The sequence below is a fragment of the Ricinus communis genome, chromosome 3, assembly GCF_019578655.1.
Source record: "Ricinus communis isolate WT05 ecotype wild-type chromosome 3, ASM1957865v1, whole genome shotgun sequence".
In the NCBI taxonomy this organism is placed as follows: domain Eukaryota; kingdom Viridiplantae; phylum Streptophyta; class Magnoliopsida; order Malpighiales; family Euphorbiaceae; genus Ricinus; species Ricinus communis.
In genome coordinates, this window is record NC_063258.1 from 26,527,587 (window position 1) to 26,596,626 (window position 69,040).

General features: G+C 33.7%; 6 protein-coding genes across 6 annotated transcripts; 2 read left to right on the top strand and 4 right to left on the bottom strand.

Moving 5' to 3' along the window:
* Nucleotides 1–349: 349 nt before the first annotated feature.
* LOC8276221 (26S proteasome regulatory subunit 8 homolog A) lies at nucleotides 350–4,435 on the bottom strand. The gene is made up of 9 exons (XM_015725493.3): nucleotides 4,020–4,435; nucleotides 3,572–3,669; nucleotides 2,653–2,877; nucleotides 2,485–2,547; nucleotides 2,213–2,376; nucleotides 1,635–1,791; nucleotides 1,443–1,541; nucleotides 1,229–1,339; nucleotides 350–799 (listed from the first exon to the last, which is right to left on the bottom strand). Exons 1-9 carry the CDS (start codon nucleotides 4,219–4,221, stop codon nucleotides 659–661), a joined length of 1,260 nt encoding a protein of 419 aa, XP_015580979.3. The 5' UTR covers nucleotides 4,222–4,435; the 3' UTR covers nucleotides 350–658.
* A 1,694-nt stretch (nucleotides 4,436–6,129) lies between these two features.
* On the top strand, nucleotides 6,130–11,046 carry LOC8276220 (serine-threonine kinase receptor-associated protein). The gene is made up of 7 exons (XM_002529322.4): nucleotides 6,130–6,663; nucleotides 6,901–7,036; nucleotides 8,101–8,182; nucleotides 8,737–8,912; nucleotides 9,808–9,945; nucleotides 10,025–10,164; nucleotides 10,460–11,046. Exons 1-7 carry the CDS (start codon nucleotides 6,546–6,548, stop codon nucleotides 10,720–10,722), a joined length of 1,053 nt encoding a protein of 350 aa, XP_002529368.1. The 5' UTR covers nucleotides 6,130–6,545; the 3' UTR covers nucleotides 10,723–11,046.
* An 829-nt stretch (nucleotides 11,047–11,875) lies between these two features.
* On the top strand, nucleotides 11,876–13,620 carry LOC8276219 (probable histone H2A variant 3). Its single transcript, XM_002529321.4, has 2 exons — nucleotides 11,876–12,135; nucleotides 13,036–13,620. Exons 1-2 carry the CDS (start codon nucleotides 12,028–12,030, stop codon nucleotides 13,330–13,332), a joined length of 405 nt encoding a protein of 134 aa, XP_002529367.1. The 5' UTR covers nucleotides 11,876–12,027; the 3' UTR covers nucleotides 13,333–13,620.
* An 867-nt stretch (nucleotides 13,621–14,487) lies between these two features.
* On the bottom strand, nucleotides 14,488–17,548 carry LOC8276218 (3-ketoacyl-CoA synthase 11). The gene is made up of 2 exons (XM_015725496.3): nucleotides 17,050–17,548; nucleotides 14,488–16,383 (listed from the first exon to the last, which is right to left on the bottom strand). The coding sequence occupies exon 2, from the start codon at nucleotides 16,374–16,376 to the stop codon at nucleotides 14,841–14,843; it is 1,536 nt and encodes a 511-aa protein (XP_015580982.2). The 5' UTR covers nucleotides 16,377–16,383; nucleotides 17,050–17,548; the 3' UTR covers nucleotides 14,488–14,840.
* A 4,669-nt stretch (nucleotides 17,549–22,217) lies between these two features.
* Nucleotides 22,218–27,771, bottom strand: LOC8276216. The gene is made up of 8 exons (XM_002529318.4): nucleotides 27,041–27,771; nucleotides 26,149–26,286; nucleotides 25,990–26,058; nucleotides 25,836–25,907; nucleotides 24,706–24,788; nucleotides 24,501–24,632; nucleotides 23,127–23,340; nucleotides 22,218–22,507 (listed from the first exon to the last, which is right to left on the bottom strand). Exons 1-8 carry the CDS (start codon nucleotides 27,431–27,433, stop codon nucleotides 22,463–22,465), a joined length of 1,146 nt encoding a protein of 381 aa, XP_002529364.2. The 5' UTR covers nucleotides 27,434–27,771; the 3' UTR covers nucleotides 22,218–22,462.
* A 10,589-nt stretch (nucleotides 27,772–38,360) lies between these two features.
* On the bottom strand, nucleotides 38,361–42,417 carry LOC8276212 (pentatricopeptide repeat-containing protein At1g31430). Its single transcript, XM_002529314.4, has 2 exons — nucleotides 39,151–42,417; nucleotides 38,361–38,969 (listed from the first exon to the last, which is right to left on the bottom strand). Exon 1 carries the CDS (start codon nucleotides 42,030–42,032, stop codon nucleotides 39,981–39,983), a length of 2,052 nt encoding a protein of 683 aa, XP_002529360.1. The 5' UTR covers nucleotides 42,033–42,417; the 3' UTR covers nucleotides 38,361–38,969; nucleotides 39,151–39,980.
* Nucleotides 42,418–69,040: the final 26,623 nt, after the last annotated feature.

Consider the following 69,040-nt stretch of genomic DNA (forward strand, 5'->3'; position numbering starts at 1 on the left):
TATTTTTTTGAATAAAATAAATTATTTAATGATTTCAACTAAATACAATATTACTATGTTGAATTGAAATCTACAAAATTTATAGTATTCATTTATAAATTAGTTATAGCTAAACTAATTTCTAATAGAATAGATAAAATTTTAAAATAAATTTCATATTTATTAATATACTATAAAATTAAAATATATTTTTATTTATTTTCTTTTTTATGTCTATTTTCAAATGAATGAATGATAAGTTTCAATAACTCCAATTTTACATTTTTTAACAAGATCATATGCGAGTTAATAAAATAGTTAAAAGAAGTGAGACCCCAAACAACAAATCAAATTAAGGGAAACATGCGAATCAAATCAAGAAAAGTAATACTTGAAATTATAAAGAGGATCCATGGTTACAAAGACAATCAACAGGTCAAGAACAATGATAAACAACTGTCTTAGAAAGTGCCCCTCGACAAGGATCAACCATGCATTTAGTAAGCTCCCTTGACCTCACCCCTGTGAATAAAAAGCACATGCCTGATGGCAACTAGGTCCCATGCAGGAAACACCAGTCCTGCAAATATTCAACATTGCGAGCTGGCCAATATCTGATTCTTTTTCTTCATTTTTGCACTGGTTTAGGAAATACAACATAAAATGCATAATGTAAAATCTATTTCCAAAGTTTCCTCAGTGACATGTTCTTCTCTGTCTCCTTCTTCATGACCTTCGCTACAGCCATCTCAAAATCTTCCTGTGTTACATGGACCCTCCTCTCCCTTAGAGCAAACATTCCTGCCTCTGTGCACACAGCCTGTAAAGTAAAATAAGATATATAATATTAAATCATTTTTAAGCTAGAACCCCTTAAGAGATGATACAGATGCCTTATGCAAGATGGATAACTCCAGATTATATTTTATGTTCTCCTTTTCTATCCTATTTATGCTCTTTCAAGTTTCAAGGTGTTTTGCATCTTCTGTCCTGTTTCATTTCATCGTGCTCAAAACCCTGGCTTAGAGTTGTGCTGTTAAGCAACGGCCAATAACATGGACCAACTCAATAAATATGAAGTTAGGGCTTAGATTAATTGCGCGAATAAGATGCAAAATTATATACATGAGGATGTCTACAAAGCATAGACCAATGGTTTGAGTTCATGCATCATTTTAATGGAAATTGCTTGCCAAAGGTTGATAGACCAGAGGATGTAAAAGATCTCATTGATATAGGGAGAAAATACCTTGAGCTCTGCTCCAGATGCACCATTCATTTTCTCTGCAATCTTTTTCAAATCAATCCCACGCATCAAATTCATTCTTCTCGAATGGATTTTCAAGATATCTAGACGGGACTGCATATTTCATTACTCAGCATGTTACTCTCTCTTTGAGCCAATTAGAGAGAAAAAAAAAAAAAGAGGAACAAAATATAGAACCACTGATAATGGAGCATACATCTTCATTAGGATTCGGAAATTCTATTTTCCTGTCAATTCGTCCAGGCCTAAGGAGAGCTTGATCCAGAATGTCGATCCTATTCGTTGCCATCAAGACCTATTCAAAAGCATATGCCATAGTGAAAAATAAGCAGCACGAAAAACTACATAGAAACTAATGCACTACTCCATTCTGGTGCTCTGACAGTACCTTGATCTTGTTTGATGCTTCAAATCCATCCAGCTGATTAAGAAGCTCAAGCATAGTCCGCTGCACCTCACTGTCACCATTTCCACTCCCAGATTCCATTCTAGCAGATCCAATACTATCAATTTCATCCATGAAAATGATAGATGGAGCATGCTCCCTGTGGTAAACCAAAAAGCAAGAAACAGCTGCACATATAAGTATATAAGCAAGCAGACAATATACTAATTTCAGATTCAGCTACAGCCATGATAGAACAACAGGAAAGGTTTAGTTTACTAATCACTAGTTTATAACAACTCAAACAAAGATGTGTATGATGGGTACTCCCTTTCATGTTATATATCATGTTGTCATGGTAGTTGGACAATGTTATAAAGTATTCGTCTTGTAAAATAGCCTATCAGTTTCGTTTTCTTAATTTAGTTTTCAATATATTATGTAAAATGCACTGCTTATAATATCAATGCAAATAATATGCCAAAATTGGCAGCATATAATATTTAACCAAAGGAAATATGAAAATGTCAATTCAATTATATGCTGCTAGAAGCAAAAGAGAGAGAACTGGGGGAACAAACCTTGCCATGACAAAGAGCTCTCTGACCATTCTCGAGCCTTCACCAATGTATTTCTGAACTAATTCAGAGCCAGAAACCCTAATGAAAGTACAGTCAGTATGATGAGCTACTGCCCTAGCCAACAGTGTTTTTCCTGTGCCAGGAGGCCCATATAGAAGAACACCCTATCATGAGAGAGTACATGTTAGAATGACAGTTTTAGAATCTAAAGCAAATAATGTCCAGAAAAATGATTAATTAACAAATCCATCGACTTATTAGCATTTCATTACCTTTGGTTGTGCAATTCCAAGACTTTCAAACAATTCAGGATGCTTGATAGGAAGCTCGATGACCTGAAAAGATTAATATCACATAATCAGTGAAGCCAATCGACAACCTAGCCACAAATCCATAAAGTAATAATCAATTAAGTCAGAAGAACAGATGAATTGACAAACCTCCTTTATCTCCTTAATTTGCTGGTCAAGACCACCAATCATGTCATATGTAGAGTCTGGAACCTTTTCCACTTTCATAAGGTTGACCAACGGATCAACTTTGCTCGGCAAGACCAAGTGAAGAACATAGCTGTCGTTACGGAGGGCAACCCTGGTTGATGGTGTGATCTTAGTGATATCAATATTTTTATCAATATCAACAACATATTTCCCTTCCGGGTGAACCTGGAAAAACAGTGGAGTAAACGCTTCTTAGTTTTTCAACTTAAGGTTACACAAGCTGCAGTAAACAGGCTTCTTAAGTGATGTCCTACGAGTCTGAAACCGTTGGTGAAATATGGATCTCTGCTACATAGTTATGTTAAATACTTGTATTTGTATAATACCATCACTAAGTTGACCTCCTAAACAAACAGTTTTACAGCACAACACAAAAAGAAGTTGATGATTAACAAGGATTTCCAGAAAAAATTGCAAGTTTAAACAATTCTATCCATGTAAAATTTCCTCTTATCAAGATGCAAAACTATAATTTTTCTACAGCATGCATATGATATTAATACTACATGGAAAACCAACTAACAATTCCTAATGGCATGTTAATCATACACCCAAAGTATTATTATCTATTTATCAGGTATATGCTTTCACACTTGCATAGTTCCAACTATCTATCTTTCAAACATAGCAACTTCCAACAATAGAAATCCAAGTTATGCATTAAAGCAGAATGGGCAGAAAACAGATCACGAGCATACAGGAGACCAGTAATAATACAAAATAACTAAAACTTTCAAATCTTCATACACATGATGCCTTCAAACAAAATAGCATTCAGCATATGATCCCAATGTACATTAGTGTAGAAGTGGGAGGGGTTATATGTGCGGGTGTGGGGTGGAGCGGGAGACCTGAATACCTTAACAAGCACTTTATTTTTCCCCATTACTTTGACAACTTCACCAACATAAGACCCAGGTTCCTGAAGCAGCTGTAGTTCTTCTCTTAGCATCCTCACTGCCCATATCAAACGTTTAACAATGTCATTTACCAATTATAACCATTTCAACATATCTTTTAACTAAAAAGCTAGGGCTACTCATTAAAGTATTTGAAATTAAAATTCAGGGTCAATTGTTAAGTAACAGCGCTAAATTTCTAGATCCAATAGCATTAAAAGAGTCCACCTTTCCTAGATATGTAATTCCATATAAATTGTTACTTAAATAATTACAAAGCAATTAACGAAAGCGAAACACCAAACCCTAGCTTACTATTGATTAAATAAAAATAGGAAAAAACCCAAATTCCCCATTCGAACATAAAACCCTAACGATAGAAAAAGAATGGAACTTGAAAATAAATACCTCTAGAATTAAGCTCATTGCGCTGAGCTTCAAGTCGATTAAGGTTATGGGTCTTTTGTCGGACCTGAAGCTGATGCTCATGAATATGTTGGAGATAATATTGTCTGAGTCCCTCTCCTTGTTTAACAGCAGGCTTAGCGGAACACGTCTCGTCGGCGATCATTGACTCCGGGTGTTTCCTTTCGATACCAACTGTCGCCATTATTGCACCAGAAGAAGAGATTTTGATGAAAAAAGGGGTTTCTTTGAGAACAAGTCTGATTCAGATACGAGGTCTTGATTTTTCGGTTCCACTGTTTCCTTTTTGTTGTTTGTTAGTAAGTGTTAAGGTTTGGACCGAATTGTATGGCTTGCCTTATTTATAAGCTTTGCTTATGGGCTTGCCTATGGCGGTTCTGCAAGTGTAATGTAATGGTGTTGGGCCTTCTGGGTCATAAACCTGCAAGAACAAGGATTTACTGTGCATGTTGTTTCCTTATATATATTTCATTAGATTAAAGTTTGTAGATGTAATTTTATCTATTTTCTTTTTTAAAAAGAAAAGCATTGATACAATTGAATACCTATTAATTCGATGGTTGAAATTCTATTTTGTATTTCTAAGTGTTAATGGTTGAAATCTACCAATTTTTTTCCTCTTTACTAACAATTATTTTTCTTTTAAATCTGGAAAATAAATAAATTAAAAGATCTTAAATTTAAGTAAGAAATAAATTCTTACGTACGTTACACTTTCCAATGATATTTAAAGAGTTAACATTTAAATAGCTTCACCTAAAACCTAGCCATTTTTGCACTTTTTATAGTCAGTAGTTTTCTTTTTCTAATTTGATATGGCTATTAGCTTCCAAAGTAATATTAATTCCATGCATGACAACAAAGAGGCGAAAATAAGGAAATACATTTTAAATAAAATGGAGATAAGTTAAAATTAAAAAAACGAAAATATTTTATCATATTGTATTCGATTGCATAAAATTAATCACTAAAAGAAGGGAAGGAATTAATTAATTTTAACTTTTCTATTACAATAGACAAAAAAAAAATTAACTAAATTTTAATTTTTTTTATGAATTAAAACTTATAAATATTAATTTTTTTTCTCTTCTAACAAATATTATTAACCAAACACAATATATATATATATATATATTAATTTCTGAAATTTAAATTTTTTTTGATACGTGTGTTTAATTTTTGATATTTATACCATTTATATAAAATTCAAGTTTATATGTAATTTTATACTATTTTCTATTAATTTATTGATTAATAAGTTACATTCCAAATTATACACTCACTTTAATTATAAAATATAGCATATTAATTATATTTTAATATTATAATAACTAATAATTTAGTCTTTTAATTAGATAATAATTTTAATTCTAAAAGAAAATCTTAAATTATATTTTTAATATTTGTATAATAATAAATTAATTTTTTAATTATATAATAAATATTAATCCTAAAATAACAGTATCAATTATAGTATTAAGTTATATAATACTAAAATCAATTAATAAATAATTTTAAAATAATTTTTTATTATTATATTAATAAAATCTTAAAATTTTAAAAAATAAAAAATGACATGTAAAAATAGTTAGTTTGCTATTATTTTTAAAATATTTTAAATTAATATTAAATTTTATTTTGTTATTAAATTATATATATCAACTTAATTTTATAATCAAAATAATAATAACGATCATATAATACATATATAAACGACTAGTTAAAACTAAGTTTTTTTATCTATTATTCTTTTTAGATGATCCTGTATTCATATATAAAGGAAGTAATACAAGTTAAACTCTCCTCACTTCTAATGTTTTACTTATAGAAATTCCTTTTAAAAAAATAAAAAAAGGAATTATTAGATTTCTAAATTTTAGCAATATGATAAAACAAAATAAATTTGTTATAATCTTATAACAAAGCCAAGAATCCTAATAATTTATGAGTGATTAAAAGAAATTAGATAAAGAAAACTCACAAATTTTCTTGGATGTTGGGCTTTTCCAATTCCTAAAGTAGTAAGTTAGTAACCAAAATCCACAACTAAACCCAAAAGTCACCTCTACGCTCTATAAAATGGTGAGATCCATTAGCCAAGCTCTTCTTGCGCCTAGCCCCTGTTTCTTCACAGCTCTGTGTGTGCACTAACCAAATTTCTTCCTTCCTTTCTTCTTCTTCTTCTACTTTTAATTTTTCTTTTTTGCATTTTATCAGAGCTAGGGTTAGGAGGTGTGGATTCAAAAGCTAGCTTTCTTTCTTTATTTTAGTCCATTTTAAGTTTCAAGAATCAGCTTTTCCCACCTGTCTCAGATACCGCCACAACATTTCTTTTTAATCTAATTTAATTTCTCTGTATAAACACACACACACATACACACACCTCTTTATTGTTTTTTGCATTCCCTTAGCAGATCATCAAATTTGTTTTTCAATATATAGCAAAGACACTTCAGGTTATTGCAGCTTTCCCTGATAATTTTTAGAAATTGGAAAAGAAAAGAAGTGATGGATAAGAAAAGGGTAGCAGTCCCACTTGTTTGCCATGGTCATTCTCGCCCTGTTGTAGATCTTTTTTACAGCCCTGTCACTCCTGATGGCTTCTTTCTCATCAGTGCTAGCAAGGGTATGTGTTTACTTTAAATCTGTGGTTTTAGGATTAATTATGTTTCCCGATTTATGCTTGGCCATTTACTTTGAATTTATTTATTTATCAACCATGAATTAGTAATCATGAGATTTCTATATCAACAGGGATTGTTTTCATGGTCAGATTATGATCGATAAATTGTATTTACTGATTTCTTGAATAGTAAGTTTGTTGAATTTGGAATCTTGTTTCTTTTTACTGTTGTGGGTTTAGATTCTAGTCCCATGCTTAGAAATGGAGAAACTGGTGATTGGATTGGAACATTTGAAGGACATAAAGGTGCAGTGTGGAGTTGCTGTTTGGATACTAATGCTTTACGCGCCGCATCTGGTTCTGCTGACTTTACCGCGTATGTTTTTGTTCCTTTTTTCTTGCTTCGAAATGTTAATTTTTTTAATTTACACATTTTTGTGCCTGTTGTCTTCTTATCTATCTGTTTATGAGGCAATGTTGTGTGAACATGTTATGATGATATGAATGTCTATGAAAATTTAAATGGGCTTGTGCTATTGTGTGTTTATGAAAGTATTTAGATATTCTTAATTATTTCTCAAAATGCTTTTGAATATTCATTCTCTGAGGTTTGCGCCATAATCTGGCAAAGCTGATCTTGTATTTGATTTTCTTTTCAAATGTCATAACCACCTGTTTAATTTTTGTTGAATTATGGTTGATGATTTGTATAAGAATTCATGTCTTCACCATGTTGAAGATCAAAGTTACAACCTGCAAATATGTATGCCTTTGCATGTATGAGTTTGAAAAGTCTGCATCTGATGTTGAGTTCAAGTCTACCCATTGTCAAACTTTTACGCTTTTACACTACCTCATTATAGAGTCAAAATTGCGGAATGAAAATACTGAAATTTGTATATGATTATCTGTTCTGTTAAAATGAATAATAAAAGAAAGGAACATGTTTGTTGTTATTATTTCTTACATTACTGGAATGCCTGTTTACATTCACCGACGCACATTTACTTGTTAAAATGCATATCATTGGTAACTGTGCTTCATTTTGTTAGCTAATTTATACTTATTTCTATCTGGTCTTGCAGAAGACATCATTTGAATCATTCTTCAGTTATTAGAGGCTAAGCATGTTAGAATATTGTTGCTTACTGACTTGCATGACGTTCAGGAGGGTTTCAAGATGTTAAGAAAATGACTCTGTGTATATAAAAATATATAGATGATTCTCCTTGCTGTCTCTATTTGATACTGTAGCTTGAAATAGAAGATGAATTTTTTGTCATGTAATGCTATCACTATCTTTTCTGAAAAAACATGTATAGCTTCTTAGAGGTTGATTTAGTTTTAGTATTGTATTCATCTTTTGCATTCTTGTGATCATTATTATTGTGAAGGAGATAAATAATCAGAATTTAACATCTAAAATTGCATTGCTTGCAGGAAAGTGTGGGATGCATTAACAGGGGATGTATTGCACTCATTTGAACATAAGCACATTGTTAGAGCTTCTGCATTTTCAGAGGTAAAGTTGGTATTTGATACACATTTTCCAGTTTTCAGTTGGCAAAGATGGGCCTGTTTCAGTATCACTAGGCATAGTTGTTACATGCTTAAGGACATGAGCACATATATATGTTCAATAAAGTCAATGACGTTGATCTAGTGTATAATTTTTTGTCATTGTCTTGTCATCTATTTGAGGCTGCTTTTAATTTATTTTTGGTGCAATGAGGTTGCAATTGACCAAGGTAATAAAAATTTGGTTCAAGTATTTTCTGACAGTTATATTTTCTTTTTCCTGAATTTTGCTGTTGTCCATAATTTCTGAGGCTGTGGGTTGGAGAGTGAAATATGGTAGTATAGTTAATGTTTACCTCAGATAAAGATATGAACATAACTGTGATAAATGGTATGGCATGACCATCGTTTGCTTAAGCATTTGTTGGCCTCTATACATGTTATATTTTGTATTAATAATGAAAACCTTGTGGAATCATACCCTGGGAAAATTTGTGAGTGAGCTGTACTTCATTATATCTTTCAATCTCACTCGTTCAGTTTCCAATTATGCCTCAGGATACTCACCTTCTACTCACTGGGGGAATAGAGAAAGTCCTTCGCATCTTTGATTTGAATCGACCAGATGCACCTCCTAGAGAAGTTGATAAGTCTCCTGGTTCGGTCAGAACTGTTGCATGGCTTCACAGTGATCAGACTATACTAAGTTCTTGTACTGATATGGGGGGCGTGAGGTTAGCTTCTCCCATTAGTCATTTTTTGAAAACTTGCTAAGCTACTATTCGCATGTATGTGTGCAAGGTATGGATAAACTGCTGTTTCTTGAGGTCAAGGGCTGTCCTCTAAGGACTGGCTAACTATAAGGTCTTTTGCCATTAGAGATGTTTGATTATTTTCTTTGCTCAAATATGACTAAGGTGACATTTGCTAAAACTGAAAACTAAGTGTTGAAAGCTTAAATACCAAATTTTAAATGCTGAATATAATAAACACTGAGATTTTAAGTGCTGAATCTAATCAATCTCTTTGACAACTAAACTACTAAAATTCATTAAAAAATTTTATTGGATGTATGTAATATTATAAAATTAATTTTTAAGATTTAGCCATCAAATATATTTGAAACTATATTTAAAAAGAATTTAATTTAATGAAAATACATTCTTTCATAAATATATAAAAATAAAAGCATAAAATTTAATAATAATTTAAGGATATAAAGTAAAATAAATAATTTTGTTTTGTTAGTGATAATTAAAGATATATTTAGGATATAAAAATCTACAAAAAACATATTAAGAAACCAACAATTTAGCATTTTGAGTTAACTATTTTGACTTACCATTACCATTTTAGGTGTTTTTAGCTTAATTGAAACTTTTAAGTTGAGTCTATATTATGTTTTCGAACTATTTTGAAGTAATAAGTACTGAGAATTTGAAGTTTAATGATAAGTCGGGTTATTAGACGCCTTCTAAATACAAGCGTTTTTCATACAAGCCTATATTCTTTAGTACCTGATTTTTATGGAATCAATCATTTTTCTTTATATAAAAATTTAGTTCAAGGACTGTCTTGGGGATTAATGAGTTTTTCTAATATTTCTTGACTTCACTGTTGACCATGTAGACTATGGGATGTTAGAAGCGGCAAGATAGTGCAAACCCTTGAAACCAAATCATCTGTGACCAGTGCTGAAGTGAGTCAAGATGGTCGATATATAACAACTTGTGATGGTTCTACCGTGAAATTTTGGGATGCAAACCAGTAAGTTTGAGGCTAGCTTGGTCCTTTCTCCTGCAAAGAGTTTTATGAATTTATTAATATATTGGCCTCATTTTTCCAGCTTTGGGTTAGTGAAGAGCTATGACATGCCTTGCACAGTAGAATCAGCTTCATTGGAACCCAAATATGGGAATAAGTTCATTGCTGGAGGGGAAGATATGTGGATTCATGTATTTGATTTCCATACTGGTGATGAGATAGGTACATCCTCCAGATTAAGTCAATGAAAAAAAAACAAATCAATATAATATTCTTCAAACTTATTTTGTGAATCATTTGGCTATAGGCAGAGGTATTGCAATAAGTCATTAATCTCACCGTCTGAATTTTAGGAGCTATTTTACTTTTAAGTTTCCTTGTATATTTTAGATAAACATTGGTTTCTTCCTATATATCAGATGAACATTCAATGTGGTTCTGAAAATGCTTTATAGTTTTCTTATTTTGGTTTCAAATAGTTTAAATGGTGAGTTGAGTTTCTTAACTGTGGTTACAGCATGCAACAAGGGTCACCATGGTCCTGTACACTGCGTGCGCTTCTCACCAGGAGGAGAATCATATGCCTCAGGATCAGAAGATGGAACCATCAGGATATGGCAGACAGGTCCGTTGATTCAAGATGACACTGAAGGGCTTGCAGCAAATGGATCAGTTGGAAAGGTGAAGGTGACAGCAGAGGAAGTTACGCATAAGATTGAGGGTTTCCACATTGCGGACGGTGGGAAGGCCAAAGACAAGGAAGAAGCGGCAAAGGAATGATGTGGCAAAAAACTGTCCACTCTGACTTTTTGTTGGAGTTATGGAATGAGGTTGAGGTGTAGGGTTGGCCTCGCCATATAGGAGTTTCAGACCAAGTGATTTTTGTAAAAGCTCTAGCTAGTGACGCATTAGATAGATAGGGTGGAGTATATGTTATGCATTTCTACTTATCTACGTGTTGTTGACGGTGAAAATATTTTGTATACATGCCCCGAGTCTCTATTTTGATTATCATCAGTAAGTTATGAAAAACTAGCCCTGAAACGGTTCTTGACAGATGTAGAGATGCTTCCATAATCAAACAATGGCTTCAACTTTGACTTTCGAGTGGACTGCATAATTCTGTTTTCCTGCTGCTTCTTTTTTTATCAATTACATCTTATTTCTCGCAGGGGAAGGAAGGATGCTTGGAATTGGAAAACACTGAAATTCTTGTGTGTATATCGTATATTGGAAGCACTTAATTTAGAGTCTTAAGCTATACTCGTTCAAAGATGCAAGGAACTGGAAGTTGTGCAACACATGGTAGAGCTTTTGTTTGGATGGCTGCCTCAAAAGCAAGACAAGAACTTGCAAAAGCCAATGTTATCTCGGATTTTTATGGCTACTAGTACGACTAAGTTCCTTTAGGTTTACCTTAAATTAATATTTACTTTGGTCCCTCGTGTTCTAAAATTAACTTTTTAGTCTGTAGTTTGTTGATGTCCAAGTGCTTTAGTTATTGCTAAGAAAAATTTGTAAAATTTTGATTATGCTAATTAACTTTCTGCGCCATTTAAATTTGATTATTTCTAATTCATGAAGAATTAAAATTAAATGTAGTTTAATTTCTGACTTTATTAAGAATTAAAGGTATTAATTCTTGAAACAGTAAAGACTGAATTCCATTTTTATGGGGGTGTTTTAGTAATTATCAAACAAATTCATCAAGTGTGGATCCAAATAGAGTAAATTTGTGTTTTGGTTGGTAATCTGAAATAAAAAGAAGTAGAGGGTTCAATGCAAATAAAATAAATAAATAACTAATATCTAGAGCCTGGTGGAGAAGTCAAAGTGAAGTGAAGATATCCTAATCTAATCTACTAGTGAAAAGAAAGGGGTGTTTTAGTAAAAGCAAAAAAAAAGTGTTTTTTTTTTTTTTTTTTTAAAGAAGTAGGCTTGTGTTTTTGGTTCTGAAAATTATGGTTACTGCTCCCGTCTATCAAAAGAGCGCAGGGTGTGTTCTTCGCCTCTCAGACTGAGGCCGTTTGGTCTTTGTAAAATCTGTTTCTCTTGTTTTGTTTGTTATTCGGGCGGGAAAAGAAAATGTCAGGAAAAGGAGCAAAGGGATTGATAACAGGGAAGACATCAGCTGCTAACAAAGACAAGGATAAGAAAAAACCTATCTCTCGTTCTTCTCGCGCTGGCCTTCAGGTCTTCCTCTCTCTCTCTCTCTAGATCTTTCTTTTTCTCCCTCTTTTTGTCTGTTTGTTTGTTAAAGAATTTAGGGTTTTATTAAGTTCTCAAATTGTTGGGGAGGGTTTCTTTAGAGTTTATAGTTTATGCCTTGTATGTTTATTTAGTATTTATAGTTTATGCTTTCTGACAAAAAAAAATTTCTGAATGTATAAATCTGAGTCACTTTCTTTCCATTGCTTGAATGAGAAAATCGTATGGAATTGGATGCTTTCTTTCTTTAATTTGCTAATATCAACTGAATATATGAGTAATCTAAGCACTTCTTAAAGTTTCATAATTATACATTAATTGACTGCTGTTCAATCGTTACTAGAGTACCAGAGTTGTCTCCACCTGTGAGGTCTCAAGTTCAATCAGTCGGAGCCAATTAATCAAAAAGAATTTTCATAATCTTAGTAGTGCTTTTTATCCTTCTAGTACGCCTTTCACCTAAGCTTCTGCTTTAGAGATTCAGTGCCATGAATATTCTATGTTGTATAAATTTATCCATTCCTTCAAGAATCCGGGCCTTTCTAATCCACCTAAATTTGTAAATTGTTGAAAAAAAGACCGGGAACTTGTAACTTAATTGGCTGAGTGGTGAATAACCAAACAAATAGAGCTGGAAATTCACCTCCGTTTGACCAGTTTCTGGTTTGCTTCTTTATTTAAATCCAATGGGTGATGCTTCCATGTTTGACTGGGCCTGAGACGCTCACTTCTGTAATTTAAATTCTTTTCTCTTCTCTGTTTTTGCTTGATGGTTATTTTTGTTTTTTGTTTATCGTTTTTCCAAGATTCTGATTATCATCTATAATGGGTCTTGCATTTATTTCCTTGAATTGTGAATTTACTATACTTTGGCGGAACTTGCAGTTTCCGGTAGGTCGTATACATCGCTTGCTGAAGTCGAGGACAACAGCTCATGGCAGAGTAGGAGCAACAGCTGCTGTCTATTCTGCTGCTATTTTGGAGTATTTGACTGCAGAAGTGTTGGAGTTGGCTGGAAATGCCAGCAAGGATCTCAAGGTCAAACGTATCACTCCTAGGCATTTGCAACTTGCAATTCGTGGTGATGAAGAACTCGATACTCTGATCAAAGGTACCATTGCTGGTGGTGGAGTCATCCCTCACATCCACAAGTCGCTTATTAACAAATCATCCAAAGAATAGCTTTGCCATATGGGTTTTGTCTCTGTGCATCTGCCAAGTGGAAAAATTCCTTCCTTGCTGATGTGATTCTGCGCTCAGTGACCATGCTTCTGTTCAAGACTTCTGTGAGATTAGGGACCTGAATTTGTGTTAAATTGTTAGCTTAATACCTCTTTTTTCTTTTTTGTCAGTTCAGTTGGCAAGACTTGTTGTGTTTCTGATATGCTGTGGAGATGTGGATAATGACATTGTTTAACAATTCTAATCTTTGCTCAAAATTTATGGTAGTAGTATTGACCATTTGCATTACATTGGGAATATATCAAATCTCAAATTGAGTGGGCATCTTTGTATACTTAGCTGCATAAATTGTTGGTTGCTGCGCGTAAGCGATTCAATGTAACAGTTGACATTGGTATGTTACAATTTCATTGTTGGCTGCTGTGTACTTTTTTTGACCCCTTCAATTACCGGATTTGTGCTATAGTTTTAGTTTTTCCTGGAATAACATAGCATGATTAGGTTTCCTCTTGAGGTTCAGGCACAGTAAACCACTTGAAGGGTGCATCTCGTAATGCCCTGCAGGCCATATGCATGTTTGTTGTACCCTTGCATCCACACAGGACTCTAAAATTTCTTGAAGTAGGATAGGAGATAATATTATTAGCTTTCAGCATTCTTCCATAGTAGAGAAATTATTTTAAGTATAATTAATCCTTTATGCACCATAGAGACGTGCAAAAATGGGTTCTACTTGTTTCCACAGACTGTTCACCGAATAATTTGTCCATAGTAAGGTCGTTGCCATCAAGATTCAATGTTCCAATTTGCCTGCTTACGATTTTAACTCCAAAATATATGATCAATATCCACAAGCTACGGTATCAAAATTGATATTTGACTTTTATAGCAGCCAAAAAAATCGGATCCCAGAAACATATGTTGGTTATCTTCTTGGAATCTTATAACGTGAAGGAAGAGCAAATACAGCTCATATTGGACCATGAAAAACAAAGATGCGAAAGAGTTTTGACTTAGCTCAGTCGAAATTGCCTGAAGTCTATCTCTCTTCGTAGTCTCGGCGGCAGAGCCGAGGATTAATGAGAAATGTACACCGTCGTAGAAGTATTATTATTATAATTGTTTGTGGAATCATTAGATAAGAGCTAGATAGAATTACTGAATTTCCTGATACTGATCTTAAATCAGCTTTCTCACAATGAATCTTTTACTTCTCCCTGCATTCTGGTGTTACACATATATCAGCACCCGCCTCCAGGTACTGAAATTGTTATGCATACAATGTGACTCGGTGAAAGAAAAACAGAAGCCATTCAAGTAGCAATTTGTGATGCTATCACTGAAAGCAGAAATGAAATGCCAATATCATATCAGATACAAATTCCAACTCCAGTCCTCTAAATAATCTGATCCTAATTCTAAAATAATTAAAAAAATTGCCTGTGCGATACATCAATCAATTCACACGTCCTCAAGAATCTCAACGCCATAACTAATAATGTTTGGGCCTAGATTGCTGAAACTTTAGGAACATCAACTGGGAACTGGTGGATCTCATCCATCCATGGGTTCTTTTCCTTTGCAGGGTTTACGGTCCTTAAGGCCTTCCATACTGCACTGTTACACTTAAACCCTGAACCAAACGCTATTTGCCATGTTCTATCTCCCTTCTTCATCCTGCCTTTGGCTTCTGAATAAGCCAATTCATACCAAAGGGAACTGCTTGAGGTATTGCCAAACCGGTAAAGTGTCATCCTTGATGGCTCCATGTGCCATTCAGACAGCTGCAAGTTCTTCTCCAATTCATCCAAAACAGCTCTTCCTCCAGCATGGATGCAGAAATGCTCAAAAGCCAGTTTGAAATCAGGGATGTAAGGCTTGATCTTCATCTTGAAAAGTTTCTTTCCAACCAATGTAGCAAAGAATAGCAGCTGTTCGGACATGGGCAGAACAAGAGGACCCAAAGTAGTGATGTTAGTTTTCAAAGCATCACCTGCAACTGCCATGAGATCCTTTGACAAAGTAACACCGACTTTCCCATTGGAGTCCTCTTCTTGGGTAACACAAGTAAAGCACTTATCATCCGCTCCCTTGTGAGTGCGTACAGTATGTACTAATTGGTACTTTGACTTTCTTCTGTCAGACCGTTTGTTTGAAAGCAGTATTGCAGCTCCTCCCATTCTAAACAAACAGTTTGAAACAAGCTTTGATCGATCATTTCCAAAGTACCAGTTCAATGTGATGTTCTCCATGCTGATGACCAAAGCATAGGAGTTTGGATGGACCTGAAGAAGATCCTTAGCAAGAGCTATTGAAATCAGGCCAGCACTGCAACCCATGCCACCCAGATTGAAGCTAACTATATTCCCTCGAAGCTTATAATGATTAATTACCATGGCAGAAAGAGATGGAGTAGGGTTGAACAAGCTACAATTCACAATCAAGATTCCAATATCTTTAGGCTTAATTGAGGTCTTAGCCAAAAGCTCATCAACGCAACCAAACATGACAGTCTCAGCTTCTTTTCGAGCCTCTTGCATTGATGGGTTAGGAGGAATATTGAGGACAGCCTCAGGAAGGTAAGTTAAATCCCCAAGGCCAGATCTCTCAAGAATCCTCTGCTGAAAGTTGAGGTTCTCCTCAGTAAATGTTCCAGTCATCCGAGACTGATCCATGAATATCCTTTTTGTGCATTTACGAGATTCTTCAGGCTTGTAGCAAGCAAAATTGACAAGGTACACAGGGCGAGGACGAGTCATAAAATAGAGTGTGAATAAGAAAACAAGGAGTGTTGAACAGACAATCACCGATATGAGGTTGAATTGTAGATGTTCCCAAAGGGTGTAAAGATCTTGCATTGAAAATGTTGAAAGCTGAGCTGCAATTACAACTACAAGAGGAGACAGGAAGAGGTACATTGCATGAGTGATTAGGTAATGATACCCAAGCTTCACATACTTTAGCTTCACTGATTTTTTGAAATCAGGAAGGTTTCGTGACGATGACTGTGGGATCAAGGGTGTTGTTGGCTTTGGCTCTGCCATCTCTCCTCTGTGAAAGGTTCACTTAATTTGATCAGAATTGAGAGTATATTTGGGAGAACAGTCAAATTCAATAACATTAACAATGAAAAGTAAAAGAAAAAAGCACAAGACTTTATAAAGATCTTACCATTTGCTGTAGTGAAAAACTGAAATTCAATTCCTAATGACTTTTTATAGGAAGAAAAGCCTAAAAGCCCTATATTTTTTCTACCTTTTAACAGAGAAATCAAAATTAAGAGTCCGGAAAAAATGGGTTATCCCTATCCCTAATCTAACAATGTAGAGTTCCGTGAGCAACGAAACTATGTAAGAATCGAAACCGAACTCGTGAAAGTATCAAAAAAGATATAATTGCATTTACATATATAAGACTCCGTTTAAACTACTGTAACGATTGCCCTTTTCATATCCAATATTTTATCCTTTATGACAGATGTAAATAGCTAAGCTAAAAGTCCCAGATCAGAATTTCGCGTAAAGATCAAAACTTTTATGCATTTAGAGAGACCATAGTAGCAGAAAAAGAAAATTACAAATCATACCCAGATCACCGTTACCATTCAGTTAAACCAGATTGAAAGAAGAAATAGATAACAAACTCATAAAATTGAGAAAAAAAAAAACAAATAAAATGCATTACTAAACATATCCGGAACAGAAAAGAAAAACAAACCTGAATGGCAAATCCCCAGAAGAATCGCTTTAATCTCAAAGAAGAAGCCAAGAAGAGAGAGAGAGAGAGAGAGAGAGAGAGAGAGAGAGAGAGAGAAACGAGATGCAATGATATGTAGAAATGGGGAATAATAGTGTTCTACACTATATTTAAACTTGAAAATTCTGTGCGGTCTAGTATTAGATTAAGAAAAAGAAATATAAATCAAATTAAAAAGCAAAGAGAGAGAAGTGCGTGAAGAGAAATTGGGAATTTACATAATATATATATAGAGAGAGAGAGAGAGGGAGGGAGCATAGATGTGAAAATAATAGTGGACTGGGGAGAAGAAGCCAGCTAGGAAGGAAGGTTAGGTGGCCAATTGGACGCGTTTTTGTTTTGATGTTTCAAAATGTAGAGAGTGGCACAGGGAGAGAGATAGAGGCGGCCCCAACCCTTTCTCCGCCAACTGAGTTTGAAATGTTTTCAAGTCGTCGACCCTTTTTTTTCTAGATGATGACTTTCCTTTTCCTCCTTCCATGGAAATGGGCTGCCAATTGCCATAAATATAAGGTCATTTTCTTTATCAACAAAACAAGTTGACATATCTTATATCACATACACATATTTTTTCTTAAACATAGATAAAACTTATTTACAAACATATTACTAATTTCTTGGCTTAGATATTAGAGGAATGATCTAAATCTAGGTTCATAAATACAATTTCAAAACTTGATTCCAATAATAACTTTTATTATTTATAATTTTAATTATGTTATTTTACTTGCAACATGTATAAATTATAATAATAATAATTATTATAATATACAAATATTTGATAAATAATAATATTAACCATTAATTAATTAGATTAATCATTAATTAATTCTATTAGAATTATAAAAATATTAAATTAAATTGATTATTAAGATTAGATCAATTACTTACTAATTTTAAAAGTAATTTAGCTTAGATATATATATAGATAGGTAGAATGTGCATAAATTGACTTGCTTATAGTCTGAACCAAAAAAGGAATCCTAAAATCAATTATTATTTGTATTTGTATTCTTTATTTTTATTTTTATTGGCCAGTTAGGAAATATTAATATCCAATATTCATATTATTTCATTGTAAAACTAAAGATATTAACAAGAAAAATAACCTTTTATCGATATGGTCCAAACTTTGGTGATAAAAACTATAATAGCAGCGAGGAAAGCTATCATATTTTCTTAGATTTTCCACAAATTATTTCTTTTAAGTTATATATAGTTTGTTTGTTCAGAAAGAAAGTATATTGTTTAGTCAATTTAAATTACCTCATGACATCAGAAACTAATAGATATCATAATATTTACGTTACAATTAACAAAATAATTACAAAAAAGGAACACATAAATCACGTGTGAAAGCCCCCCTTTTTTTTCTTTTGGATAACAGCAAACCAATTCTATTTTGGTCAGGAGAAGAAGGAAGGGCTCAGGAAACGTGAGTGAATACCCTTATTATTGCATTGGAACAAACAAATGTTATTCAAATTTAATTGGACCAGTGATTCTTAAACAGCAACAATATATTTTTGCACTTATAGTTATAAATAATGTGAGCTTCTCTCCATGTGGGTCCGGGGCCGTTCGTGAGTTAGGATGAATTGGGTGAGCCGAAGGTTTATTTTCGTATCCAACCGGTTTGTGAAATCTCTGAGTTGGAATTAATTTACACTCAGACAAATTTTGATTAGTCGGTTTCCTTAAATATATTTGTTTATTGATCGGATTCTCAATCAAAGTGTTGAATTGATGGTCACAATCTATCTTATTTGTAAATTTCATCTTTTATTTTAAATTAAATAGTTAAAATTTTATTTTTATTTTTTACAAATGTATTATTATGTCTTAAATAATAAATTTCAATTATAAATTCAATAATTAGTAGTATTTAAACGTAATCTATCATATTATTGATATTAACAATAACATAAATAGATCTTAATTCGTTAAACTCTCAATAAAAATCAAAATTAAAATAAAAGAGAATAATTAAAAGGAATTTTTGTGAGTGGCTCACATTTATTTTAATATTAACTAATATGTTACTTCTTGTTAAATAATAAGTCTAATATTAAAAAATAACATGTTAATTAATAAGTTGCCTTTTCAATTAAATAATAATTTTAAATTTTTTAAAATGACAATTATATTTTATTATTAATTTATGTAAACATAAATAATATATTAATTATGATTCATTGAATTATTTATTATATAAATTTAATTTAATATTATTTAAATTTTTATATGAATATTATATTTAAAATAATTGCAATAGTAGTAAAATACACTGATACATTAACAGTTTAAATAATTTAGTAAATTAATCATAAAAATTTTATTTATATACTAATGATTTAAAATAAAAAAATTGAAAGGAACAATGCAAGAGTAACATATTAAAAATCAATTAATTGCTAAGTGAAACTTTTTTTAAAAAATAACGAACTTAATAAAAAAAAAGTAAAAATGAAACAAAATAATCTAAATAAAAATAAATAAGTTGATTATAGATAAAGTATTTAGGTTTTGTGAGGACCGTCTAAATTTGTGAACAAAGAAATTAAAACATGCTTGTAAAGTATTTGATTAAAATTCATAAAATTTATTTAGATTTTATATGCTTTAAATATAATAAAAATTAATTTAATATTCTATATATTAAAATTTTATAAAATTATTTATAGCTAAATCAAATTTCAACAAAATAGATAAAATTTTCGGATAGATTTTCCATTATTAAATCAGTATATTACATAACATTAAAATATTTTTTTAATTTTATTATTTTAATTTTATTTATTTAAAATTAAAAATAAATCTAAAGCGCAGTTTTTTTTTTCCCTTTTAATAAACTCGAGCCTATATACACAAAATTCATAAAATTATAATTTAATAAATTTTCGGTTTATTCGGTTTCATAGAATCAGATTCAGCGGCTAACAACCCTAACGTGGGGTATGCGACCCTTCTTTCAATATTTATATTCTGAACTTTTAGACATAGACAAAGGGCATATACCTTTAACTTTAAGGGTAGACATTTCCTTATCCACTTCACAATTGACAGCTCACTTTACATTTCCTGCTCTTTAAAACTTATTATTATAATTAGCTGTGATGAACTTCCACAAATCTCACCTAATTTACAATTTTAGACTTTTAATATATAATTATATACCAATTTTGCTTTGATGAATTTCCCAATTTGTGAAATCATATAAACAAATTTTGAGGCTGATTAATTAATGTGAAAAATTTATGGAATATTATAATTATTAATCTCCAAAGGAAAAATATGAATGTTATAATAATAATAATTAAATGAATCTTTTTTTCCAACTCAGTTGTATGTGTTGGTCACATGGACACAAAGGCATGTCACATGCGTGGTTTTGAAGACTGATTTTTCAGTATTCACGTGCTTGAGATTCTTGTCCTTTTCTTTTCTCCAGTTCCTTTATATAATTGAATATGTTCGTAGTTCTATCCATGTCATTGATTGAACCTTCTTTTCTGTAACAAGAAAGAGATTTCATTAATCCTCCGAATAAGTAGTCCACAAAGATTTCTACCCAAGAGATACGCAAACTACTATCAAAAGATTGAGCCCAGAAGAAATTAAATGTTTCCTAATTTCATTTAGTTAATAGTTATTATTACAACAATTTGGTTTACAAATAATCCACTGACTTACTTTTCTGTATCAGCCCAGCTGAATGCGGCAGCAGTTGACCCCTGTAATAAATTCAGAAGATAATAGAAGGGTATGTCCAGTGAACACAGAAATAATAAATACTGAAGGGACCATCGATTAAAACCTTGCACTAAAAGCAGATTTAAAAATTCATCTAACAATTCTGCCAATCCTGGAAAGAACCCATGAAAGAAGTTTGAACTGAGCAAGTCAATCAGTCTCCTATCAAACCAACATTAGGGAAGCTTCGGAATATCATATTCATATCTTAGTTACGTATTTCAGTGTCTTTCACTTTTAGAAAACTTTATAGCAAATGATGATCAAATTGTATAATATTATTAAAATATTTTAATATAACACACAATTATTATTATTTTTTAGACTGTAACATTAACATTTATTAATGTTATAGTGCAATTTAATTATTATTTACTAAAAATTATATTTACATAATATTAAAATGATAAAAGATAAACTATTGATTCTAAAATAAAAATATATTAAATTAAGTAATAATTTATAAGATTATTTTATTTTATTTTTTAAGTGTGCTGTAAATTGAAAAGGCTCATTCATTAGCTGCCTTTGCGTGTTGTAAGCCAAGTATACGACACAAATAAATCACTGCTCTGTTGAAAAAGCCATTTCCATTCATTCATTTTGACATTCTTGTGCCCTGATTACAAACGGCGATGGAGCATGGGTTATGACATTCTATAAATGATTGGACCTAAGTAGGGCGGATGAGGGGAGGAACAGGAACTTCTGTTTCTTTTATATAATCTACATCAATATTAAAAAAATTATATTGTTATTTATATATTTTAATAATATATTAATATTTATATATTTCTATTGATTTAAAAATAATAAAATTAATTACTCAGCAATAATAAAATATATATGTGATGTAAAATTATAATAAAAATAACTATATATTAATTTTATAGGAATTGAGATAGACATCGGAGCTGGAAGACTTAATTTCATTCTCTAACGACTATCTTTTCGACTGTCAACACCATGATTTAAAATACTTATCTGTGTTTGAACATGTGTTGATATAATGTTGTTTAAATATGACGCATTTGCCTGTAAGGTTATGGCCAAAGAAGTGAAAACTACACATCTTTAACTGTCCTATACAACCTTTTTAAGCAACCAATATAAAAGTCAGTTTTTCAAAATTGTCCATGATTGAAGGGAAAACCGAATATCTGTGTCACATTCATCCAATTTGGTTTATTTCTTAGAACTTATGTCTTACACGCAATGAATTAAAGCACTATTCATCTTTATAACGCTACAACTACCCCTTTCCCTCTATTCCCATTAGAATAATCAAAAGAGTACCCATCAAAAAATCCAATTTAAATTGCATTTCAAAAGAATGTTCTTCTAGTATCTATATCCTCATACAGTTCAGGCTTTGATTTGATAGTTGCAAAATCAGAATTTACTACAATAGTGGAACCAGTACAGCAGCAACGTTTATACAGATTCTGAACGAGTCTATATCTTTTCAACTTTCTATGTAAAGGGCACCTACGTATTTGAATTTTCGCGTTACATGTACCTGATATGCTGTTTGTTTACAATTTGTCAAAATACATTGTTACAGTAACGTATTGGAAGGGGGGGGATAATGAACGGAAAATGCCAGTCAAAGGATGTTAACTTATTCCAGTGAGAATTCTTCAAGCCAAATCAGCACCTCGTTCCTCTTCAATCCAAACAACCATAAATCAGTAATGAGAATTGTCTGTCAATGGTTATGATGACAATATTCAAAAACTAATCAATGAATTCACCAAAAACTAATATCCAATCCACCAAATGTATGACGGTGAACAAAAAAAGGCTGCTACATTGCAGTGCTCATAAGAAGACAGGAGAGTAAATAAAATGGATGAGAAAATAAAAAAATAATCAAGCTTATTCAAGTGAGAATAATGCAACACAGAACCTTAGCAGGGGGTAGCATTTATAGGATAAAAATTCTAACCATGATACTTAGCCTTGACCTGACATTCAAGTTGATTTATATGAATCCTCTTTGTTTTCATGTCTTCATAGCATGCTATATGGGACAGAAGCATGACTCAGATTTTGGATTCCATGTACCAATTCATAGCCATTCATTTCAGCTGTGAAGGAGGAAATAGAGTTTCCACCTCCTTCAAGTACAGAAGCGAGCGACAGAGACTATTTAGGAGTAGATATGGACTTACAGCTAATTAATATTTAGGGGTAGTGACCACATTTCAGTGAAAAGAGTAGAACTAAGCTCAGCAGCAGAAACAATGGAAATAAACTTGAAGACAGATAGAACTATATCTTACCATCGTGAAGCTCCATGTTCGGCCTGGATCATTGTAGCGAGCAAGCAAACAACCTGCTTTTGGTCTAAGACCATCTTGAATAAGACTTGCACGCAGTGCTTTCTCTTTTTGACGAACAATATCCTCAGTTGGTTTTCCACTGAACTTCAGTACTGCAGCAGCGCCTCCTTCCACCTTCCTCAGGCTAATTTTCTCTTGATTAGGATCTGGTAGACTGGTCAAAGATACATAATTTGTTTCTTAGCCATGGCCGCGGCTCAAGGGTACCAAAATTTTATGTATATGTGAAAATTTATGCTCTTCTTTCTTATGATTTTCTTTTTGGAATCTAAGCTTAATTTAATGTTTAGAGCCCTCAATTTTTATTTCAATGTAAAAATAAAAAGGAACAAAGCTCTGTTGAGTTGAATTTTTGGACTTTTAAGATTAATTAATATTTAGGGGCCTAAGAGCATAATTTCTATAATAAATAGCATCTTAAGGAATATTCAAATATAAAGAGTAAAATATTTTATTTAAGTCCAATAGACTCTTTATATTTTATTTTTTACTTTACTTTTATTTCCATAATTATTAATAATTTTAATTTCTTTTTCCTTTTAACTTTTACCAATAGAAAAATAAGAATTACAAATATCAACTAAATTAATTGGATAAAAACTTGTAATGCATTTATTAAATATAAAGTAGAAAGTGAAATTTAACTCTCCATATATAGAGAGACAAATTGACTATCTACTTTATATTTAAAGAAAAAAGAATGCATTGAAATGTTATTTTATGATATGACTCTTTAAAAATAAAGAGTTTGACATATATAAAAAGTGTATTAAAATACGCCAAGAATTTTTAAATTTTTTGTTTGGATTTGATCTACATATCTGATTTGTATCTATAATTTACATGGTTGATTTGAAATTTCAGTAATATTTTTTATTTTTATTATGTGTCTGAAGAAAAAAATGCAATCATAAGAACAAAAATCAAGTGCTATAGTTTCTTGTATTTTCTATAATTATTTTTATTTAATAAAATGATTTTGAAGATTTCAAGAAATATCGATTAAAAATTTACTTTCTAGATGTGAATAGAATAGATTAATTATAAAGATTTGATAGTTTGAAAGGCAAAAATAGTAACTTTTTAAGTAATTATTTATATTAATAGAGGACCATCAGAAGGAGCCAATCTAGAGCTAGATGTTGCCTTGAGGCAGCCTACTTAGCCACTCGCATTACGGCATGAAATTATTGAACTTTGTTCTCAAAAATTTCTTTCAACCTATAAAGTACTAATGAGATGAATCCATTTCCAGTAATTATAGTTTTGGACTTTTGGAGCCAAAGAAAGAAAAGAAAAGTGGATGAGTTTCACCTGCTCAAGTCTTTATCCAATGGAAGAACTATCTGAATGGACACTTTAGATGCTTCAGGATCATTTGCCTCAGTGAAGACAGGTGTAGTCATTGGTATTTTTTCCATTGTCGAATTCTTTCCGAAGATATACCTGCAAAGACAGCATCAATTATCTGAATGAAGGAGAGACAAAATTGTAAAATTTGATCTCAGCAGATTCTCACCCAGCAACATCATTGAATCCAGTTGACCCCGACAATCTATCTCCACTTGTTTCTACAACAATAAATGGGGTATATTTTCTTACCTGTAAAAACATTGTGATATATATATAAGAGTTATGGCATAATTGGAACCACACACAATATATGTAACTCAAAAAGGATAAGCTCCTGGAACCATTACTAATAATTACAAGCAAAATGAAACTAAGTGCAACCAAATTTCTCAATGGAAAAATAGACACAACTCAGCAGCAGCAGAGTTGCCATATACGCATTCTGCTGGTCAATTGGTTTTGTTTGCTAGTGTAATTGCTCCCCACAGGCCAAGCAGCTTTGCAGCACATTCTGCTGCAGCATGAATTTCAATCTATGGAGAAACTCCACCTCTTGGAGGATGCACCGGGCCATCCTCTTGAGTATTATTCTTATTATTATCAATTCTTGGTACACAACCAAAAGATTGATTCTTTCAGAAATACTGAATACAAAGAATAAGCTAGAAAAACCAGCACAAAACAAAGAAAAACACTTAATGGTTCTTATTAATTATGTATAATTCAATTACTAAACATAGCATATGTTTGGTTGAAATCCATAAAGGAATTCATTTTATTTAAGAAAAATAGATGAGAGAGAAACTAAAATGGAAATGATAAAGTCGAAGGAGATATTTTGGTGTTATGAAATACATTTACAAACTAATATGTAATTTATTTGCAAATTCTATCACTTTGTTCCTCTTCATCCAAAACACAATTAATACACAGCAGCTATCAAAGCATCCTCTAGTTGATAAATTTTTGTCTTGATTGCAACCAAATATGAATGATCTTCACACATGTTTTGCTTTGGCTATGTCAAAGAAAGCAAAAGGTAATAAAAGGACTAATAGATCATATTCATATTCATTTTGTACTCTGATCTGCATATTCTTGCTACAAACTGATGTTCTGGAACCTAGCTCAATTTCCCAGAAAAGATTAAGCAAACTAAGGAGAAAGATTTTTCTTTCCTGCCACACCCATAATTCCCACCCAAGAACTGAAAATAATTGTTTGCATTGATATGCAACTATCATAATAATAAAAGCATAATTATATAAAACAGGTCATATTTCAAAGCAGACAAACCTCATAACTTGCAGTTCTTTTCAGTATCTGATATCTGGGGGTTTCCAAGTCAGGAGTCTTGTAAATCCTCAACTGCATAAATATAACCTCCAAAATATAATTAACACTAAATTTCATCAGTTATATCATTGCCATGAATCTAAATGTTATGTACCTGCTTAAATACATCCCGTAACCCTTCAAGTGAGAAGTACTCATTGTTCTTTATAGAATCCCAATAGTCCTACAGATTCAACACGAATAAATCATTTATAATTTATTTCCAAATCATAATTCTGTACTTCTTTCAAATGGTGAGAGGGGAATACATTACCAAATGGCTGGAAAATTTCCCATTCTCTGGATTAATGCCCATTACAGATGTTCCTGTAAAGACCAATTCTGGTTTCCATGGAAGAGGCATGAACTTCATGACCATAGTCCATCTGGTAGTTATTTCATAAGGTCCTGTCTATAGCAATAATATATCAATCGATAGGGCCAGAGCCAGAACCAAATGAACTGGTTTCAATCTTCAATGTGAACAATGAGATGATAAAGGTTGTTTCCTTTTTTCTTTACTTGTATTTCTCAGTTTGTCGTTCTTCTTTTTTCTTTTCACTTATTGGCATATGATTGAATTACTCCGGGAAGTCAGATGTTTAATTTGATACTAAACCTAAAGACGTTAATTGCATAAATCATGTCAAATTGAATGCTTTTAGAATCATGTTGCTTGTGGACTCGTTTCATTTCTTCCAAAATGCCTTCATAAACCTTGTTCTTCTAAGTTGAAAGACTTGAATTCCAACAACTAGAATTATCAGGATCTTTTTGAAAATGATAATTGACCAAATAGAATTCAGTATAACTGAATTCTGGCATTTTTAAACTCTCCATACACTACGAAAAGCAATGAACAAGGTAACAAAACCAAACAAGGCAATATAATAAACCACAACCAATTAACAAGCAAACTAGTCTAAGCCCACTACTAATCAACAACTACATTCAATTACCGGAAGTAAGACTCATTTAGCAGCATGAGATAGCAATTGGTACTCGACCAGAAATACTTGTTATCCTCAAAGATTGAAAACAAAGTTAAGTATGAACATATCTAACGAGTATAATGTAATCCAAAAACAAATTAAAAGACTTGCCCATCAACACAGCAAGCAGTAATAGTTCATATAAAACACCAAAAACCAATGAAGATTACAGACCTGCTTAACCCAATGCAAGAAAAACTCAGGCCTAAAGACGACCTTCAGAAGAGCAATATTAAAGAGGTAGCCACTAATGCTATCATGCTTAGTAATGGGGTCCCTGAACTTAACACGATCATCATAAGCCGTTTGATCAATACCCTGATCATCAAACAGGTGGGGAAGATCATCATACAAGAAGTTCATTAACTGTTTGACATCAACTTTTGTTGATTCCGCAGGCGGGCTCTGCTCCACTAGACTTAGCCTAAGGGACCATTTCGAATTCTGATTAGTTGTAGTAACTGATAATTTAGTGGTTTTGAAGTTGCTGGAAAGTCGCCGGGGAGTGAGGCAGGTGGTGGGGATCGGGTGGTGGAGGATTTGAAGGGAAAGTTGAGTGGCGGCCATTTGTTTGGTAAGTATACGTGGCAATGCTCTGGGCTCGTGGAGGAGTTCGAGACATTTGAGTGAGTGTTATTAAGCACAGAAATGGGTGGATAAGATACATTTCAGCCTAAGGACTGAAGAATGAGGAGTCCTAGTTTTTTCTTTTTCTTTTTTTCTCTTTTTGGTAATTTGATATGCACTGGTCCTCGAATTTAAAACGAGATTTATAATTTGATTTGGTTTTAGAAAAGTACTGCATTAAGATAAGTTATGCATCTCTTTCAGTTATAAAACAGGTTTCTACAGCAATTAAGATAATACGGCTAAGATTAAGCAACCGATATTGAAATGCCCTGTGGTGGACTTGAGCTCTGGAGCCCTTCTGCTGTTAGAAATGCTCTAACAAATTGATCAATGGTGAGTACATTCAAATAGTGATGTATTGATGATGACTTCAAGCTTCAATTGGAGTTGGATTCTGCAGGTAGTTTGAGTGAGAGTTTTGAATGATCAATTATCGGAAGGAATGGTAGAAAATGTATTAAAATCGGTAGTAGAAGAATTTGGAAGGAAGTTTTCAAGATTTAGAATTTGTTTAGTTGAGACTCTAAATCAAAATTTATGAGAATTGAAATTGAAACGAAGTACATTGTTCCATCGAATAAGAAAAGAATGAAAATTTTACAAAAAATTTATTTAATAAGGAGAATATTTATTATTATTATTTTTATATATTAATGCATGAAATATATTTTTAATAATTATATTTAAGATAGATTTGGAAAAAAAGGTGGATATACAAATAAATATTAAAAAATACTTAATAAGTTTGAATCCACACTTTTTAAATTATAACGTCATTTAATGAATCGAATTTAAAAATGAGCTATTTATGAATCAAACTTAAATTATTTATGAATTTAATAATTTTAAAATATATTAATTTTGAATTTAGATATAAAAATTTAAATTAATCCAAGCTCAAATTTGATAAATTTTAATTTTATCTGTTTTGCTTAGCCCTAGTAAGGGGTGTCCAACCAAATCGATAATTTGACCAATTCAAAAAATTCGATAGAAAATAAAATTATTTATTAATTTTAAACTGTCTTAAGTTGGAGATAGTTTACAAATATCTAAAATCGAGTAAAATTGGATTGGATTCAATTTTAAACTTAAAAATTACAATAAAATTCGATCCAATCTGATATAAAATTAAAAGTTAACAGTTAAAATCCATTTATAATACATGATTTATATAAAATTATATTATTTTAATATCATATATATAATTTCTTTGATTTCTAATTTTTTCACAATAATTATTATATTCTATGTTACCATTTTTTTCTTTTAAATTCTTAGAATTTGTTATTTAGTTTTATTTTTTTATCAAAGAATAATATTAAATTTTAAAATTTACTTATTTAACTATAATTGCTCATCTAATTTAATATATAATTATATGTAATTTTGTCCGTTATGTTTCTTGTTAAGGAATTTCGATTTCTATATAAATTTAAATTTTGATTTTCAGATTAGATTTTTAAAATTAAATATAATTAAAAATTGATAAATTTTAATTTATAATTTTTTTTTATTTCAAGGTGAAATGCCTCATCGATTTTAAATAAATACAACCAAACTAATATAGTTTAGATTAGCATATATGGATCAATCCCATCCGAGAACACCGTAGCCCTTTCTCCTTCTCTATATTTGGCTTGGGCCGGCCGGTCAAACCATCTCTCCCACTTGGACATTAATATGACTGGTATGGGTTGGGATTGAAGCAAAGCCTAATGGTCTAAATGGGCTGGCCACTCCGAGCCTAACAATCAGATAGATCCAGTGAGAAGGGCCACAAAATGATAAATTATCAAATGAAAGCAAATTTTGTAGCTTTTGAATAAAAGATATATATAAGGTAAGGTATAAACAACTTCTAAAGCGTCAACAATTTTGACATATATCCATAATAATGTTTATTGTACTAGTTACGATATGATTGATATATATTAACTAATTATAATAATTTTAATTTTTGATATTATAATGTAATTAACATATTAACTAATAAATTATTATCTAAATAATAATTTTAATCTTAAAAATTATATTAATCGTGTTCTTAATGTTAATTTATATAAATATAATTAATGTATTAATTAACAAAATTAACAAAATAATTTTATCTTATACCACATATTATCAATTCTACCAATTATTGAATAATATATGTATTCAATTCCAGTGTTTTACAGATTTTATAATATATAAAATTTTAAAATAATATAGTCAATCTAAATTTTATAGACTCAAAATACTTACTATTTATTTGATATATAAAATTATTATTATTAAAATATATACTTATTTTGACACATAAAATCAAAATATATATTTTTATTAATTAATAAATTATTTTTAATTAAAAAAATTTATATTAAGACTATAGAATTTTAATTTTAATATTATATTAACTGATAAATCAGTTATTTAATCAGAAACTATATTTTAATTCTAAGAAGTAGTAATATCAATGTATTCATCCATATAATATAAAAATTAATTATTAAATAATTTTAAATAATTTTTATACTATCTCACTAATAAAATTTTAAATATTAACTTTTATAGAAATATTTAATTTATTATTATGTTTTAAAATATATAAATAATTATAAAATATTAAATTTTATATATAATATCAAATATATTATTATTTATATTTTAATTAATTAATTAATTTTTTATTTATATGTTGGATGATTGTTGTTATTAGAAAGAGGTATCCCATTAACAAGTCTAAATGCAATATTTTAGAAGACGATTTGCTAGTTTGATTTAATTAAGATGAACTCTTTTTCTTATAATTAAAAACATGAAAATCGGATATATTATTCAGGACTGCTGGACCATTCATGGAACTTATTTGAACTAAACTCTACCTTATATTAATTATTATTATAATTGTGATGCGCAGACATACGTATATGAATTTGACAGGAGTGAAGAACAGAAGCAGCAAAATTGATTTTCTTTTTTCTTTAGGTCATCAAGCAAAAATTAATTCATTATTCAATGTGGGACAATCAAATAATGCGTTAGGACATGATTCACGTATATAATATTAAGGGAACTATAAAGTATAATTATATGATGCTTGGGGCTGTTTCATATTCTTGTCTTTGTTTTATATTCTTCGATCTTATAGATATAATTTTTATTATTTCTTTTGTGGTAATTTTAGCAGTCAACATGTTATGGAAGCCACTTTCATAGCAACATATATAATTATTTAGTAAGATTTGATGAATTAATTTAGTTTTGGATAATAATAGGTGTAATAATTTTTTATGTAAATAATTTTATAATTGATTAATTAAATAATCATTTTTCTGCTGACTATGTTTAGTCGCTTTTGCTTCTTTTATCTAATGTTTAACATAGTTTTATAATAAATTATTGTACCTATCATTTTTCAGATAAGAATTAATGTATTGTTCAGACCATAGTTAAATACACTAGAAGACATATCATGGGAGATCTCAGTCTGAAAAGTGTATGATACATTCTATATATGTGTCTTGTGGTCATCATCCAAGGAAGAAATTACCTTCCATTTAAAACTCCAAGCCCTAGCTAAGTTGTTCTCTTCTCACTTTTTCTCCTAGCCAGTCCATAATAAAGACCACCAGTAGCTTTCCAATCAACGAATCATCAAAAATACCAAAAGTATTCCAAGTATTAATACCATATACATACCCTTTGTCCATATTGATTCATGTTCTTGATTCACACACGTAGAAACGCCATGTAAGCATCCATTTGGCGTTCAGTATCGTGTGCCTTGCACATTCCTTGAGCTTCCTGCCACACCTTCCCACGGGTAACTTCACGCCCACCTCATCCTTCAAATTTTCTCCCCTTTATATATAGCCTGTCTTCTCTTTTTTCCTTGTCTCAAGATCCCTTTGTTTCTTAAGCAAACTGAGTTTTCACTTGGTACTAAAGTATCAAATACAAGAGAAAGATCATGGTTCACATGGCGTTTTTAACTGCGATGAGTAGTGGTAAGTGCAGCAGCACCAACCTTGCTGATCAGAATAAAGATATTGATGTTCTTTTCGGGTACAATGAATTCTCAATGGAGGCGCCATTGATCGAAGATGACGGTGATGGTGACGACGACGACGACGATGGTGGCTATGACTTCGCCCCAGCAGCAACGCTCGAAGGTGATGGTGATGATGATGATGATGGAGATTATGACTATGCTCCAGCTGCTTAAAAGATCATTAACATTTTTCCCGAAACCCAGTTTTGGAGAAATCCTAAAACCCTAATGAAGTTTGTATTATGTTTTATATAGAAGTTAGCTAGCCAGCTTAACTAGTTGACGATATTAATGTTAGATATTAATTTCTAGTTTCTTAGTTCTTAAAATTAAGATCACTATATCTAAGTTGTTTCCAGCTATATATATATGGGAACTTTTTCTTGTTTAAGGATCGGGTCCCTTTAGGATTTGTACTTCACTTTAGAGATTCCGAAAATATATAAGTTGGATTATTGAGTACTTCTTGATTAGTATATATAAAATATTATATGTTGCTATGTACTTGATCATGATATTTATGTTATAATATATTTTGTTTATTATATATATATATATATATATCCTCCAACAGAGCCATACATATAGACACACAAAAGCTAGCTAGCTGGAGTTTATGAATACTGAAATTGATATATATGAATATAAACTGTTCCATATGTTTAAAAACGTTCAGTTGGATGAGATTAATTCCTATGGAAATGTACTTAATTATATCGGCAACTATCAACTATTAATGATCAGCTATATCTAGCATTAGGCTGTTTGATTTATTTAAAACAAAATTTAAACTGAATTAACAAAGTAAAAAATTATTGTGAAAATGACGATATAATATAGTAATGCGGACTATGTTTTTTTTTTTTTGAAAAAAAGAATGTGGTAATGCGTACTATCAAATAACATCTCATGTAATAATTTTTATTTCTTTATATATACACTATTAGTTTATTTTGTCCCCATAAGTGATTCAGTTTATTATTCTTAGTAATGCATGTGAAAATGACGAGATGATATTAGTAATGCGTGTAAAAATGACAACATAATGTAGTAATGCATGTCTTAAAATGTCATCATTCTTAAAATTTATCAAGACCCGCTTATTGTCCATACATTTAACTTCAGCATCCACTCTTCATTTTTATCAAATTATTTCTCTAGGCTAGATTGTCATCTCCATCACCTTCTACTTAGTTTGTTCTCAGACCATACATCTATTGAAGAATTGTTACCATTTATAAAGATATGAAATCAAATTATATGAGATATTATCTGCTTTGGCCCTAGTAACTTTATATTTTATTTCCTTAGTTGATTCAAGAACTATTCAAAAGATCATTTATTTTGAAATTTTTTTAATCGTAAAATATTTAATTTTAAACATTTTCCAACTTTTAAATATCAAACGACACTTACACAATAGGTTCAAACTCCTTTTATCTATCTATCTATATAAGTTTGCATCTTTCTCTAGCTTCCACATCTCTTTTTTGTTTTTATTAGGCTATTTTTTTGAATCAAATTGTCATATCAGTATTATTTAAAAAATTATTCTTTTACTATAGGCATATCCATTATATCAGTTTTAGTCTATTTGCAAAACTTAGAGATTATAATTATAAGATTTTAAGTTGGATCATTAATCTAAGTCTAATTGATAATGCATGATCTTCCACTAAAAGGAGCACTTTTAGGATTTCGGAGCCTAGTTGATAATTTAATAGTCCAAAGCACTTAAGCCATCATCAGAAATAGATTCTTAGGAATAATTAACCAAATATCTATTTTCATAGCAATTTGCGGAATTCTAAAATTTGATATGGATAATAGAATTGGTCAGTTATGTGAGAAAGCTCAAAATCTACATGTATTGACCCAATAATACTCATATTAAGTATTTATTTGTTTATATGATTGAAACATGCGATTGTAGGTGTTCATAAATGTTTAATATTTAATTTGAAAAGCTAAATATAACCTATATGTAAATGTAATTGAGACCTATTAAGTTTTCTTTTTGGTAGTAATAACATATTGTGGTTTTACTTATTGAATGACATTGAAAATGTGTAAATCAATACCCTCATAGAATTTACATATTCTATGTTGTCCATTAGCAGTAGAGAGTGTCTTAAATTAAAAATAGTGCCTTCTGGAGTATAATGAGAAGTGTATTTGTGTTTTGCTTAATCCAGCATATAATATGGGACTTGTCCAATGATAGTCAAGACTCAAAGATGCATGCTAAATATTGAGGATATAGTAGGTAATATAAAAGGGAGGAAGTTTTATTAAATTAATAAGGAACCTAACAGGAAGGAACTTAAGTTTTACATTCATCTACTTCCAATAGGAACATCGAAAACTTCTTTCTGAGTCGTGCAATTCTGCTCCTATGATCGAACCCAAAAGCCAAAAATGATAAGCTCAATTTTAAGAGAAGATATTAGCAGTTACGTTTAATTGCAGCGTCCTCTACGTGAAACCCCTGCATTCTGCAATAATAATGTGCTTCATATACATTATCACGAAGAGATCTCCAAAATTTTCCATAATCTCTCTCTCTCTCTCTCTCTCTCTCTTTATATATATATATATATATATATATATATATATATATATATATATATATATATATAATTTTTGATGCCATGGTATTGTTTGCCATTGCGAATTTGCTTTGCTATTGTATGCCCTTTTTAAAAAAAGAAGAAAGAAAAACCCACTTTCAAAACCTAGCTAAAGGCATCCACTAACTTAATTTTCATGTTAATATGCACGGCCATCTAGCTGTCTACGTACCCACTACCACCACCACCTTCCCCAAAAATCTCATATATTTTGCTACTGGACCCAACCCCTCTCTCCATATCTCCAAGATCTATGCTTTTAGAAAACAAGAGTCTATATGGATATATTTACATCAATTTGATACATAATACATAATACCACTATTTAAGCTTCGTATATATATATATATATATATATATATATATATATATATATATATATATATATATATATATATATATATATATATATATATATATATATATATAACACAAATCTATTAAACTAATTTAATAATTTTAATATATAAAAATTAATATAATATTTTAATATATATACACATGTGCTATTAGTTTATTAAGTTAATATCAGCGTACACAATTAATATACGTCATGAATGATTCGTTTGGCGTGTCAGCTGAAGTGTAAATTAAAACCCTAGAAGATAGGACCACAAGTAAAGCAAGCATCGAGTCCTGCACACATTTGAAGCCCTATTCCACACTCCCCAACGTGTTGGCCTTGTGTCTAAAGGAGATCACCACCTTTCCTTCTCTCTATATATGCACCACATCTCTTCCACATTAATCAAACTAGCACAACCAGCATCACAGCTTTATTCCATTTCTTTTTTTCCGGCCAATTCTAGTTGCTGCTACCCTTTTTCTTCCTATTTCCAACAATACATTGAAAATGTCTCCCTTGTCCAAAGTCATTGCCTCTTGGTGCAACAAGCCTGTGGTTGAAGAGGAAATGGGCAATGATGATGATAGGGTTTATGAATACGCTCCAGCAGCATCCACGGAGGGTGATGACGACGACGACGACGATGACGACAAGGATTGTGCTCCTGCTGCATGATGATACTTAGCTTATGAGTAATTATTTTTTGTCATTAGACCATAGTTAGTTTAATGACTGCCAATATCTATCTCATATATAGCACACGAGACGTTATATAACAGAAGAATTAGCAGGGATATATCATATATATATGTATATACCATAGCTAAGGGAATATGACTAGAATGGCTTGAATAGAGAGTCTCTAGTATGGAAGTTTCTGTGCAAGATGTATCTATTTGGAAGGTGATCGATGGCATGCAATATTTTATGTCAACATTTGATCACCCTACATTAATATATATACTTATTATAAACTAATGCGTGCATATATGTGACCTGATATGTAATTAAGCTTGGTCTATATATTTTCAAAAGGAATGCTTAATTAATTAAAGCATACAAATAATTAATTACTCCATCTAATCCATACTAACTAACTTTTTCTTTTTTCAAATCAAAATTTTTTAATTATCTATCACTTTTGTATATCAAATGCAACATTAATTTTTTTTTTTTTAATTTTATTCTTATATTGAAATAGAGGTAATAAATTTTGCATTACCTATAAAAGAGTAAATCAGTCTAATTTAGTTAAATTTTTTTATAATTAATTCTATTAAATATTTTTTAATTCAAATAAACTGTTAAAAAAAGATAGTTAGTATGAAAAAGAAGAATATTTAAATTAATGATTTGATTTGTTTCTAAAGTATGTTAATAATGATTAATGTGGGGAAATGTTTTCTTCTCTTTTTCCAATTATTTTCGTGGTTGATAGAGGCATAAAAACCAATACTATGAGATAAAATAAAATGCCTCAAAGTATGATTTCTTATGAGATCCGCTTGGAGATTAGTAAATAGTTTCATAATAATTAGAATCAAGACTTAATCACATCATATTTGATATTTATTTTCTTAGTCTAAGAGCGATATATATATAGTTTTAATATATATGTCGCTAGACTCTAATGTTGAGCCGAAGTGAGATATTTTGCATGTTAAATTTGAAAAAGCCATGTATGCATATTAATTTATGGTTCTCATCAATCAAATCGTCGAATGAAAGAGATGTTGCATGACATATGCTAATAATTATTAGTACTTTAAACTATTATTATACTTTAGCCACGAGAGAATTGACTAAATTGTCACTAATTATCATTGATAATGAAGAAAATAGGTCATGAAGTTGGATAATTAGTCAACTCTGCCATCGTCACCACTCACCAGGAAGTACAATTAAGAGGTCACCATTATTAATGTTGCAAAAGATATTAAGTATTATATGATCCATCCATGCAATTTTTTAAAATTTCTTTAATGCCTGAATTGCACATGTGCTAGCTCAGTCCCATTATTTTTGGATACATAAATCCTCTTGAGAAATACCTTAAATAGTTTAAGCATTTCCTAACAAAAAGATAATTTAAGCATAGAGAGTGGCTATTTATTTTATATTTTTACAACTAAAACAATTGGTAAAGTTGATTTATATTATATGTTATTTTTATTAAAATACTCGGTGCTCCTAAAAACAGATGGAGTACAGAATTAGAAATTTCTTTTAATTAATTAATCAAGAAGAAAAATATTAAACGATGCACCATATAAAACTCCACAGGTACCATCAATAATTGTCGGACTTACAAATGAATATCTCACTCACAATTTTATTAATAAATAAAGGAAGGCAGATACATAGAGAGGTGGGAAGCTGCCACGGGTATCTATATTTACAGATGAGCTAATTATGGTATACCTCTACATTACTCAATTCTAATTTTTATGTACATACATATACGAAGCAGCAATTAATAATCAAATCCCAAACCAAATGGAACTTAGTAATATTATTTTATTATTACTAAACTGATGGGATGCTTTATGCATGATAAGATTGAATAACATTTGATTCTCATATATATTAACATAATCTGATAATTTAGCAGACGAAGAAAAGGGTTACTTTCCAAAACAGGGGATAAGTATGTTTAAATTCTATTTGCCTCGTGATCCAACCCAAAAGCCATACATAATAAGTTTCTTTCTTGCTGTATGGTTGCATAGACGAGTCCCTCTCTACCAAGATTTATTTGCTTGTATAGTATTTATGCCCATAGTGTCATCAATTTGCTTGTATTTTGTCAAGGCCACTTGCCAAACCAGCAAAAGGCATCCAACCCAACTCAGATTTTTGGCTAATATCAAATACATGCACTGCCACTGTCCAAAAGAAAAAAACGTAAAAATTAAAAGAACATTCACGCTTTATTGAACTTAAGATGGTTCTATAACAGGGAAAATTGCCGATCTAAAATGGCGGCGCTGACGTGTCAGTGTGAGGTGTCACTTGAAGACTAGAGTGGAGTATTTATAGAGCAGTCCACACGTCAGAAAAGAGCAGGTGATGCACATTCTTGAAAAAGAATTCGAGTCCCAGGCATCAGGTAATCCACAGCTCACCACGTGCTGGACTATATCAAAGCATACTCTTCACCTCCTTCTCCTCCTATATAATCTCCGCCACATCTCTTCTCCCTTTCATACAACACCCACCCTCACCAGCACCAGCAACTGGATTATTCCACTTCTTCTCCTCCAAAATATACTCTTCCCCACAATGTCTTTGTTCGCCATCTCCAAAGCCATTACCATCTCTTGCTGCAATAAGCTTGCAGATGACTGTGATAATGGCGATGGATGTTACTTTGCACCACCACCTTGCATTGAAGGCGATGGAGACGACGATGATGGTGATTATGACTATGCTCCTGCAGCATCCTCGGAGGGTGACGACGACGACGACGACGATGGCTATGACTGTGCTCCTGCTGCATAATCATATATTTAGCTACTGATTATGCCATTTTAACTTCAGGAGATTGTTGTTATTATTCAGAGACATCATGAGGTCTTATATGACTCTGAGGTTTTGTAGGTCAGGAAGATTATGAGATGCATTTTTCATGGTCAATCGACTAATTTCGTGACATAATCTATGTATGTTTTTGTTTCTCATGAATTTTTGCTCCCCAACTAGCGTTCTCTTTATGTGAAGTTGAGGAAATAATAAAATATAATATTTTGCTGTTTATTTTTTTAAGTGCATTAATTAATGTGGCACTAATTAAAAGAGAATGGGTTTATGCTTGATAGACAAAAGAGTCAAGAAAACGTAACAAAAGTCACCTGATATGGTACCCAGCAAATCTGATTCAAGAATTGCTTTTTCTATTGAACAGAGATATGATTACTTGTTTAAATAATGTCTGTGTGATGACATGGGTATAATGCGTATGTGTTTCTCAGTTTCGAATTTAAAACCAACAAAAGCAGCAGGCTTTACTAATAATAAAAGCGAAACCATATCCACTTTGATGATCTCATACAAGCATCACCTTTGTCGAACCATGGCAATCAACAAAAGTACATACTATAAAAATGCCTGGTCTAAGTTGAATTTTACAAAATAGAAAAAATAAATGAAGTGGAAACTGATGCAGAAGTTTGTCACCTCTTGTAATCCTTACTGACGCTGTCCAGCAGAAGTTCTGCAGGTACTGTTAAAATGCATCCATCCTCTTAGAAGCTTGAAACAGAGATGAATTCTTGTAAATAGAACTCTATTATCAGTTCTCTCATTGCTTGCATATATTGAAATTATACAAATACAATATTCTGGTGTTGTAATCAAAGCCACTTAACACAACACAATCAGCCATACTGGTTCTGCATCACCTTCCTTCTTCCTTCTTCACTCTTCGCTTGCTTTCTTACTGAGATTTATCTAATTCCTTACCTATCACCGATTGAGGTTTAGCAACAAGGTGGTTTATTACTTACTGAAGCGTTAACAGTTTAAATTCTCACTAGTACAATGAAATACAGAGACAAATCACTATTTGCCTTGACTGAATATATGAAACAGCATCCTTGATTCTTCTGCTCTGTTTATTTGGAAATGAATAACAAAAGAATACCTGAAGGATAGCAGACTTGAATGCTCATTTGAACCTATTGAAGTTGAAGAAGCTAAAATTAGGAGCAGATGAGAAAGCAATGATCTCCATGGCAACCAGTGTAAGAGCAGAAACAGAAGCGTTCCGAGGACTAGCATGCACAAAAGGGGTAGACCTGAGATTGTTAATTACTACGAGAAATCATTCCTTCAATCACATTTTCGTCTACTTTCTTTCTTGGTGTAATCTTCAATAATTTCAAAGTTGCAAATAGTAATCTGTCTGAGTGAGTTTGAGGTGGGAAAGAAAGCCAAACAAGGAAGATTTGAAGAAAAACAAAAAAAAAAAAAAAAAAACTGATATATGAGGAAAAGTGCAACAATATTGGGACTGAAAAGAGAAAAAACGTTACGGAGCGAGAGATCATTATGAATGGAGGGCAATAAGTGAACTGATAGAAACATTTCTTCGAAGAAAATGATAAATTATGTGGAATTTATATAATTTCAGGCTTGGATCATTTAAATAAGTCATTTCTCTTCCACAAACCAGAAAAGGTTCTGGAACTGAAATTGAAATCGAAGGCTTTTGCAGTTGTTTATCTATTATTACCAATCACAGCGGACATCAGGACTTTGGCTACTGCTCAATTTCCACTACTGTAGCAAACATTCTCAATTCAGCGCTCCGACCAAAAGACAACCCAAGGAAGCACATTGTGGTAGCCCCTTGTCAAGAGTTTTGGTAAATATATATATCTTTAGAGTCTTTTCTCAAAGTTATGGGTGTGAAGAAACTCAGCATCTTGCATATTTCTTGGACAGACATTGTTCACAGTGATACTGAGCAACTTACAAAATTTCTTCTGTATAACGAAATCCTGAGGAGCACCCTTGCTCATCAAAAGTCATTCCAACCAAATCTTCTCCTTCCATTTCATTCTTTGCTGAGCCTAACAATGGTTTGGCCATTATATTCAACATGTAATATATTTCTCTCATTTCTGGGTGAGATGGATGGCCGGAGAAAAATTCATGGATGATACTGTCAACCTCAATTGAACTACAACCAGGTGTCTTTTTGACTCCAAGATCTTTCATCTTCCTTCTCACTTTCGTTACATCTTCCCATCTGTCTGCAAAGGCATAGATATTGGCAAGAAGAGTGTGGACGCTGGAATCACTTGATTCAAATTTCACCAGCTGTTTAGCCACCCGCTCACCCATCTCAACATTCCCATAGATCCGGCAAGCACTGAGCAAAGAGCCATAGAGTGGAACTGTAATGGCCTTATTTTCATCTGGTATCTTCTTTATTAACTCCTCTGCTTCATTCAGCAGTCCAGCTCGACCAAGTAAGTCAACTAGACACCCGTAATGTTCTACTTTTGGCTTAATCTGATACTCCATTCTCATAGAATTAAAGAACTTGCGACCTTCCTCAACCAATCCTCCATGACTGCAGGCGCTCAAAACACCAATAAAGGTAATATCATCTGGTCTAACACCGGCTTGTTTCATCTTTGAAAACAACTCAAGTGCCTTGCTTGTTTTCCCATTCATAGCAAGCCCGCATATGATTGAAGTCCATGAGGCTGTGTCTTTCACTCTTAATCCATAGAAGATTTCCAAAGCTTTTTCTATGAACCCACATTTTGCATACATTTCTATTAGAGCAGTGCCAACAACCGCATCTATAGGAATTCTGTTCTCATCTATGAATTCATGAATCCACTTTCCTTGCTCTATAGCTCCCGTTTGTGCACAGCCAGTGAGCAGAGAAACCACTATGAATTTGTCTGGTTTGACTTTTCTAATTTGCATTTCTCTAAAGAGTGCCACTGCCTCGTCAAAACGGTTAAACTGCACATACCCATTAATCATAGCTGTCCAAATAACGACATCTCGAATTGGACTCCCCTCAAACAACTCTCTAGCTTCTTCTAGCTCGCCACAGTTAGCGTAACCACTTACCATAGTAGTCCAACAAATTACATTTTTTGAAGGCATCTCCTCGAAAACTGCTCGGGCTATACTCAAACAGCCACACTTGCAATACATGTCCAGCAATGCATTTCCAATAATAGGAGTAAATTTAACATTGTCTCTAACATAATGATGGATTTTCTTACCAAGTTCCAATCGTTTCAATGCTGTACAAGCTGAAAGAGTACTCACAACCGTAGCTTCGTCAGGCATTAAACCACTCTCTTCTTGCATACGGCAAAAGACATTTATAGCATCCTCAAATCTCCTACATTTCACATATCCAGAAATCATCACATTCCAAGAAATCACATCTCTATCAGGCATTTCATCAAACAACATCTTCATAACATCAGTTAAAGCCAACTGAGCATACATATCAATGAGTGAGTTACGCACATAAGTATCAAACTCAAGACCAGTTTTTGTAACAAGCCCACGTAATTTCTCAGCCTTTGAAACCTCTCCCAAGTATCCAATTGCCTTAAAGACAAATGGGTATGTGAAATTATCAGGCCACAACCCATCTTCTCTTAATTTAGAGAAGAGCACAAGAGTTCTTTTGTAGTTTCCTTTCTTAGCAAAAGCTTTGATAATGAGATTATATATAAGCAAACATGGGTAACGTATGTATTTGAACATTTTCTCTGCATAGTTCAGGTTTCCATTAAATGGATCGGTGCAAAAAGCCATTAGCTTGTTGAGGGAAACAATGTCTTGGTGGAGACCGACTCGGAAGATTTGGGCATGGATTTGTTTGAGGTGGGTCATGGATTTGCAACTTTTGAGATAGGAAATGCAAGATTGCTGGCTGAGCCCGGTTGTTGGGTTTGTAAAAGTGGAGAATTTGCTTCGTCTTGAAAGACCATGGCGGGAAATTAACTCCAATAACAGAAAATTGCGGGGCGTATGTGTCATCGGGTTCGGCTGGCCGAGGTCTTGGGCAACATGGTTGGTTATGTAGTAATTTGGAGCTGATCACAGGCTTAGGTGGCTCGCTGTGTCGGCCCGTAAAGTTACTCCTCACCTGGCTCGCTAGGCTTAAGCTTAGGTTATCAAACCTGTTCGACACAAATAATAACTTTTCCATGTGTTTTCTTTTTCTTTTTTCTTTGATGTGTTGACCGTTAATTATAATAATTTGATTTATTATTACTCATGTATTAATAAGCTAAATTTACTTTAAATGAAAATTAATATAGTAGGTTTAATTTATAATCTTCATTATTTTAATTTTAATTTTATATTAATTTATTTTTATTATTTTATACAAAGTTATTAATTTATATATTTTACTTTTTATTCTTAATATATTTACATCCATGTGAATTCATTTAATAATTAAATCAATCGAAAAATTATAAAATAAAATTAATTACTAATATTAATCTATTAATAAATTTATAACTAATATATTAATAAAATCATTATTAGTTTAGTATAATTAAATAATTATAGTGATTATTAGTTTAGCATAAAAAGATCAAGAATTTTATGTACGCTAATCATATATGTAGAATTTTATTACTACATATTAAAAAAAATTATGTTTCTGTCCTATTTTTATATAAATTTATCTTTATACTACTAATATTTATTTATATAAATTACTATATTGGTATTTCTATTTTGCTTCTGTATTTGTTTCACATCTATTCTTTTCTTTTTTTACCTTAATTTATATAGTTTCCACTAAACACTTTTTTCATTTACTTATCTAATAATAATAATTATTATTATTTTTTCATTCATTTATTTATTTACAGTTATAGCAAAATATAAATCTAAAATACAATTCATCTATAAATTTTTAAATACTAGATTTAAAAAAAAATTATATCAAATTAAAAAAAGTTCAATTTCAGTCTAAAGTGAAAAAATAAATATAATTAAAAAATTTAAAAAATAAATTTTATCATTGATTTAGCTGTTCATTGCATATTTTGTTGAAGTGTGTGCTCTTTCTTTGTATTTTTATATATATTATATTTATATTTTATTTTTTGATATTTATAAAAATTGATAAAGAATTAAATCTTAAAGTAATTTTATTTTACCACCCGATTAAAATATCAAAATTTCTTGGAACAACATTAATTACTTAGAAATTATAGTCAGTAATTACATCAGAAATACAAAAGATCATGAATGAAATCAGGTACACTATCAATCCAAACATATTCATTAATTAAAGAAACAACACGACGTGCTAGAAAGTGAGCAGCCATATTTTCTGAACGTCCTCGGTAACCAAACCAAATGCAGGGGGACAAGTTTGTAATTACTGCAGAAAACAACTGGACAATCGACAACGAGTCCGGTTCTACTATAATCTTTTTAATGCCAATAGAAAGAGCCCATTTTCAGTCGCTCTGGTAAACATCGACCTTCTAGGAATTCAACATCAACTGATAATGGAATAAGTTTTGACAAACAGTAGAGCTCACGACCTTCGTGATTTCGAATGATTGCACCTAATCCCCCGAATCCTTGGTCTTTGAAAAGAGCACCATCAACATTCAGCTTTAACATAGATGAAGGAGGAGTGGACCATTTTGTATATCCAATAACTGAAGTCGGGAGAATGAACTCAAGTCTGAAACCATGTTGCACGGTACTCTGCAAGAAGTGAAACAGAACTGAAGCCACATAACTGGGATCAAAAGCTGCACTTTCCACACCAATCTATTGCGATGGCACCAAATTTTTCATATGAGCATAATAGCTAAAGGAACAGAATCCAAATCCATATTCTCAAAGCAATAAGAGATCCATGACATAAAGTCATCAGGAGGACAGGAATGAAAATTGACAGATAAGGGAGATGCAAAGCAACAAAACTGAGCCAAGTGGCAGTGAAGGAAAATGTTTGCAACAGTCTCCATAGATTCACCACATAAAGGACAAGAATTATCAAGTAAACCAATACAGCAGTTTAAGATGCTTCGCATTGGAAGAAAACCTTTAATGGCACGCCATAAAAAAATCTGAACTTTGTGTGGTATTTTTAACTTCCAAATATTTGCCTAAAGCACAAAGACGGCAGAAGAGCTTGGTTGGGTACATATAGCAGAGAAAGCAGCATGATAACCAGACTTCACACTATAGATACCATTCTTTGTGAATTTCCAAATTGAAAACATCATCAACTCGTCGGATGGAAATTGGCACCTGTAAAACTCTCTGCACATCACTTGGCAATAAAATACTATTAATTAAAGGGGTATTCCAGCTATTATCAGAATGTATAATGAGATCAGAAACACAAAGATTCTCAAATCCCAATAGAGGAGGCGAGTATAGCCAAGAGTATCATGTGCCCAATAACCAGTTATCACAACCATGTTCCAACAACGAACGAGATCGCGAAATACACCTCCATGCATAGCTAGCTTTCGTTCGCAATCGAGCTTTCCAAAAATCCGTATCATGAAAGTATGTTGAAGAACAAAAGAAAAACACTGAAGAACATAAGCAAAATCCACCGGTTAAGGACTGGGGGACAAGGCCTCAGCTTTTATCATTATAGGCCAGAAAGCTGACATTATGAGCATCCTTTTTTCCATAAGGAAAAAAGATCACTTCCACTAATCTCAGTATAACAAAAATAACGTTGACATAGAGTTGGGACCTATAGATCATAGCAATAAGACCGTTAATCACTAAGTGTATATATATTACTCATCCTCAATCTTATAAATCTTAGAATTCACAATTGATCATCATCACAGATTAATAACAACTACAATTTTATTTTTCCATATGGTATCAGAGCAGAATTAATCCTGTCATCATCTACCCTTCAATCACACAAAAAAAAACTTCTTCATCATATATCACAACGACATTACCAAATTAACCAACTTCACTTTAAAAGGCAACCAGAATTATTTCGAATGGTCATGAGCTATGTATATCGGCCTAAGTGGCAGAAAAAAATTAGGGTTTGTTACAGGGACCCAAGAAAAGCCACAGCCAACCAACCCTCATGAATCAACGAAAGAAGAAATTGAGGTAGCAGAAGAGTGGCAGACGACTGACCATATGGTCATGTCACTACTCACCAATACCATGGAGCCTCTGATAGCCAGGCTGTGTATGCTACTAGCTTCATCACAGGCAATTTGGGATAAGGTAAAAAATTCATATGGATATGAGTGAAATTATGCTCATATCTTTAATCTAAAATAGGAACTGGCTCAAATAAAATAGGGGACTCGGACAAGCACGAGCTATGCCACATAAATTTTGACCCGGTGGGAAGAACTCCAGAGTTACCTCCCACCAACTACGGACCCAGAAGAGGCAAGAAAAAGAGAAGAGCAGAATTTAGTATATACCTACCTTGGGGGGCTCGATTCGAGCTACGAGGCCCAGAGATCCCAGATTCTACTGTCAACTAGTTTGCCTCCCATTGATGTCGTTATAGCCACAATTCAACAGGAGGAAACAAGACGAGCAACAATGGGGGCTGGAGGCAGTTTAGACAGCATCGAAAGGGTGTACAGCCTCTCGCACGCCCGCGAGACGGTCCGAACGCGAGGGTTGCCTCCCAACGCTGAGAGGTGTAGCCACTGCCGAAGGCAGGGGCACACTCAGGAGCGCTGCTGGCACCTCCACTCGCATCTTCGGCCGATTCTCAACGGAAACGAGAGAGGGAAGAATGAGAGAAGGGAAAAGGAAGGAAGAGGGAGATTCGACAGAATGAGCAACGCACATAAGCCTAGTGGTTATGATGCCGCGTGTCATCTAGGTCGGGTTGTGAGTGTCGGGTCGGATGTGCTTAACTTAACCCGACCCGACTCCAACATCCTGACCTGGCCCGAAACCACCAACCCGACACAGCCCACATGGAGCGACCCGGTCCGACTCGGTTCAGGTGACTTGGTCCGACTCAGTTCAAGCGACTCGACCCGGTTTGACTCCTTCAATTGGACCGACCTGAATTCAATAGAAAAAACCCAAATCTCCCAGCTTATAGCTCAACTCCAGTCTCTTATTCAGCCTCAACAGTCTCATGCGACAGGTTTGGTATTGCAAAATTATTCTTTAAATAACACATCAAATTGGATAATTGATTCTGGAGCAACGGACCACATGACATGGGATGTCCCAAAATTGCAAAATCTTGTTCCTACTAATTCCAATCATGTGATCGTTGCTAACGGACATCAAGCTAAAATCTCTGGTTTTGGCTCTTCTAAATTACTGCATAATGTTTTTCACAATATTCTTCTGTTACCTGACTTTAAATCCAATTTGTTATAAGTGGGTAAGATTACAAGAACTTTAACTTGCAATGTTATTTTCTCACCATCTACAGTCTTATTTCAGGATTGCATCACAGGGAAGACGATTAGTGAAGGTCGATTTGAGAATGGTCTTTATTACCTCCTCGATTCCCCCAACCAGTATCTAGTCTCTACCAAACCTGTCAGTTCTGATTTCTTGATTCATCGGAGGTTTGGGCATCGTCTGATCGAGTTTTAAATCAGCTTTTTTGTTTAAACATAAACACTAGTTGTTGTGATGTCTGCCAATTCGCCAAACATACTAGATTACCATTTCCTGTATCTTCTATCGCATCAAATAATATGTTCGAATTAATTAATTCCGATATTTGGGGCCCTGCCCCCGTTACTTCTTATAATCACTTCCATTACTTTGTCACCTTTATTGATGACCACTCTCGAACCACTTGGGGTCTATTTATTAAAAGGCAAAAATGAAGTTTTTGCTTGCTTTCAAAAAAATTTCAATTTTATACAAAACCATATAATGCCACCAATTTTATACAATTTTTGGATTTTTTTCCACTAAGGGAATTTTGCAACAAACTACCTGCATTTATACTCCCGAGTAAAATGGAGTTTGTGAGAGGAAAAACCGCCACCTTCTTGAAGTCACCAGATGATGTAAACCTTCTAAGGAAGAGAAGGATACACGCCAAGATCAATACTTATAAGGTTTGCCAAAAGATATTTGCGGAACTATCACCCTTATTTATAAAAAAATAAGATCAATAGCTATAATGGGATGAACTTAATTAATCCTAGAAACTAACAAGTTAATAGAATTGAATTAAGGTAGAAGTGAAATCAAAACCTAAATAATAAGCTTTAATCTCAAGAACACTTAAAGAAACTCTTTAAGCAAAAATAAGGTTTTCTATTCAATCAAAGATATATATATGCTTTTGCATAATTACATAGCTCTATTTATAGAGTTTAAATAATCCTAATCCTCTATTTATAGAGTTTAAATAATCCTAATCCTAGAATGACTAGGATATGCGGCCAAGACTCCTAAATAAACAAAACTTGAAGTAAAAGAGTAGCAAACTCCTATTTTGACTTGGATTTTGACTTTGAATATTCAACCTTGGACTTGGGCTTTACGTTTGGGCTTGAATTCAACATAAATAAGATATGATCTTCATGTCTTCACGTTGGGCTTTAATCTATGAATGAAATACAATTAATCAAAGTTGAATCTTGATCTTCTAAGTCCAACTCGCTAACCTTGCTTCTTGAATGCATCTTGTCTATCACGTGGACCATGAAAGAATACAAAGCAGCCTTGAATCTCTTGCTTCTAGCTCGTGTGATTGGACCCTCATACTTCAATAGATCCATTCTTGGCTTGCTTGGTGGTGAAGGATTAGCCTTGATTTTATCATCCCCTCCTCCTCGAAAGGATTCGTCCTCGAATCAAGACCTTCATCAAAAGAAAATGGAGATAAATCAGCAACATTGAATGTAGCACTAACTCCATATTCACCGGGCAAGTCAATCTTGTAAGCATAATTGTTGATGCGTTCCAACACTTGAAAAGGTCCATTTCCCCTTGGCATCAACTTGCTTTTTCTTTGGTTTGGGAATCTTTCTTTGCGCATGTATATCCACACCCAATCTCCGGGTTCAAAGATCACCTCTTTTCTTCCTTTGTTGGCGCGTTTAGCATTTGCTTCATTTTTGCGCTTTAGATTAGCTCAAACTTGTTCATGCAATTTAAGCACATATTTGGCCTTTTTCCTACCATCAAGGTTAGTTTGTTCCTTTAAAGGTAAATCAATCAAATCTAAAGGACTCAAAGGTACAAACCCATAGACAATCTCAAAAGGGCAGAATTTAGTTGAAGAATGCATGGTTCTATTATAAGCAAATTCTATATGCGGCAAGCAATCTTCCCAACTCTTAATGTTGCATTTTACCATGGTGCATAGTAGTTGTGATAGTGTTCTATTTACTACTTCAGTTTGACCATCGGTTTATGGGTGAAAAGTTGTTGAAAATAACAAGCGTGTACCTAACTTAACCCATAAAGTCTTCCAAAAGTAGCTCAAAAACTTAGCATCCCTATCACTAACTATGGTGCGTGGCATACCATGTAAACGCACTACCTCTCTAAAGAATAGGTCAGCAATATGTTGTGCATCATTAGTTTTCTTACAAGCTATAAAATGTGCCATCTTTAAAAACTTATCAACAACAACAAATATGTTATCATTCCCATGCCTAGTTCTAGGTAATCCAAGTACAAAATCCATAGAAATATCAACCCAAGGTGAAATAGGTATAGGGAGAGGCATATACAAACCATGTTGTTGAAGCTTAGACTTGGCATGTTTGCACACAATACAATTTGCACAAAATCGCATAACATCCTTTTTCATGCAAGGCCAATAAAAGTGATCATGCAATACATCTAAAGTCTTTTGAACACCAAAGTGTCCCATCAAACCACCATCATGTGCTTCTTTCACAAGTAAATCACACATAGAACAAGAAGGAATCTATAAACATTTTTCAAAGAAAAGAAAACCATCATGCCTATAATACTTATCAAACGCACCTTGTTCACATGCCTTATACACTTGGCCGAAATTACTATCATAATGATAAAAGTCTTTTATTTGTTCAAAACCTAGTAATTTGGTATCTAAAATAGCAATTAAAGCATACCTTCTAGATAAAGCATCGGCCACTATGTTATCTTTACCTTGCTTATACTTGATGACATAAGGGAATGCTTCAATGAACTCACTCCATTTAGCATGTCTTCTATTCAACTTGTTTTGACCCTTTAAGTACTTCAAGGATTCATGATCAGTATGGATCACGAACTCTTTAGGCAGCAAGTAATGTTGCCATACTTCTAAAGCTCTAACAAGTGCATAGAGTTCCTTGTCATAAGTTTGATACTTCAGGCTTGCTCCATTCAACTTTTCGCTAAAATAGGCTATTGGCTTTCCATCTTGCATTAGAACAGCTCCAATACCTATACTGGAAGCATCACAATCAATCTCAAAAGTTTTATCAAAATTAGGAAGAGATAGAATATGAGAAGAAGTAAGTTTTTATTTGAGCAAGTCAAACGCCGATTGTTGTGCTTCTCCCCAATTAAACTTCACATCTTTCTTCACTAATTCATTCAATGGTGCGACAATGGTACTGAAATCTTTCACAAAATGCCTATAGAAGCTTGCTAGTCCATGAAAACTTTGAACTTCACTTGCATTTGTGGGAATCGGCCACTCTTTGATTGCCTTCACCTTTTCTTCATCAACCTCAATTCCTTTTGTACTAACAACAAAACCAAGAAAAATAAGTTTGTTTGTGCAAAAATTGCACTTCATGAGGTTAGCAAACAGAACTTCTTTGCGTAAAGTTTCAAGAACTAAACGCACGTGCTTTACATGTTCATCATAAGACCTACTATAAATAAGTATATCATCAAAATAGACAACCACAAACCTGCCTATATAAGCACGCAAAACATGATTCATTAATCTCATGAATGTACTAAGTGCATTAGTTAAACCAAACAGCATGACTAACCACTCATATAAACCAAATTTAGTTTTGAATGTTGTTTTCCATTCATCACCCTCTTTTATTCTAATTTGATGATAACCACTTTTTAGATCAATCTTAGTGAACACAACAGCCCCATGTAACTCATCAAGCATATCATCTAACCTAGGTATAGGATGACGATATTTAATAGTTATTTTGTTAATTGCACGGTAATCCACACACATATGCCAAGAACCATCTTTCTTAGGGACAAGTATAACAGGAACAACACATGGACTTAAACTTTCCCTAACATAACCTTTATTAAGAAGTTCTTCCACTTGGCATTGTAGTTCTTTGGTTTCCTCGGGATTTGCTCTATATGCCGGCCTATTGGGTATAGTAGAACCGGGTACAAAGTCAATTTAGTGCTCAATTCCATGAATGGGTGGTAACCCACTTGGAATTTCATCGGGAAACACACCCTCAAATTCCTGCAAAAGAGACTTGAAACTTAAAGGCAAAGAAACATTAAGATCGTTAGTGTTTAGAAAACTTTCTTTGTAAACAAGCACAAGTATTTATTTTTGTGACATTAAAGCTTTTCTCACACCTCTCTCTCTTGCCACAAAGCTCACTTTTCTCTTTTTTGCACTCAACTTACCTTTTTCTTGCACCTCACAACTCAATGTTTTCTTTTTGTGCAATCTCTTTCTCTCCTTTTTCCTCCCTTTTCTCACACCCCTCATAGTTTTCCACACAGCTCTCCTTTTGCTTGTGCATTTTTTCTTTTTCACGTGCACTCTCTCCTTCTCTTTCTTTTTCTTTTTCATAGGCAGCAACTTTAAGTCTCATTGTATGTTGATCTTCATTAACAATCTTTGGACTTAACGGTGAAAGAGTGTAAAGTTTGTTGTGAAGTGTAAGACAATAGCAATTTGAACGCCCCTTGTAGATGACATCTCTATCAAACAGCCATGGTCTACCCAAAAGTAGATGACAAGCTTGCATTGGGATCACATCACACAATACTTCATCTTAGAACTTTTGCACAAAAAATGCTGCCCTAACTTGCTTTGTAACCTTGATACCTCCCGAATCATTCAACCATTGAAGAGTATATGGTTTTTGATGTTTGGTTGTTGGAAGTTTCAATCGATCCACTATCATTGTGCTAGCAACGTTGGTGCAACTACCACTATCAATAATTAAAACATAAGGAGTTTTTCTTACCAAACAGCGTGTATGGCAGATGTTCTCTCTTTGGCTTTCATCATTAGCCCCTTGTTGCACGTTCAAGGATCTAATGGTGACTCCACATAGCTCACCTGATTGCCCCTCTTGCTTAGCTCCATCATTGGAATAGCAATCTTCCAATTCGGGCATTGAATCTTCATCACTTTCAGCTCCACTTTCTTCTTCACTAGCATACACCAATTCGCCTCCTTTTAATGCTAAAGTGTGTTTGTTCGGACATTGAGAAGAGATATGTCCATAGCCTAGGCATTTGAAGCATTGGATCTTTTTGGGCTTGCCTTCTTGAGTTCGGCTTTTATTGCTTTGATCCCCCTTTATTTCGGCTTTATTATCTTTAGGCACTTCCTTTCCTTTGTTTTGGGCAGAATTTGTACCTTTCCAATTGGATTTCCAATTAGAATTTGTTGAAGAAGAGTTCTTGCTCTTTTGCTTCAATTACCGCTCTATCTTGATTGCCATGTGTAGCATGTCCTCCATCTCTACGTAATGCTGCAATTCAACAAGATTAGTAATATCTTTGTTAAGACCATGCAAAAATCGAGCCATAGTAGCCTCCCTATTCTTTTATATATTGGCAATAATCAAAGCAATCTCCATCTCTTGATAACACTCCTCTACGTTCTTTCCTCCTTGTACCAAACTTTGTAGCTTATTATACAACTCTCTATAGTAATGAGAAGGAACAAAGCGTTTTCTCATTATTCGTTTCACTTCAACCCATGTTTGGATTTCCCCCTCACCATTCCTATGCCTATTACTCACTAGTTGATCCTACCAAATTGCGGCATAATGGGTGAACCAAATTGCAGCATAATGGGTGAATTCAACTACGATCAATTTTACTTTCTTCTCCTCACTATAGTTATGGCATTCAAATACTCTCTCAACCTTCTTTTCCCACTCTAGATATAACTCGGAACACTCTTACCTTGGAAGGAAGGAATTGTAAGCTTAATACTACCCAAGTTTGAATCTACCTTATTTCCCCCATGGTGAGTTTCGGTTCTATCTCCCCATTCTTCTTCATCTCTCCATGTTCCTCTCCTCGCTCTAGACATACTTTCCTCATCTCGAAAGCTCCTACCTCTTGATTCAGATTTGATTTTTATTAGTTCTTCCATCATTTCAGCATACCTATTTTCATTATCAAGCCTTTATCGTTCGAGTTTGGAGTTTATAGCCTCTATGAATGCTCTCATATCTGGAATTCTGTGATCGGAATCTTTGGAAAAAGACTGATTAGACATGGTTTTAAGAAGATTGGTTTCTCCCTCACGTGTTTGCACTCAATCAAAGAAAGAGTTTGTCTTTGTGCCCTTCAAAATTAACTCAAATTGTAAAAGTTAAAATCACAACCAACTTAATAAAACACAATTAACAAGCTAGAACAAAAATTAATTAAGCTAAAGATGAATTAGAGGAAAGGAGAATAAAATAACGAATTAAGAATAAGGATGGAAGTAGAAGAAATAAAGAATAACGGGAAGATAAAGAAGAATATAAGAAACCGAATATGAAACAATTAAGGAAAAGTAGAATAGGAAAAGGAATTGAAAAGAGAAGGTTATGTGATATCTTCAAAACCTGATTTTCTTTGGATTTTGACCTTGACCAAGTCAATCTTTTTTTGAATCAGCTCCAAATCTTGCTTTCTATACTCTTTCTTTTTGTTCTTTTTTTTAAGCCTCACTTCGGATCAATAATTCAGATCCACACACAGTGTTTTTTTTATAACCAAATAAGAACAAAACAAATAGAGCTTAATTTGATTGAAACGTCTCGAAGAATTTGATCAAGCAAATTAAAGAAAACGAAATAATAAAATAAAGATATCACAAATCAATTTATCTAGAACGTCTCGAAGACTTTAACCAAACAAAAGAGTATGTGAGTAGAAGAACAATGAAGATAACAAATAGGATACGTAACCAAACCTTGTAAGCTAGCTCTGATACCAAATGATGTAAACCTTCTAAGGAAAAGAAGGATACACGCTAAGATCGATACTTATAAGGTTTGCTAAAAGATATTTGCGGAACTATCACCCTTATTTATAAAGAAATAAGATCAATAGCTATAATGGGATGAACTTAATTAATCCTAGAAACTAACAAGTTAATAGAATTAAATTAAGGTAGAAGTGAAATCAAAACCTAAACAATAAGCTTTAATCTCAAGAACACTTAAAGAAACTCTTTAAGCAAAAATAAGGTTTTCTATTCAATCAAAGATATATATATGCTTTTGTAGAATTACATAGCTCTATTTTTAGAGTTTAAATAATCCTAATCCTAGAATGACTAGGATATGCGGCAAAGACTCCTAAATAAATAAAACTTGAAGTAAAAGAGTAGCAAACTCCTATTTTGACTTGGACTTGTTAAAAGAAGACTCCTATTTTGATTTGAATTTTGACTTTGAATATTCAACCTTGGACTTGGGCTTTACGTTTGGGCTTAAATTCAACATAAATAAGATATGATCTTCATGTCTTCACGTTGGGCTTTAATCCATGAATGAAATACAATTAATCAAATTTGAATTTTGATATTCTAAGTCCAACTCGCTAACCTTACTTCTTGAATGCATCTTATCTATCATGTGGACCATGAAAGAACACAAGGCAGCCTTGAATCTCTTGCTTCTAGCTCGTGTGATTGGACCCTCATACTTCAATGGATCCATTCGTGGCTTGCTTGTGGTGAAGGATCAGCCTTGATTTTATCATCAGATCCTTACTTTTTCAAAATAATGTCCCTCATGTTTTTTGGTCGAATGCCCTCATAACTGCTGCTTATCTCATTAATCGCTTGCCTAGCCCAAAACTCAAAAATCTCAGTCCTTTAGAAATCCTCAAGGGCAGGAAAATAGAGCCAGGGCACATTAGAGTCTTTGGATGCACAGCCTTCGTTCATGTTAGACGTTCTCACAAACTGGATCCAAGCTCTATCAAAACGGTGTCCTTAGGACACTCTTCTGGAAAAAAAGAGGTATAAGTGTTATGACCCGTGTGCACACAAGACCTATATCTCCAGGGATGTGACTTTTGATGAATGCACACCTTATTTTACTGACTCTCACCCCACTCATGGGACTTCTACTTTGTTATTTCCGGATAATCTTTCTTTTGTTGACAATTCAGTTCTCTCTCCTTCATCAACCTAGGAGCCAGCTTCCACAGCCATTCCGGATGCCACCTCTTTAGGGGGAGTCAGTCCCATTCCCGAGGCCACTTCTTCAGGGGGAGATAGGTCACCGGTTGAAGAAGTCGCTCCACGAAGATCATCCAGGCCTATCAGACCACCGGTCAGACTGAGGGACTATGTGTCCCATAAGGTGACGTATCCCATCCAACACTTTATTAGTTATCACAGTGTATCCAATTCATATAGGACCTACCTAGATAAACTCATCTCTCATACTGAGCCCTCTTCCTTCTATGAAGCTAACACCGATCCTAACTGGTGTCAAGCTATGAAGGAGGAGCTTCAGGCTCTTGAAAAAAATGACACTTGGAAATTAATCTCTCTACCAAAAAATAAAAAACCATTTGGGTGCAAATGGGTGTACAAAATTAAATATAAGCATGATGGAACGATTGAGCGATATAAGGCCAGGCTGGTAGCCAAAGGGTTTACCCAAACATATAGGGTGGACTATTAGGAAACTTTTGGCCCAGTAGCCAAAATGAGCATTGTTCGCATTTTATTATTCGTTGCTGTTAACTCAGGATGGAGCTTATTTCAAATGGATGTCAAAAACGCCTTTCTCCAAGGGTCCCTCGAAGAAGAAGTCTACACGACTTTGCCTCCAAGGTACAAGCCTACAGCTGATCAGTCCTTGGTATGTAAATTGAAAAAGGCTATCTACGGATTGAAACAATCCCCGAGAGCATGGTAAGCCAAGCTAAGCCATTTTCTCTTAACAATTAATTTTATTAAATATGCTTCTGACTCTTCTATGTTTGTTAAACACACTCACACATGCACCATTATTATCCTTGTATATGTTGATGACATCATCATAACAGGTAACAGTAATAATGAAATAGAAGAAGTCAAATGGAAACTAAAAAGGGAATTTGATATCAAGGACCTCGGACAACTGTCTTACTTCCTTAGGATAGAGATAGCTAAATCTAATAAAGGTCTATTTTTATCCCAAAGAAAGTATGTTCTGGATCTTTTAAAGGAAACAAGAAAAATAGGGGCTAAACCTATAGACACACCAATGGAGACTAAAACCAAACTCAATCTTAAAGATGGCGATCCTTTAGATGATATAGGGCACTATCAGCGCCTAGTAGGAAAACTAATTTATCTCACTATCACTAGACCGGATATCACTTATGCAGTAAGTATGGTAAGCTAGTTTATGCATGCCCCCCGCACTAGTCACTTAGATGCCATCGATAGGATCCTTAGGTATCTCAAAGGTACTCCCGGCCAAGGTATTTGGATGAAGAATAATAATATGACTGATATAGTTGGTTTTTCTGATGCAGATTGGGCTGGAAGCTATGATAGAAAGTCAACTTTTGGTTTTTGTACTTCTGTAGGAGGCAATCTAGTGACGTGAAAAAGCAAAAAAAAAAAAAAACTGTAACTGCAAGATCCAGTGCAGAAGCAGAGTACAGAGCAATGGCATCAACAACTAGCGAACTAATATGGATCAAGCAAGTCCTTGCAAATATGGGAATTAAATCCAAAGGACCAATGAAGATGTACTACGACAATCAAGCAGCAAGACATATTGCTTCAAACCTTGTCTTCCACAAACGCACCAAGCACATCGAAGTAGATTGTCACTTTATAAGGGAAAAAGTTCAGTCTAGAGAAATTAAAACTCCATTCGTCAAAAGCAATGAACAATTGGCAGATATTCTCATGAAAGCACTGAACAAATCCAGCCATAAAAATCTTCTCAGCAAGATGGGATCGGTTAACCTATTCAAACCCATCTGAGGGGGAGTGTTGAAGAACAAAAGAAAAACACTGAAGTACATAAGCAAAATCCAGCAGTTAAGGATTGGTGGACAAGGCCTCAGCTTCTGTCATCACAGGCCAGAAAGCTGATATTAGGAGCATACTTTCTTCCCTAAGGAAGAAAGGTCACTTCCACTAATCTCAGTATAACAAGAATAACGTTGACATAGAGTTAGGACCTATAGATCATAGCAATAAGACTGTTAATCACTAAGTGTATATATATTGCTCATCCTCAATCTTGTAAATCTTAGAATTCACAATTGATCATCATCACAGATTAATACCAGCTACAGTTTTATTTTTCCACAGAGTATTTTGCCTTTAACATAGTAGCAGCCAAAGAATGGGGATTCCAAGCCTGCTTGTAAAGCATAGCAAGATTGAACTGATGAAGGGACCAAAAACTTAGGCTACCTTGTTTATTCGAAAGACACATTGTCCCATGAAGACTAATGAATACCTTTATTATTGTGACCCAAAGACCCCCACCAATGAGAATTCATTAACTTTTGAATCCCATTATAAAGTTTGAGAGGGAGAAGAAATACATACATTGTGTAGGTTGGAATTGACTGAATTACGGCCTTGAGCAAGATCTATTTTCTCCCTTTGGACAACAGTTTGTCACCCCAACTAGACAATCTTTTCCAAATACGATCCTTAAGATATCGAAAAGCAACAACCTTGTTATACCCCAAAAAGGAAGGCAAGCCCAGATAATTACCATGTCAAGTAACCAAATTGACCGCAACACATCAGACACTATGCGTTGACTGGCAGCCGGAATTCCCTTACTAAATCAAATGGATGAATTATGAAAATTGACCATTTGGCTTGAAAATCTTTCATAAAGTTGAAGAAGAACAGATTGTAAGTGATAACAATCATCCTGTGACGCTCGGAAGAACACAAAATAATCATCTGCAAATAGCAAGTAAGAGAATGAAGGTGCTTGAGGACTAACCTGAATTCCTTGCAATAGATGGGGCAATAATGGACAGTCCTGACGAAGTCCATGTTAAGAAACAACGGGGCCAACTGGGAAACCATTCACCAAGATCTTAGAAGAAACAGTCTTAATACAATTCAGTAGCATAGAAACCCAAAAGGATGGGGAACCCAATTTTGATAACATAGACCCCACAAAACCCCATTCAACTCGATCATAAGCCTTGCTCATGTCGAGTTTGAAAGCTGCCTGACCAAGTTGGCTACTAGCTCTTGAGCAACTATTTTATTGTCTGTAATAAGTCTTGCAGGGATAAAAGCACTCTAAGATGGAGAAATAATCTTCGGGGAAATGAGTTTCATTTGATTTTCCAAGACCTCTGCAACAATTTTATAGAGGACATTACATAAACCGATTGGTCGGAGATCTTACATACGCCTTGGATTCTGACACTTCGAAGTGAGAACAATGTTTATGGAATTGATCTCACTTGGGAAAGAGCCTTTTGCCAACCAGTCAAGAACCGTATCTTCAGCATCACTTCCTACTATATCCCAACAATTTTGAAAAAGTCCAGCATTCAATCCATCCGGCCTGGGTGCTTTGGTGGGACCCATTTGAAAAGGAGCAGCTTTGATTTCTTCCTCGGTGAATGGAGCCTCGAGGATATCCAGATCATCCATATCTATTTTCGGTTGAATCATATCCAAAACACTGCTCATTGAATTTATTGAGATGGATTGAAAAATGTTAATAAAATATGACATGCAATTTGTTGCATGGCTGCATCGGAGTCCTGCCAAACGTTAAACTCATCAAATAGACCCAATAAAACATTATTTCTCCATCTTTTGGAAGCGTTTGCATGAACGAGACTCCCAAAAACAAATCTGTAAGAAGCATCAATTGTTTGTAAAATAGACAGTCGTTTATGACATTAATTGATCCTCTTAAGCAGACTCCCAAAAAAACATCATAACTCCAAGAAAAAAGAGACTTAGTACAATTAGATAACTTGGACAATAAATCACCTTGCATAAAATTACGCCAGGAATCAAGAATAACTGTTTTACAATTGGAGTGTCGAAATCACATCATCTCAAACTTGAACTTATGCACCCATGGAGTTAGCCTTGAAGTCTTAGATTGTAAAAAGATAGGTCTGTGATATGAAGTTGTTCATGTCAATGGTAAACCTTATTAGAAGGAAAAACAATCATCCATGCATGATTTGTAGAAGCTCGATCTAAGCGTTCTTGTACCAAATTACCATTGGTCTGACTTTTTTCCCAAGTAAATGGAGAACCAACAAAGCCCAAATCGAAAAGATTACAAGATGCAATTGTCTCCTGAAATCCATTATAAAATCTGGAAGGTCGAGTAGCACCGCCTTTCTTCTCTACTGAATCCATTAAATAATTAAAAAGTCGCCTAGAATGTGCCATGGTGCAGAAGAAATAGCAGCCAATTGTTGCAGCAAATTCCAAGAGGCAAAACGACAAGTGGATTATGGATAACCATAAAAGCATGTCAATTTTCAAGATGAACCATCACAATCTTGTACCATATATCAATAAAATTAGAGGAATAACCCTATCAAGGAAATAGTTTTGTTGAAGAACCAAACCCTGAAGCAAGAACACAGGGACCAAAGGACAAGGATCGAAGGTCAAGGCCTCAGGTCTGTACAACAGAAAGCTGTACAGACATCTCATCACAGGCCTGTGGAACAGGAAAAAGGACCAACCTTTCTTCCCTAAGGAAAAAAGTCGCTTCTACCTTTCCCAGTCTAGAAATAAACGTTGACATAGATTATAAGAGGACATTAGGTAGTTTAAGGACCATTACCCCTCAAACTTGTATATAACAGATTATACATATACTTGTAATCTCGGAATTCATACTTGTAAACTCATCATAGATCAATAAAACCTTAATCTCAATTTCTACAAGTTTGTTTGCCATTCCAAAGTAAAGCCTATCCACCGGACCGCGCCACATAATCAACAATAAATATATTGTCAAAACCCAAAATACAACGACCTTGATCCACTCTAGCAGTGTTACACAGTCTCAACCAACCAATCAATCCAGACCAACCAACCAAAGAAGAAATAGAAGAAATAGAAGAATAGCAGACGACATACCATGTGGTCATGTCACTACTCACAAACACCATAGAGCCTCAAATTTCCAGACTTTGCATGTTACTCGAGTCATCACAGGCTATTTGGAAAAAGATGAAGAGCCTACATGGCCACGAGCAAAAGTATGCTCACATCTTTAATTTAAAATAAGAACTGACTCAAATCAAGCAAGAGACTTGAACAAGCACGAGTTATGCAACTGAGGTACTGACCAGATGGGAGGAACTACAGAACTACCTCCTACCGACAATAGACCCAGAAGAAGCAAGAAGAATAGCAGAACAGGACTTGGTGTATACATACCTGGGGGGATTAAACTCAAGCTGCGAAGCTTTGAGGTCGCAAATTCTTTTGTCGAGCAACCTTCCCAAAATCGACGTTGTCATAGCCATCATTTAGCAGGAAGAGACTAGACGCACAACTATGAGCGCAGCAGCTAACCTCGACAATATAGAAAATAAAACCTACCTCATTCATCACTCAAACCCTCGAGAGACGGCTCGAGCGAGAGGAACGCCTGCCAGCGTCCAGAGGTGTGACCACTATAAGAAGCAAGGTCACACCTAAGACCGTTGTTGGCACCTCCATCCTCACGTGTAGCCGAGTCTCAACAGAATAGAGCGAGGAAGAAGCGGGGGGAGAAGAGAGAAAGAGGAAAGGAGGTTTGGTGGCTTCAGCGTGTCTAACGCGTTTAACCCTAAGGGTTATGAAGAAATGCCCGGGTCGGGTCGTGACTTAAGTAGCGGGTCAGATCCTTTTAATTCGATCCGAACCGACTCCAACACTTGCACCCAACTCGACCCGATTCCAACAATTGGGCTGACCCGGATCTGACCTGATTTGCACAGCAGACCCGACCCAACAGAAAATTCTCAACTCTCACAATTGATTTCTCAGCTCCAATAAATTATTCAGCACCAGCAACCCCGTAGGTCAGGTTTAGTATCTAAAAATTACTTAAATTCTTCAAAAAAATTTCAAAATTGGATCATTGACTCTGGTGCAACCGATCACAGCATGTGATCGTTGCCAATTAGACCTGTTCATGGGTCGGGCCTGGGCGGTCTCGGTACGGGCTTGACCGGGCCCCGACTTAATTTTGGAGAAGCCCGAGCCTCCCAGGCCCGAAAAATTTTTAACATCTTAAAGCCCAGCCCAGCCCGAATTTTATGAAGCCTACGGCCCCGGCCGGCCCCGATGAAACAAGCATTAAACAGAGGTCGGATCGGGCGGCCGGGCTCCGGCGGGCTGCCTGCTTGGACGGGCTCGGGTCAGCTTAGACTTGGCAGTCTGATAACCGAAAGGAGAAGGAGGCGGTAAACAATTGCAATGGGAGCCGAATTGTTATATTTAGATTTAGGGTTTTTTTTGTTGATATATTATTAATAACAACAAAACTATAAACAGAAATAGTAGGTAGTCCAGTGGTATATAACACTTAATAGTTAGCTAAGGTCACAAGTTCAAGTCTCAGTAATGACATTTTTGTTTCTAACTAAATTATATATCGGGCCGGGCCGGGCTGGAGTTGGATTTTTATATAAATCCCAAGCCCGGCCCTAGGGGTACAGGCTTTTTATGGAAGCCCGGCCCGAAGAGTGCGGGCCTGGGCGGGCCGGGCGGGTACCCAGGCCCTTGAACAGGTCTATTGCCAATGGAGGTCGAGCTAAAATCTCTAGTTTTGGCTCCTCTAAATTACTTCACAATAAAATACAAGATATACTGCTCTTACCTGATTTTAAGTCTAATTTATTATCTGTTGGAAAAATAACTAGGACCTTGAATTACAATGTTATATTCTCACCTACTACAGTGTTATTTCAGGATCGAGTCACAAGAAAGATGACTGGCGAGGGACGTTTTAAAAATGGTCTATACTACCTCACGAACTCCACCAACCAATGTCTTGTCTTGACCAGTCCAGTCGATCAAAGAATGTTGATGCATCGGTGGCTTGGGCATCCGTCCGGTAAAATTTTAAACCAACTTTTTTGTTTAAATTTAAATTCTAGTTGTTGTGACATTTGTAAATTTTCTAAACATACTCGGTTGCCTTTCCCTTTTTCTTCTACTGTATTTGAAAATATGTTTAAATTAATTCATTCTGATATTTGGGGACCTGCTGTCACAACCAAATTTATTTATTTATTTTTATTAATAATTAATATTCATTAGCATGTCATTAAACATGTCATTTGCATAATGATTATGTATGATCTATTTTATTATATTATGTGGTAGATAAATAAATTATTTAGTTACATATTGATTTAATTGAAAAGTAATGATTTTGGACTAAATTGGAAAGTTAAAAAGAAAGAGGATTAAATTGTAAAATTTCCTATTTTTACACCAATTTACCACCTCTTTCATTTCTTCATTTCTACACATGCATTTCCTATTTCCTTTTCTTCTTTGTCTCTTTCATTCTTCTTCTTTTCTTCTTCAAACCTTGATTTCCTAATCAAATTCTACAAACTTTTAGTAAATGAAAATCTAATTCTTCTTTTAAGTTTGAAAGATTTGGGCTTTCTTAATCAAGGGAAACAAAGGTGAGTAATTTTAATTTCTTGATTTTGCTGTAAATTAGGATTAATGATATAAAATTGTTGATTATTATGTGTTTTAGAATTGTTTAATCAAGAGTGAACATGCTATTACTTGTGATTTTGAAGCTGAAATTTCTGGGCAGATTTTTCACCTCTGATTTCGTGACCTTATTAGAGGCTTTATCTCGAAAATTTTCAAACTTGAAAGTTGTAGATGTATGTTTCAGAAATATCTTTGTAAAATGGTTTTGCAGATCGTTGAGTGAGTATGAACTTATAAGGTTCGATTTGTTGCTGCTCTGTTTATGGTTCAGCAGGTGACCTAGTTTTTGTACTGATATTTTGAGGCATTTAGAGGCTGAACCAAGCAGAGAGTTAAACATGAAAGTTGTTCATTTATATATCTAGTATATGTCTGCAAAATTTCATAATTTTTGGTTGAGTATAACGTGAGATATGCTAAACTTAATATGGCCTGCTCGAAATTATTTTAAGCAGAAATCGGACTTAGGATTTAGAAATTTATTGCTAATTATGTGTTTCACAACTTGAGCTAGAGAAGTCCAAATTGAGTAAAATTAGTGTCTATAGAAACTTTAGAATGTTAACTTTATATCTGGAGAGTCTCATCAGAAAATTTATTTGTTTGATTGGTCATTTAATAGGAAACTTTTTTCTATTCTGTTTAGATGGAAATTAGAGCAGCTGTATAGAAAATGTCATAACTATTTTTATACCAATGATTTTGAAGTGATTCTTTCTACTATGGTTTCTATAAAAATGGAAGTGTAATTCTGAAAAATATGAGATTTTTATTAATTGTACATAAGTTTTGGTGTAATTTCTAAGTCAGTACCTACAAGCTGCCTTCATCAACAAATATGTTGATTTATTGTCATTCATCTCATGCATCATATTAATATCTAGAATATATGTTATTTTATTGAAATATGATATTTTATTGATAGTAAAGATATGTATATTTATGCCTTGTGATTGGATTGTATTTGTATTGAATATGTGAATAGGTTCATCCAAAAGAAAGGAAGTGGTAAGAGAAAAGGAATAGGATTACTTTGTTATCCTATAAATTTTGGTAAGTATTTAATAGACTAAACTTTGTGTATATTGAGTAGCAACTGATGTTTGATTACTTGATAATTTCTTGGTTGACTGAGTTGATATTGGTTATGTTTTTGGCTTGTTGTAAAGTGAATTGATTGTGATGTGTTGTGAAGTGAATTGATTGTGATTAAGGATTGATGACTCTTGAATGGATAGTGTGTGATCGGGAAAGCTGAGCGGGCGGATAGCTACTCGAGTATGTGAGATGGCAAGACTGAGCCGAGCGGATAGTCTTGTTAAGTGGTTACTGAAATTTAAAAATGTGAGGAAATGTGAGGATGAGTCATCTGATCCTAATTTGATAGAAATAATGTGGAATTGAATTAGTTGACTTGGTTGAGTTTGAGATTATTTGCATTATGTGAGATGAAATTATTTGTTTATGAGAATAATTGAAATGGTTGATTTTGTGATTGTTAGTTAAGTGTTGGTATAATTTTCTGTATTGATACAGACTTGATAATTCTAGCCTAATATACTATAATTTAGTAAATTAAATACTTATTGAGTCGCTAGCTCATTCCTTAGCAAATTTTTTTCAGGTTAGTGCAGTTGTAGATAGCCTTAGTTGTGCATTGCTCTCTTTGCATCAGTCAATATTATCAGGTGGGCTAGAGGAGTTATCTCAAGCATTGGGGCATTTTGGGTACTTGTGTGAATTAAAATAATATATAAATATTCCTTATATATATTAAGTATGTGATGTCACTTAAATTGTATGAATGTATATTGTAACTAAGTAGTAAATTATGTTTATAAAGTTAATTATATATATATTGCTATACAATTGGATGTTTGAGTTTGGGTGCTACACCTGCCCCCATTACCTATAATCATTTCAGATACTTTGTCACATTCATTGACGATTACTCCTGCACTACTTGGGTTTATTTATTAAAAGGAAAAAAATAAGGTCTTTATTTGTTTTCAAAACTTTTTACTGCCAAAATTAAAATTTTTCGCTCAGACAATAGCACTGAATACATAAATAAAAAAAAATTTAGACTTCTTTTTCAAAGAAGGTATTTTGCAATAAACCACTTGTATTAATACCCCCGAACAAAATAGAGTTTTCGAAAGAAAAAACAGGCATCTCCTTGAGGTCACCGGGACTCTTCTTTTTTAAAATAATGTTTCGAATATTTTTTGGTCGGATGTCCTCATAATCGCTACGTATCTCATCAACAGATTATCCAGTACCAAACTAAAAAAATCTTAGCCCTATAGAAATTCTCAAAGGAAGAAAAATAGAATTAGGGCACATTCGAGTTCTTGGCTGCACTAGCTTTGTTCATATCAAACGCCATCACAAACTCGACAAGAGTTTGGTTAAAACAGTGTTCCTAGGATATTCCTCAGAAAAAAGGGGTATAAATGCTATGATCCCTCCACTCACAAGACCTACATTTTTCAAGATGTGTCATTTGTTGAAAGTGAAACTTACTTCACAAATGACCCAAGAAAAACTCATGGGCACCATACCTTATTATTTCCGCGTAACCTTTCCTTTTTTGACAGTAAAATACAGGATACTCCACCTAGGAGGGAGTCGTATTTAGAGGCAATTCCGAAGGCAACTCCTTCAGGGGGAGAGCATGAGAGTAACAGAGAAGATGGGCCACACGAAGAAGAGCCACAAGAAATTGCCCTGCGAAGATCCACCCGACCAACCAAACCCCCTGCCAGGTTAAGAGACTATGTGTCCCATAAGGTCTCGTATCCAATTCAATGTTTCATTAAACTTACGATTCAATATCAAATCAATATAAGGCATACCTAGGCAATCTCACAACACACACCGAACCCACATCCTTTTATGAAGCTAACACCGATCCAATTGGTGTAAAGCCATGAAGGAAGAGCTCCAAGCCCTAGAAAAAAAATGATACCTGGGATATTACCACTTCGCCATCGAATAAAAAACCCGTCAGGTCTAAATGGGTGTATAAAATAAAATACAAATGTGATGGTACAACTGAAAGATATAAGGCTAGGTTAGTAGCAAAAGGGTTTACCCAAATCTATAAGGTGGACTACTAGGAAACCTTTGCACCCGTAGCTAAAATGAGTACTGTTCGCATTTTATTATCTATTGCCACTAACTTAGGATGGAGTCTGTTTCAAATGGATGTGAAAAACGCATTCCTCCAAGGGTCTCTAGACGAAGAAGTCTATATGACTTATCCTCCAGGCCACAAGTCTTTATCAGATCACTCCTTAGTATGTAAACTTAAAAAGGCTATATATGGACTAAAGCAATCTCCAAGAGCATGGTATGCCAAGCTAAGCCATTTTCTCTTAAATATCAATTTTAACAAGTGTGCCTCTGATTCCTCTATGTTTGTAAAACACACCCACACATGCATTATTATTATTCTTGTATATGTAGATGACATTATCATAACCGGTAATAATAATGAGGAGATTGAAGAGGTTAAGCAAAAACTAAAAAAAGAATTTGATATCAAAGACTTAGGTCAACTATCATAGTTTCTCGGAATAGAAATAGCCAAATCTCATAAAGGCTTATTTTTGTCTCAAAGAATGTACGTTCTTGACCTTCTGAAAGAAACAAGAAAAATGGGCGTCAAATGTATAAATACCCCAATGGAAACTAATGTCAAACTTAATTTGGAAGATGGGGACCCATTAGATAACATAGGTCATTATCAGCGCCTAGTAGAAAAGTTAATATATCTAACCATCACTAGACCTGATATTGCTTACGCAGTAAGTATGGTAAGCCAGTTTATGCATGTTCCTCGTACCAGCCACTTGGATGCTATTGATAGAATTTTTAGATATCTCAAAAGCACCCCAGGTCAAGGTATTTGGATGAAAAATAACAATGCTAATACTATAGTTGGTTTCTCTGATGCAGATTGGGTAGGAAGCTGTGATAGAAAGTCAACTTCAGGATTCTGCACCTTTGTAGAAGGAAACTTAGTAACATGGAAAAGCAAAAATAAACTGTAACCGCAAGATCAAGCGCAGAAGCTGAATATCTAGTCATGGCATCAACAACCAGCAAGCTTATTTGGATCAAACAAGTACTTGCTGACATGAGAATAGAATACAAAGGCCTGATGAAAATATATTGCGATAATCAAGCAGCTAGGCACATTGCATCAAATCCCATTTTTCACAAATGAACTAAACATATTGAAGTCGACTGCCATTTCATAAGAGAAAAAGTACAATCTGGAGAAATTGAAACTTCGTTCGTCAAAAGCCACAAAAAGTTGGCGGATATATTTACGAAGGCTCTGGATAAAGCAAATCACCAGAACCTTCTTAACAAGATGGGTTCTATCAACTTATTCAAACCCATATTGAGGGGGAGTGTTGAATAACCAAACCCTGAAGTAAGAACACAGGGACCAAAGGACAAGGACCGAAGGTCAAGGCCTCAGGTCTGTACAACAGAAAGCTGTATAGACATCTCATCACAGGCCTGTGGAACAGAAAAAAGGAGCAACCTTTCTTCCCTAAGAAAGAAAGGTCGCTTCTACCTTTCCCAGTCTAGAAATAAACGTTGACATAGATCATAGAGGGACATTAGGTAGCTTAAGGACCGTTACCCCTCAAACTTGTATATAATAGATTATACACATACTTGTAATCTCAGCGTTCATACTTGTAAACTCATCATAGATCAATAAAACCCAAAATACAACACATTCATATGACCTTGATCCACTCTAGTTGTGTTACACAGTCTCAATTAAAAATAACACATCAGGATATTTTTGCTTCACCAAGAAAGGAACTGCAAAGGGGTTTCCTAACCCTCTACAGTTCCAACTTAAGCAATTCATAATCCTCGGGGTGCCCGTGGCACAGGATTCGCTGATATAATTGTAGAGTTAACCATGGTAGAAGAGGTAGAGGGGCCCCTAACTGACATGGTGAAAAATCAAGCTTACGTTTCTTTCCCTCCAAAGAAGAAACTGATGCAATAGATACTACTTGGTCAACCGCATTATCCAGCGTAAAACAAACATCAATTAAACCCGAATGAGAATTAGTAGAATTACTCGTAGTAGGAATATAATCCTGGGTAGTATGATGAGAAGAAACTTGTGCACTACCTTCCATAGTAGTGGATAGAGTATTCGTCGATACATTATCCTTTAACCAAGGAGAATCATGATGATACATAGAGTTGCGAATGAGAGAGGGAAGGGCTCACAGCCAAGTACCATATTGTTTTTCTACCGTAAGTACATTAGGATTATCATAAGCAATGGTGCATTGCCTGTCTGTATGACCAAGAATTCTACAAATGAAACAAAAAGGAGTAACTTTTCGTATTTGAAAGAGATCCAACCCGTGAAATTATCTGAACGCCACAGTCGCATACCACGCGATAACAGTCTCCTGATGTTGAATTCCACTCGAATTCGAAGATAGTGCTTACCAAATTCTCTAGATGTAGGCATTTCCATATCCAGAAAATGCCCAATGGAATTTCCAATCTTCTCACTGATTTCTGTTAAAACTTGATTAGAATTTTTATCCTATTAATTTTGTCTTCTTTGTTGCATATAGATAACTTGTGTTTATGCAAGAATAGCTTGCTTAAGTTGTTAGTTTAACTTAGCCAGGTGGGATTATAAGTTCTTAGCCAATTCATGTAATATAGAAGCTTGCTTGTAGTAGTGTACAAGCTCTTCATCTTCTCTGCAATTCTAAGTTAGGTTGTATAAATATTTTCTGGTTTTAGTTAATTAAAACAACAAGTTTTTCCACAATCATTTTTTCTTTTTCTCTTTGATTGCTTTGAGTTTACAAAGAAATTAACAAAATGGTATCAGAGCTCTCTTGATCTTAGAGAGATCTTTGAGTGAAAATAATCAGCTCTTGTTGCTAACCAAATTTCTTGTCCATTACTTTTAATCAATTCGCCTAAACATAAAAAACACTTCATTCTCTTTTTCTTCTTCTATTAAAATCATGTCAAATACAAATGGTCTTGTCATTGTACCCCCTCTTATTCTCACAGGAGATAATTAGACAAAATGGGCTATCAAAATGCAATATTACTTGCAAGCCTTTGATCTATGGAGTTATATCGAGGAAGACAGGGATCCTACTCCACTCAGGGATAATCCTACTTTGAATCAAATCAAAAACCATAATGAAGAAATGTATTCATTCAGCTCTTTCAAATTTTATCTTTGATAAGATAATCTGTTTTGATGCATTAAAGGAGATATGGGATTACTTGAAGGAAGAATATCAAGGCAATGATAAAACAGGGAAGACGCAGACATTGAGTTTAAGAAGAAAGTTTGAAATGGAGAGAATGGTGGAGACTGAGAATGTGAAGGAGTTCACTGACAGATTGATGGCTATAGCTAATAAAATCATATTGCTTGGTGAGGACATGTCTGACCAAAGGATTGTTGAGAAGATTTTGGTAAGCTTGCCCGAAAGGTTCGAGTCAAAGATTTCTTCGCTCGAAGATTCCAGAGATCTTGCCAGCATTACTCTACCTAAATTGCTAAATGCTTTTGAAGCATTGGAGCAAAGGAGACCTTACAAGTAGAAAGCATTGACTGAAGGAGCATACTTTGTAAACCAAAAGGAGTTTACTCAGTCCATTGTCAATGTTAACTCTGGTAGTGGTGGAAACAAACATAAACAAATTGGTGAGAGCAGCAGAAATGGTGGAAAGAAGGGAAAGTTTCCTCCATGCTCACTCTGCAACAAGACTACACACAAGGAAAAGAACTGTTGGTTCAGGCCTAAATCTCAATGCAAAATATGTTCTCAAAAGGGGCATATTGCAAAGGTCTGCAAAAACAAGAAACAAGCTCAAGCAGCAGATGCACAACCAGCTTAAGAAGATGAAACTCTCTTTGTGGCAGCTTGTATTGATGATTTGAGTAGTAGCAAGACTTGGCTCATTGATAGTGGATGAAGTCATCACATGACAACAGATGTGAGCCGCTTTAGCAACCTGGATACTTCCTGTACTACCAAAATGAAAATTGGTAATGGTGCTAGAATTAGAGCTCAAGGAAGAGGAGTTATTTCTATTCAAACTTCAGTAGGTATGAAGTCCATTAATGAGGTTCTTTTTGTACCTCTTCTTAGTGTTGGGCAGT

Excerpts from the sequence above, each read along its gene's own strand:
- LOC8276218 (XM_015725496.3), bottom strand. The coding sequence starts at position 16,376 with ATGGCAGAGCCAAAGCCAACAACACCCTTGATCCCACAGTCATCGTCA.
- LOC8276219 (XM_002529321.4), top strand. The coding sequence starts at position 12,028 with ATGTCAGGAAAAGGAGCAAAGGGATTGATAACAGGGAAGACATCAGCT. Across the intron at positions 12,136-13,035 it reads CTTCTCGCGCTGGCCTTCAG|TTTCCGGTAGGTCGTATACA; the intron begins GTCTTCCTCTCT and ends CGGAACTTGCAG.
- LOC8276216 (XM_002529318.4), bottom strand. The coding sequence starts at position 27,433 with ATGGCCGCCACTCAACTTTCCCTTCAAATCCTCCACCACCCGATCCCC. Across the intron at positions 24,789-25,835 it reads AAAGAACTGCAAGTTATGAG|GTAAGAAAATATACCCCATT; the intron begins GTTTGTCTGCTT and ends ATGTTTTTACAG. Across the intron at positions 22,508-23,126 it reads GAACATGGAGCTTCACGATG|AGGAACGAGGTGCTGATTTG; the intron begins GTAAGATATAGT and ends TTTGGATTGAAG.
- LOC8276220 (XM_002529322.4), top strand. The coding sequence starts at position 6,546 with ATGGATAAGAAAAGGGTAGCAGTCCCACTTGTTTGCCATGGTCATTCT. Across the intron at positions 9,946-10,024 it reads AAATTTTGGGATGCAAACCA|CTTTGGGTTAGTGAAGAGCT; the intron begins GTAAGTTTGAGG and ends TCATTTTTCCAG. Across the intron at positions 10,165-10,459 it reads CCATACTGGTGATGAGATAG|CATGCAACAAGGGTCACCAT; the intron begins GTACATCCTCCA and ends CTGTGGTTACAG.
- LOC8276212 (XM_002529314.4), bottom strand. The coding sequence starts at position 42,032 with ATGACACATACGCCCCGCAATTTTCTGTTATTGGAGTTAATTTCCCGC.
- LOC8276221 (XM_015725493.3), bottom strand. The coding sequence starts at position 4,221 with ATGGCGACAGTTGGTATCGAAAGGAAACACCCGGAGTCAATGATCGCC. Across the intron at positions 2,377-2,484 it reads TTGGAATTGCACAACCAAAG|GGTGTTCTTCTATATGGGCC; the intron begins GTAATGAAATGC and ends CTCTCATGATAG. Across the intron at positions 800-1,228 it reads CATCTGGAGCAGAGCTCAAG|GCTGTGTGCACAGAGGCAGG; the intron begins GTATTTTCTCCC and ends TTTACTTTACAG.